Source organism: Erythranthe guttata, chromosome 3 (genome assembly GCF_056151865.1).
Source record: "Erythranthe guttata isolate IM_541 chromosome 3, IM_541, whole genome shotgun sequence".
Taxonomy (NCBI): Eukaryota; Viridiplantae; Streptophyta; class Magnoliopsida; order Lamiales; family Phrymaceae; genus Erythranthe; species Erythranthe guttata.
The window spans coordinates 15,290,790-15,351,260 of record NC_142535.1 but is presented as its reverse complement, the minus strand read 5'-3'; the positions used below and the strand labels follow the sequence as shown (position 1 = coordinate 15,351,260).

Here is a 60,471-nt window from a genome sequence, read left to right as displayed (position 1 = left end):
TATCAATTCCGAAAGTTTTATTATTTAAATTATTATTTTTTAAATAAAAATAGAACTTTCACGTAAGTTCTTTTTTTTTTTTAAATAAAAAAAATATGAATTTGGAGTTTCAGATTATAAAATTGATGTCTTTGCATTTGGAGACTCTGATTTGAGATTTCCACTTGTTGGTAGGTAAAGATCAAAGATAGTGAACAAAGCTTCGAAAATAATTTATCCAATTAGGTATGACATGTATAAATCGTGGGCTTGCTTGTAAATGAATCGAGACTTGTTTATGGTAATCATACATTATCGCTTGTAAATGAATTGAGACTTATTTATAGCACTCATTCATTATCAATTATTTGAGTTGGATAACTAATTGACGCTCTAACGACATGTTTAGTATGGATACAAAAATGACGATATGAAAAAACGGGAAAACGAACACGGAGAAACGGCACCAAAAAATGGGGATAAGGGAACTTGGATGAAACTTGTAATAATAAAAGCATAGGGGTATATTTATAAATATGCTATTTAAACATATAAATGTTTTTGTTTATATATTTTCATACAAATATATTAAGCATAAATTTTATCAAAGTACAATTGATCGTTAAATCATGTAAATAATTAGGGAAATAAAAAATATTTAAAAATTTGCTATTCAAACACGTTTATATTTTTTAGCAGGTGTCTTCGAGTGTCGAACACAAAACGTGCCCGAAACGCGAAAAAGTTACGAAGTTGAAGTTTTCGTGCTACGTAGTTGACTAGGGGTGAAAGTCGGATAGATCGGACCGGAATTGGCTTTTTCGGAAAATTTCCAAAAAATTTCGGAAGCACAAAATCAATTCCAATTCCAATTCCAAAACTTTTGGAATCTAAAAATTCATTCCAATTCCAAAAGGCCCGGAAATTTCGGAATTTCGGAAAAAATCGGAAATCACATAAGCTTTAAAATTTCAAAACTATTTTCGAAAATGTTCATAATTTGTCAAAAATAAGAACATCCACGTCGATAAAAAAATAAATAATAACTACTATATTTCAATTCAAAAAAATAAATAAAAATAAACACAGCATAACATCCAATAAAACTTCTAACAAAAATTCATTATGTCAAAATCCTAAAACAAAACTTATAGGTGTATTTTTTGTAAAATAAATATTATATGTTATATATTATTTATAGGTGTATTTTTCGTAAAAAAACGATTTTTTTCGGAATTAAATCGGATCGGAAATCGGAAATTCCAATTCCAATCCAAAAAAATCGGAAAAAGGAATTTCGCAAGTCGGAATGAAAAAAAGTGTTCCAAAATCGGAACTTTTCGGATCGGAATTGACGAAAATTGGAAATTTCGTTCCAACTTGCACCCCTATAGTTGACCACTCTAATATATCGTGATTTATGCAAGTTTAATTAATTCTAAAAGGGTATTGGGCCAATTAATAGAAATTGAGGTCTAGAAAATCAAAATTCTGCAAATATATAATTAATTGTCTAATGTTTGGGCCCAATATTCCAAATCCATTACCATACGTAGCCATAGTTTAACAGCCCAAGATATGAACTCATCCACTTTCTATAAATCAAATACATATACATTAAATTCATCTAAAAAAAAAAAAAAAATGAAATAATACATATACATGACCTTATCGGAACTCTTAATTAGGATAATTCATTAAAAAAAAAGAAGAAAAAAGAAACTCTTAATTAGGGTGTAAGTCAGTCGAGCGCGGGTTAATGAGTTAGGAGAATTGTTCGATAAAAAAATGAGGTCGAGATCGAGATATTTCTAATTGTCATAAGATCATGAGCCGGTTTATAAATATTATAAATTAATACAGATATATTACAATTATATATAATAATTAAAAATAAATTCCGGGCGGCTTGGGAGATTTTGTATTTTTATTTCTTGTTGTTACTATATACATAAGTTCAAAAAAATTGATCTGAAACTAAAAAAAAAAACTCGACGAGCTCATCAAAATTTTCTCGAGCTCGTTACACCACTACTCTCGGTAACAAACGAAAACGTGCAGTTGTAGGTATTTATAATAACTTCCAAATATTGTAATTTTTGTTAGGCAAACACCAAATAGATTGTCCATGCATTCTTCAAATTTCAATGTTTCCAAAGGAAAAAAAATGTTTGGTCCAAAATCTTCTAACTTCCAACATGCAACATGATTCCACCACATTTGATTTGAGGTAAAATTGCATTTGGACCCTGCACGAAAAGAAAACATGCAATTTTAGCCCCAACATTTTGGGTTTTGTATTGTCACATCCGCTGAAGTACATCGGATGATCATGCACTATTGATCTACACGTAAACACACACACACATGTAAATGTGTGTTTTGTGTGTTGTTATTTGCATAGATCTACAGTGCAAAACTGCCTGATACTTTTTGCCAGGTGCAACATCTCGTAGACCCGACGTTATTTGAAACTAGCACCTACATTTTACTATCTAAATGTAAGAAGGGCTACCCCCCCCCCCCCCCCCCCCCCACCCCACCCCACGAAAAATAACATGGAAATTGCAAATTTTGAAAATTGAAGGACTCAAATTATATATAGTAAAAGAAGATATCCCATCATTGAATCCAAAAGCCAAAAGCTGCATGGGGACTCAAATTAGGTACAATGTCTAGTAACACTAACTCTGCATGTGGTCAAAATTAGGTTTGTGTACCATACCATTATTTATTTTTTCAATATTATGTTTAGTTCAATAATTAAAATCCACTCCTTATTAGCTATTGAAACTAAAAACATGATCATAATAAATATTAATATAATTATTCTCACTCTAAAGTTTATGAGAAAACGAAGTGATGTCAAGCATCAGAACTATCAAATCTTACCCACCATCATATAATTGCAATTAAAAATAAATTAAGAAAAAAAAAAAGTACAAACTCTTCATCACATGGTACAAGTACAACACAAAATTCTTGGATCACAGAAAAATGAATAGTGACTATAGCCAGAACGAAATTCCATTCATATAATAAATATATTAAGTGGCCAGCTTTAAATTGTACATTATATTGTCGGCTTATTTTCCAACTTGGCTATAGCTTCCAACAACTACACCTCTAATTTGCTCCAATACCTAACTAATAAAGTAATAAATGATTGATTTATTGGATATTAATATATTATAGGGTAAATTACGGCAAGCTCCCTGAGGTAAGATGAAATTACGAAAACCCCCATTCTGTTTGGATAATTGCAACCACACATCAACTGTATCAGGATCTTCTTACACGTTTCACCATTGAGGTGTAAAATATAGTGGAATCTTCTAAATTATATAGAATATTATCAAGTTTGTACCCGTTTTATGCCATTCGAGCTCCACGTGTTGAAGTAAGATGGTCATAAGATGGGTTTTTTGGATTGTAAATATCAGATTGCGGTGCATCGAAAACTGTATTTTCGCACAAAACGAGTACAAACTAGGGAACATTCCATAGAATCTAGAAGATCATGTTGAATTTGACAACATAACGGTGTACGTGTAAGAAGATTCATAAATGAGGGGTATTTATAATTACTCAAACATGAGGGGTTTTTTCGTAATTTGACCTCACCTCAGGGGGTGGTTAGTAATTTACCCTATATTATATATATATATATATATATATATATATATATATATATATATATATATATATATATATATATATATATATATATATATATATATATATATATATATATATATATACCACTTTAAGTCTTTTCAAGTTTTCAAATATTTGCCTAATTCTTAAGTATCGATTTTAGATGCTACACAATAGCACAAGTGTCCATACATATGTTTCGAGGCATAGTGTATGTCTTGTATTGTATGTTATGACACAATTTTTAGGGAAATCGACTATTGATTTATTGGAGTATAAGACTTGGTACTTATCCCATTTTTAGTGGTGATTAGATGGAAACTAAAGTTTAATAATTGATCACTCAATTATTATCAAGAATTAATAAAGAAGATTTTTTTTTTTTTTTTAATTTATAGGAAAAAAAAATCCAGGATCGGGATTCATAAACTCGTTACGTGTTGGGACGAGCTATTTTCGGACTTTCGAAATTCAAGTGTTGATTGAATAACGAGGCGGGAATTGGGTAGTGTATATCCTCAAAATCTTGAATTTTCAAACTTCCTAATCTCGAAAATAATAAATGTTTGTTTATATTTTAATACTCCATTTGTTTCATAATAACTGTTTTTTTTTTTTAAATATCGTGTTTCATATTATCTGTCACTTTAAATTTCGAATACTGTATTAATTACTTAATTTTCATTTTATACCCTTATTAATTCTTTCTAATACTCTCTTCTTAAATTCGTTTCTCTCTCTTATTAATTATAAGATAAGGTTATTTTAGTCTAGAAAAACGCACATTTTTCATAAAATCAAGACATATTTAATGAAATTTTTCATTCATGTGCAAAGCTAAAAACGATTATTAAAAAAGAATGGAGGAAGTAATAATAATTTATACTGTAACAATCGGATCATATTTTTACTTAGGGGTGTGCACGGGTCGGTTCGGTTCGGTTTTAGCCACAAACCGAACCGAACCGAATATATCGGTTTTTGTAAAATTAAAAATCGTGTATGTCGGTTTTTTATCGGTTCGGTTTCTTTCGGTTTCGGTTCGGTTTCGGTTTTTTTCGGTTCGGTTTCGGTTATTTTTTGGTTCAAGCGTAACTATATATTCAAGTTGTACAAACAAAAGAATACAATTACAATTACCTTCACAACTTACTAATGCAATGAAAATATAAAATCTTTAATTTCATAGGACTTAACGTAATTTATAGATGATGTATTATGCTTCATTTTTTTCCCTACTTTCATCTACCACATTATTAAAACCATGAACTCAAGTAAATTTTCAATTACTAAATAAATAAAATACAATCTCAATTTATGAACAAATGCTTAGAATGAGACAAGTAGTTGAAAGATAGAAAATAAATTTTAGGGTAAAATAATACATATATATATTATATAAAATGAAGTCATTTTATAGTTTTGGTTCGGTTCGGTTTTTCGGTTCGGTTATTTACCTTTCCACCATACCGAACCGAATAATTCGGTATTTCAAAAATAAAAAACCGTACATACGGTTCGCTATTCGGTACGGTTTAAAACGGCTCGGTTTTTTGGTTTTTCGGTTCGGTTTTTCGGTTTTTATGCTCACCCCTATTTTTACTTGTGATAAAGTCAATATAACATGTAAATTAAATTAAGATTTACTTGTTTTTTTGAAGATGTCAAATCATAGAATTTGTGGAGATATTATCATAATATTTGTTAGATCATTTTCAATTAATTATAAGGACTTTATTTATGTATTACTAACAATTATTAACATTAAATAATTTTCTTTTACTATATTAATCTAAATTTAGAAATCCAATTCTCTCTCTCCTCTCTCTCTCTCTCTCTCTCTCTCTCTTTCTCTCTCACACACACAGAGACCAGGCAATCACTCTTTCTCACACATACTCGACCGTTAATATAATAACCATGAAAATGGCAACCAAAAGAAAAAAATTCCTACTTTCTAATAAAGAGGGAAACACAGAATTGAGGTTCGGAGACTCCGAGGAACGCTTGCTGCCATCATCCTTCTGTTGACGGTGGCGGTGGCGCTCCGCCGTATCGTGTTTATCGAATCTCCCGCAGTTTCTCTCTCTCTCTCTCTCTCTCTCTCTCTGTCTCTCTTCTCTCCAAAAAAAATTATTAATTTTATCCAGCCACAGAAATTAGATACATTTCACCTTGTTGTTTAGAGATTATAAAATCGAAGGTGGGGGCCCTTGAATTTGCTTAAAGTAATCGTTGGGCTCCGTTCTGATCCACTTAATTGATTTTTTTTTTCGATTGATTTTGCCCTAGACATTTGGGGCCCTTTTTTCTTGGAGAAATATTTGGCACTCATAAATAATACATACATGTGTGTGTGTAATTGTGCGTGCGTGTGTATGTGTGTGTAATTTTATTTTATGTTATTTATTAGGGAGACACCCAAACGTGGAAAGGGGGCTTATTTTATGGTCTGGATCTGGCTGAACATATTGGAGAATTAGGTATAATTCTGAATTCCTCTGTATTCTGTGTTCTTTATGTTTCAATTCTTCCTTGATCTTTGATTCAAATAATTTTTTTGAAGATTCTTGAAATTTGACGGCATTTTTGTTAAATTCGTTTCGGTGGAAATTTCCGATTTTCGGAGCCCTAATTAGTTTCTTGCTGTGGTTTTCGGGTTTCAGATACAAGCACTAAAATCGTATGCCCTTCGCCGTTTAGTAGTGTCTACATTAGTTCGAATAACTTTTAATTAGCCGGAGCGTAAAAAATGCAATTCAAATCTATGTTCCGAGATTCGAAGGGAAGAAATGGCAAAGATAAGAAACCGAAGCAGCAAACTGAGAACCAGTTTGGGCTTGGCAATATAAATTTCCATCCTGCCCCCGATGAATCGGCTTCGTCGTCGTCTTCTTCATATCCATTGTGCCACGAAAGCATGTGGGCCAATTTGCCACCTGAGCTGCTTCTCGATATTATCGGCCGATTAGAGGCCAACGAAACTACTTGGCCAGCTCGTAAGGCTGTGGTAGCTTGTGCATCAGTTTGCAAATCGTGGAGGGAAATAACTAAGGAGATTGTTAAGACACCCGAAGAATGCGGTTTACTCACTTTTCCCATGTCACTTAAGCAGGTGGTTCTAATTAAAAAAAAAAAAAAATTGTTATACTGTTGTTAGTAATATATTTTGTTTTTCTAATTTTTGGAAATACTTCTTTTTTTTGCAGCCGGGACCGAGAGATTCTCCGATTCAGTGTTTTATTCGAAGAGAAAGGGCGACATCGACATACAGACTGTACCTTGGCTTGAGCCCTGGTAAAAATTTATAATCCATTGTCTTTATTGCGATTTCATGTTTTTAGAACTGCTCTTATTTCATTCATTTTTAACAGATTTGTCACAAATCTCGGATATATTTAGAACTTCTTTGATTGGTTTTACTTTTGCTATTTCGAAACTATATATTGGATACCTACGAACAACTGTCTCATGTTTTTTTATTTTTTACCTAGTTTGTAGCGAAGTTCTGTCACGATTCTTACATGCATGTGCTAATCTTGTTTTGATGTTGAATGCTTGATCTCAATTTGCAGCTCTCTCTGTGGAAGCAAGTAAACTATTGTTGGCAGCGAGGAGGATCAAGAAAGCCACGAAAACAGACACTTTAATATCTTTCACCGCAAACGATTTCTCTCAAACCAGTGATAACTACGCTGGCAGATTGAGGTGCACCCGAAGTTTCAATCTTTCTTTCGTTTTCTCTTATTAAATATATATATATATATATATATATATATATATATATATATATATATATATATATATATATATATATATATATATATATATATATATATATATATATATATATATATATATATATATATATATATATATATATATATATATATATATATATATATATATATATTTCTAACCACACTTTCTACAATATCAGGTCTAATTTCTTCGGCTCCAAGTTCTATATCCACGACTGTCAGCCACCTCCAAGCAACTCCGCCACCCAATCACACGCTTGGTCGTGGAAAAGAATCTCCTCAAAGAAGGTGGCCCCACGCCCTCCGATCTGTAACTACAACGTGGCCACTATATCTTACGAGCTCAACGTTCTCCGAACAAGAGGTCCGAGAAGAATGAACTGCACGGTCCACACCGTTCCCGTTTCTGCAATCCAAGAGGGGGGCACCGCCCCCACCCCCTCAACTTTTAGTAGTTATGGTCTCGACGAAACTTTTGACGTCTCACCCACAAATCGAGCCGAATCAAAAGAATCATCGATTGGGAATATTTCTAGTAATAGACCGCTGGTTTTGAAGAATAAATCTCCGAGGTGGCACGAGCAGCTTCAGTGTTGGTGCCTGAACTTTAGAGGACGTGTCACGGTGGCGTCTGTGAAGAATTTTCAGCTAGTTGCTGATGTGGACCCGTCGGAGAATATTCCGGAATCTGAGCAGGAGAAAGTGATCTTGCAATTCGGGAAGATAGGGAAAGACATATTCACCATGGATTACAGATATCCACTTTCTGCCTTTCAGGCCTTTGCGATCTGTTTGAGCAGCTTCGACACGAAACCAGTATGCGAGTAGAGATCTCCATTTTATATAAAATAAAAATATCGCCTATGATGGTTTTGTTTGTATAGTTTTTTTCTTTTTTCGTTTTCTCTTTTTCTTTTCCAAGAAGATTAAGCTTTTAATTATGCGATCTCAAGGGATCTTGTTGTTCAGTTTGATGGTTTTGTATTATGCATACGCAGTAAAAAGACGATGCGCTACTATCTTTCTTGAAATGCCTTATTTATTGTCAGTGCTTTATTTATGTAAATTCTTTTAGAATCATAGAGGTCCTTATTTACATCCATATATGGACACACCTATACAGAGTAATAAAACATGAGATTCTCATTTTCAGACAACATCTATATTATCCTTCTCTCTATCCTCTTATTTCCTGGCAGCCAACACGACAACCATGGCGTCGAGGTTTTTCAAGATTATTATCTTTATCGGAATCGCTCGTCTCCAAGAAAAGACCTCTCAGGCACCTTCTCCTTATTGTTGGCTCATAAGTAAGTTTCTCCGCGCGAGTCGTGTTGAATTCAGCCTTTCTTGCCTCAGGGGCAATGCCGTCATTTGTCGACCGGACCGGCTCCTTTGCGACATGAGTGACAGCCATGTGAACTCCTGGATTTCGTTCGGTAACGGAACCATTGAAAACAATGGAGTTGTTTATTCCCTGTGCATTGTTGTTTATGTATGCCTCGCTTGGTTTATCTTGTTTAGCATCTTCTGACTTTTTCTTCTCTCTAGAAGATTCCTCTGCATCGTTGTTTTCATCAGGATTGATCTTGTTGTAGCTTCTGTGAATGTGAACAGGCCCGTCTCTGTTGGAAGAATCGGGCCCCACATGCATCGAAGCTCCTCTGTTTTCTCCAGCGAGAGTTATCACACTTACAGCTTTGTCATAAAAGGTACTGCCTTTGTTGAGAAGCGTGGAAACATCTTCCTTGATGATGCCTTTGTGGAACTGCGCCACGTGTCGGTCTCCAATTGGTGGAGCGGATTTGTCATCAGTGGTAGTTGGTTTTGCAGCAGATACAGGGGAAGAAGCTAAAGTATTCTCTGTTTGCATAGATTTTGGAGAGAGAAAATCATCGACTTCCTTCACATCTTTAGTCTCTTGAGGCTGCGGATTCGATTCAACGATGGGGGGCCCACAATTAGAGCTTGTCTGATCACTGAAGCCATTGGCACCATGAGATACAGCCTGTGCCTTAAGCCGGGGTTCTTGTTGTACTGAAGATGGGGGGTTTTCTCGAGTTATTTGTCTTGATTCTTTTGAAGGGGAGTTATTATTAGAGGGTGTTTTCTTGGGAGAGGGAGCGGTTAGACGGTTAGGAGAACGAGTTGTTTGTGATGTGGATGGGGTCTTTGAAATCGTGGGACCCACACGAGATGGGGATGGAGGGGTGGGCCGTGTTTTAGGGGACCCATGGGCAGGGGAGGAAGGCTGAGGTGGCGATCTGGATTGGGTTGTTCGACGAGAGGGCGGTGATGAGGTTTTAGGATTAATGTTTGGTTGGTTGGCCGTTTTCACTTCTTTTGTAGGGGCGGTGGTGGTGGTGGTTGGCTGGATGCTGGCTGGAGTTTGCTGTGCATCTGTGGGTGAAGGTGGAGGCGTGGTGGTGGAGTTTGCGTTGTTGGTGGTTGACTGGCCGGTGAGAGCTTCTGGTTCAGCTATAGAAGTGGCGGTTGTTGTAGGTGCAGTGATGGGATTGGGGTTCGTATTGGTGGTTATTGGCTGGCTGCTGGCCGGAGTTTTGGGCTCAGGGGCGGGTGGAGGTTGGCTGCTGGCCGGAGTTTCCGGTTCCGGGGCGGGTAGAGGTGGAGTCGTGGTGGTAGAGTTGGTGATGCTGGTGGTTGACTGGCTGGTGAGAGCTTCCGGTTCGGCTGTAGAAGTGATGGTTGTTGTAGGTGCGGTGATGGGATTGGGGTTCATATTGGTGGTGGTAGGCTGGTTGGTGGCCGGAGTTTCGGTTGCAGCTGCGGGTGGAGGCGGAGTCGTGGTGGTGGAGTTGGTCTTGCTGGCACTCGACTGGCGGGTGAGAGCTTCAGGTTCAGCTGTAGAAGTGGTGGTTGGCTGGTGGTTGGCCGGAGCTTGGGGTGCAGCTGCAGGTGGAGTCGTGGTTGACTGGCGGCTACGAGCTTCCGGTTTGACCTTAGAAGTGGCGGTTGCCGGTGGTGGTGCGGTAGTTTGGGTTGCAGGTGTTCGGCGTGAAGAAGCACCGTTACCCGATGACCAGAAACGGAAGGAGAACGGTTGCTTTCGGTCCGCCATGATATGTTTTTCGTTAGCGTTTTAGAAAGAAAAAAAGTTCGGTTTCGACATCTTATAAGTTTTGGAACAAAGAAAGTGTGTGAAAAAGAATTCTTGAAAGTGGCTTGCTGGTTTTGTATTACTTGTGTTTCTTACCTTTGTCTTTCTTCAAATCTTTGCCTTTCTTTAAGGAATCAAGTTTACTTGTGAAACTCGTGGGCATTTTTTTTCTGCAAACAAAGACAAGCACAAATTCCGATTTGTACGAAAATCGAGTTTTTTATCGATCAATAGAATCTGTAATTACCCCTCTCAACTAAACTTCTAGATCTTTATAAGATGTCCGAAAATCAGTCAATAATTCGGACCAAACAAATTGAATAAAACCAACCCTAATGCTGATTAAAATTCTCACATGGTCAGACAAAATCGAATACCTTACATAATACTCCAACTAAAAACAGATTGAAGCAAACACAAAATAACACGAGCTATTACAACACAACGGCAAAAGCTTTAATAACCGCAGATATTATAATGTTTGCACCATAGTGTTCTTATTGCAAAACTCGAAACCTAAACCTATCACGTTTCCGCATCTCACTTGTCGGACGAATTCTAAAACCAAAAAGTAACCAAATCCATCGTCATCAAAGAAAAAAAAGAAAAAAAGGACCGAAAACTCAATAAAAAGGAGTCACGAAAACAACAACCGAATCTATCATTTTCCTCTAAGCATCGAAAAATTACTTTTCTTACCACTCTTCACAACCTGAGAAGCCATCATATCAATCTTTAAACTCCCCGAAGGCATAAACCCCCTAGCCTCCATCATACCATACAATCGCCTCGCATCTTGCAAGAACCCACCGCTCCTAAGCGAACGTATAATCCTCTCAAAATCGTCGCTCTCCAATTTCTCAATCTTCGATTCAATAACTCCCAAAGCCTGCAAAGCCTTCTTCTCCGCCCCAGCCTTCACATACATATCGCAAAGACTTATCTGCAGCTCAAAAGGCGGCGCCTCCCCTGTTTCTCCAATCTTCTCCAAAACCTGCTCCGCCTCGTCAAACAGCTCCAACTTACTCAGCCAATCAACAAGCACCGTGTAAGTCGCCACCCCAGGGGTAAAACCGTCTTTCTCGAGCTCAAGCAAAAGATTCAAACCCTCGTCCAAAGAATTCCTCTTCTCGTAGGCCGAAAGCATACTAGCCGTACACCTGTCGTCCGGCTTGTGACCGATTTTTATCATCTGGTCGAAATTGCCCCTCGCCCGGTCAATGTCGCCAGCTCGCCCGTACGCCTCCACCATTAAAGTGCAAGATTCCAAGCTCGGCTCGAAACCCGCGAACTGCATTGTGGAGGAGATTCTGTCTGCATCCGCCGTTTTGCCGGCCTTTGCAAAGGCACTTAACAAGGCCATGTATATCTCCTTCGTGGGTTTTAAGTCGCGCGTCTCCATTTCTCTCATTAGAGTTTCGCCGAGTGTTGGTTTACCGGCTTTGACGTAGGCCATGATCATGGAGTTGTAGACCTTTATGTCTGGTTGGAGCCCCTGGGCCCGCAGGTTATCCAAGGCTGCTTGGGCTTTGTCCGGATTGCCTGATTTGCAGTACATGTGGACCTCGATTGAGTAGGTGATTACATCGGGTAATATTCCGTTTTGGTTCATCTTGTTTAGGATTCTTTCGGAATCTTCCAGGCGGTTTTGTTTGACGAGGGCGTCGATTAGTTTCGAGTAGTCGCGCGTGTTTGCTTGGAATGATTCTTCGCCGAGTACGAGTTCTGCAATCTAGAGAAATACCATTTAATGTTTTAACTTTTCTTGAAATAAAATCGGTTCTACTTCATACAAACTAAATGGAGAATGAAGATTGAAACCACTAATGTGAAATAAGAACGAAATGACTTATCAATGTAAAAAAATAAAAATCGTCGATTTGTTTCCATAATATTTACTATTGCTCAAATGTTGGGGATAAGAGGGTAGATATAGAGACGGCAACTACATTTAAAGGTATAAATGGCAATTTGGCAGTTCATATTAACGAACTAGAGATTACTGTAATCACAAACATTTCATCATAATATTTAATGTTAACATCATATACCTGCAAGAACTCAGTATGATACGATAAAAATCATACAGAAATTTTCATCGATGCTCAGAGAAATTTTCGAGATAAACTTTCGAGCAAAAAGGAGCAAAACTGTCATACCTCGAAATATCGATGAGAATTCTCTTCTTTCAACCTATCAAGTAAAGCAATCCAGTCAATCCTACTAGGCTGAAGAAGCTCAACCCATTCGCCCAAAAGTGGAGCAGGGTCATCCCCTTCTTTTAAAGACATGATCTTTTCAGCAACAACTTTGCACTTCCCAGAAACGGGCTTCGGTTCTTTAGGCGACATCACTTCACTGTTCTCGTGAATCTTATCCGCCACCTCAGCCCATTTCGGATCGGACAAATCAAGCCCGTAAATCTTGTACTTAATCTTGCCATGTCTTTTCGGAAGAGAGGTAACTCTTTCTTCACCTTCTTCGCCACCACCAACTATCTCTTCTCGAGATTCCTCTTGTGATTCCCCCTTCCGGAAAGATTCCAAACTCTCGTAAAACTCGCTCTCCTCCATCTTTTCGCGGGCCCACTTGAACCGAAGCTCCCTCAGCATATCTCCGCGAATGCCCACTTGACCGGCGAATCTGTACATCTCTTTCACTTCTTCGGATTGAAGAAAGCCTTTCATCTTCTCCTTCTTCTTTTCCTTCTCCATGTCTTGCAGAACTACGTTGCTCACTTCCCATACAGTTCTCCACAAATCCTCGCTGAAATCCTGCGACGGCATCTTCGATGCAGCGGGGCCCGTCATTTGCTCGAGGCCGCCCTTTTCCATCTCCGACACCACCGCTCCAACGATAATCACGAGCATGCCATCGATCGTACTCTTGTCACACTCGGGGTAGCATTCGGAGAGCTTTTTGCGCATTATCCAAGAAAACCTCGACAAGAATTCACTCATCGTAGCATCATTTTCCGATTCCGATTCATGCTCCACATTACTCGACGAGTCGTCTAAACCAACTTCCTGTGAAGTATGAATATATCTCACAACAGAGTTATCGAACTTCGTGCTTTTAGGGTGGTCGGCGAGAGATGAAGCACCATTAGCTTGCGGCAGCTGGAATAAAGGCGGGGTTGCGATACATCGATAGCCGGAAGAATGTGAGGGCAAAACCCTAGGGTTCAGCTTCGATATATGGGCAACTGTGCGTCTGCTAAAGAAGAATCTCAAATTCATGGCTATTCTATTCTCCTTAAGCCCTTCGTCAATGCAATGAAAAAAATTGGATTTTGATTGGTCAAATGGGAGCGAAAAAACAGGAGGGATTCGAAAAGAATATCAGATCCAACTGTAGACAACACTCATCTTTCTTTAGGGCACCGATGCAATACGAGGAGGGAAGTGTTTCCCTGCAATGAAGCCACAGTTTTATTTTTTCAGAAATCCAATCGAGAAATTAACCCCAAATTAAACCCTAGAGTGTTGGGTGATGGTAAATTCAACACACTAATTATCCAGATTTTCACTAGATATTGAAACAATTGATGAAAATGATAAGTAACTGAGAGAGAGAGAGAGAGAGAGAGAGAGAGAGTCACCAGCAGAGAGGGAAGATCAAACTGATTGAACAGGAGAGAGAGATTCCACTGTACAGAGATGAACTTCTAAAAACCCTATCAGAACCCTTCAGCAAAATCTGGACCGGGTTTTGACCCGGATGCTGAGTGGATCTCTTTTTTCTTTTTTCTTTGGGTAAATAGCACTTAAACCCCCTGAGGTTTGAACTTTGTGCATATAACCCCTTTATACTTTCAATATAACACATGAGTGACTCCCTTGTATTTTAATATAAGCACTTAACGTCCATGTACTTTCAACAATTTCCTTTTCCTATAGAGTATGATTATTTACCAAGTGGAATATCATATGGAGATCATTTACCAAGAAGGTGAGATCAATGCAGTGCTGAAAGCGATCGTAAAGCAGTTTCTCGAGGATGGCGGTCGATTGGTACTAGAAGGTGATTGTTTACATGTTGTAATTGAGGCTCTCAAGGAAGACGATTCGTCTTTTCGCTCTTATGGGGCATTTTTTAAGATATGCGTTGGTTAGCTAAATCATTTGACACTTGCATGTTTTCATTTGTTAAAAGGAAAGGCAATTGTCTTACTCATGCATTAGCTAGTAATTCTGAACTCAGTTGTATAGAAAACTCGATTCTTCCTCCTCGGTTGACTGTTTATCCCTAATTAATATATTCTTCTATTTGTTCAAAAAAAATGTCACAAAATTGACGATTCAAATATGTGAAATGATGGTAATGATAATTATAAATATAGAATGTAAAATCTCTATATTTTTTAAATAACAAGAGAACGCGCAACCACCCGAAGTGCCCTGTATAAACTTCGCCGGCGTATGTGCAATGGACAAATCAAAATGTTAAATCTATAGAGTATATTGTATATATGTAAAGTTAGTGCATGCACTTGATAAGTCTATCTCCTTATCTTTTGGAACATTTCTCATCTATAAAGTACCAACTTGCTCCTCTCCATTTCAAATCTTTTTTCTTCCAAAATATTTATAAACTTCTTTTTTTGTTCAAAGATTCTGTCACATAATCTTTTGGTCATCCAAATTTTTTCTCTCTTTATGATTGGACCATTACTAAGATATACGTTTCTTCGTAAAGAATCGATACAGCTCGATCACATAGGTAAAGAAATGTGAGAAATTAAAGAACAAAGTTTGAATTGGAAGAGTGAAAGGACAAAGAAAGAAGATATTAAAAACCAGTTATGTTTAGAACAAAAAGATAAGGATTCTAAAATATCGAAGGGGACCTATTTGGATTGATGAGTTAAATACTAATACTAGTAGAACTCAAAATTTTAGGGAAAACCTAATTTACGAAATTGCAATCCGAGTTTTCTATAAAAAGATATTAAATTTCTAATTATTTTTTTCTAAAACTATAGTAATGGACTTTTGAGAGCCTAAACGATGTTGGTATGTCGAAATTTGACGAGTTTTGTTTGATAGTGTTTCGTTTCGGACTCAAATCGTCCGAACAAACTCTTATTTTCCCCTATTTTCCTTCAATATTTTCACATAGGTCCATGAACAATCATTCTTCATATAGCTATTATCTAGTAAAATTAACAAAATATTATTTTTAGGTCAGGTGTCGACAAAAATATTATTATTCAAGCAACATTATTAATCGATCCAATGTTGAATTATCGAGATTTCATTATATACCGAATTATCGATTTTTTACCATACAAGGCGAGCTCACGAAGACACGAACCAATGGACAAGAAGGAACAAATTTAATTTGGAGCACTATTTCAAAATTTCAACCTTCTATTTCATCAATATTGTAAACAGACTATTTGTTTATTTTTATTTTTATTTTTATTTATTTTCTGAAAGTTTGACAAGAGTAGATTCCTCGGTAAAGAAAAACTGTAGAGTCAAAATTTTCAAAGGGAAAATTAAGTGGGAATCAGTTTGCCTTAATTCTGTAAAAAAGAAATGCTGATGAAGTATAAGATTTGATGCATACAAGATTAGGAATATATTCCAACTCCCATTGGCTAATTAATTTGAAAAAAAATAATATTACAAACTGATTCCAAACAAGTGGAATAATTTGTCTAATCACTTGACACTTAAATTTTTAATTTTTTTCACCCTTGTATGAAAGATATATTCTATGCGAATAAATAAAAAAAAAAAAATTTATTACCAAAAATCGGCAGAAGCTCGAGTTTCCTTTTATGTAAGATGAAAAATAAAATACATAGAGGTCCAAATTAGGGGTGTGAACGAGCTGAGCTCGACTGTTTTGGCGAGCTCGAGCGCAAGCTCATTGTGGGTTTTTTTTTTTTTTTTTTTTTTTTTTTTTATTATTGATTTTTTATTATAAAAAAAATATTTATATTAATATACAGAAATTATAACATAAATAATAAAAAATGATATGTAATTATGTATATTTCCTAAAAAAAAATTATGTTTTTTTTATATTATTTTTATAATATTTTAAATTATTATATAATATTTAAATAAAAAAATAATATATAAATAAATACAAATAAGGCTCGTGAGCCCACAAACAACTATGAAAATGCTCGAGCACGACTCGTCAGAAAGCTCAAGCTCAATCTCGAAAAACTCAAATTCGAGTTTGGACATTTTTCGAACCGAGTCGTCAAGCTCACGAGTCGACTCAACTCTTACCGACCCTAGTCCAAATGTCTAATTTCGCCCTATGACTGGGCCCTACTGGCAAACTCATGATAAATACCATATTCATTTTTTCTTGAAATTGTAGAGCCATAAATCTTGATCTGAAGATGTACACGTAGTAACAAACTTCTGTCCTAAATTGGGCTATATATATATAAATAAATTGCTAAAAATAGAAGTGCTGTAATTCTTTTATTTATTTATTTAACATTTACACTGAAGTAATAACATATATTTAAGGACAAAATCACAATTACATAGCAGAGCAGAGCCCACACAACAAAGAAAGAAACCTTTGGAATGTTGCTCACAACTAGATAATATCACCATTTCCCAAGTCTTACAATAATGTATTAACATATATATATCTTCATATTTAAAAAAAAAAAAAAAAAAAAAAAATGAACATAATTAAGATATGGTAAGAAAAAAGAAACAATATCCCACAGAAAAGATAACAGAATATCTTGTGCATTTTAATTTATTAGAGAATATATATATCTGTATATCTATCTTAACTAGTTGGAAAATTGAGGGATCTAATCCTCCACCAGCTGGTTGAAATTCCCCCATTTAATCCACTTGCTCATCATCATATTATAAAAATTAAAAAAGACAAGAAAATGACCTTTTTTAACCTTCAAAACAAAATCCTCAGCTAAATAATAACATTTTTACATAACAACCCTTCAAAAAGATTAATATAGAGAGGATAAATTACTGCCACTCCCTCTGAGATAAGGTTAAATTACGATATTTCTTTTTTCATTATCTGATAATTATAATTACAATTACAACCAATCCCTCAACTGTGAATCTTCTTGCACGTCCGTTTACGGTGTCAAATTTAGAGGAATCTTCAAAATTATGTGGAATATTTTTCAGTTTGTACCCGTTTTACCCTATTCGAGCTCCACGTTTTGAAATATGATGATGATCATAAAACGTGTCTCTTGGATTGTAAATATCATATTGTGGTGCATTAGAAACTGCATTTTGCACAAAACAAGTACAAACTATACAATATTCCACGGAATCTAAAAGATTATGTTGAATATTGACACCGTAAGAGTGGACGAGTAAGAATATTCATAGTTAAGGGGAGTGATTGTAATTACCCAAACAGAAAGGGAATTTTCGTAATTTGACCTTACCTTAGAGGTGGCTGTAATTTATTCCTCTTCATCACCACTTTCTTCCTTATATATAAACACTCTTTACTCCATCAAATATCTCACCAAAACACACACTTCCAACACTTTCTACATTGACTGAGGCAAAAATCTTCTCTTCCCTTTTTTCTTCTACACTTCTTTTTTTTTTCCCTCCGTATTCGGCTCGGGAAAAAGAAAAACGATCTTTCTCGATTTTTTTACGATTAAAAATCAATTTTTTTTCGATAAGCAAATGGCATCGAGCTCGATGACATCGTCACGGTCATCATCATGGACAACGAAGCAGAACAAGCAATTCGAGGAGGCTTTAGCAAAGTACGACAAGGAAACGCCCGACAGGTGGCACAACATTGCCAGGTCAGTTGGCGGGAAATCGGCCGACGAAGTGAGGCGGCACTACGAAGCTCTTGTTAAGGACATTATGCAGATTGAATCTGATCAAGTCCCTATACCTAATTACAGAGCCATTGGTAATACCAGAGGATATTCCAATGAGCAGAGGTATTTATATTTTATATATACATATATAATTCTTTTTTTGTTGTCACCAATTTTTAATTAAATTTTTTTTCGGGCACTATATTGAATTAGCGACAAATAATTATTATCGATAATCTAAATATTATTTCCTATGTCGTTTATTCATTTGTTTCTACCAATTGATATCTTTCCACAAAGAATTGAAATTTTCGATTTCATAATACACATCTTCAATTTTTGGAAATATCTTTCAAATTGCCTCGTTTGCATCCCCGAGAATTTTGAATTTCCCATTTATAAAAAAAAAAAAGTTAAAAAAATCATTATCATTATTAAATTAAGTACTTGCATTCTTCATATCAATATTAATTGAAGTAATATTCAGACAGCTAGTTTATAAGTAAGTTCTTGCATTTGCCTTACTGGCACTAATTAAGGTTTCCATTTATGGTGCCTAAGTAAAAGGAAATTCATAAACAAGTTACATTTATTTATTAAATAATTATTATAAGAAATTTATAACCACATGAAATCTAATCTTACTAGTTTTAGATCATAGCACATGGCCTTGCACCTCATTATAGAAATTCAACCATTTTTATTTATTTATTTATTTATAGTGACGACAAATTCGTCACGTGACGTTCGTAGGTAACGGGTTCGATGAAAAATTAGGCTTTTTTAAAACTCTGATCAAAACATGTTGATATTCATTAATGATGTAATAATAATAAATAATTATAAATGTCTGAATGAACTAAATATATATTTACTTCAATTTTCCTGATGTTTACAGGCTTATGAAGAATCTCAAGCTTCAGGGATGAGAAGTGCTTAGAGAGAGAGAGAGAGGGAATCCATATTGTAATATATGATCTAGTGATGAAAGAGAATTTTAAAATTCAGTCTTAATTATGTTTTAAAGAAAATGTAAAAAAACAAATTTCAATAAAAAAAATTGAAAAGAAATACACGTGTCAGCACATGGGCACACCCGGTTGTATCATCGCATTCCGCGATCACGTAGTAGTTCAAGTACCATATTGCAACTTTCAATATTCCACCTCGCAAAATCTCTATTTCAGTGGTACTTGTTAAATCGGGAAATTTGCTCAATTTAAAACATCCGCTTGAAATCTATGAAAATGCTTTCATCATTTTCTTCTATTTCACAATCGACAATTAAAAAAAAATAGATTCAATAAAATTGAACTCCAATTTAACTAAGATTAATTAATTAATTGTAATTCGCCGAATTAAAGAATCATCTCCACAATAAATATGACCATCGATGGTTCAGTTGTAAACTAGCCGAGGCTAACTTAACATTTAATTTGCAAACAACGATAATTAAACAATGCTTATCTCGATTTTGTATTATTTTCCCCTGCCTAATTTACCCTTTTCTTATCTCGATTTAATTTGATTTTCCATGTGAGCTTGGGCCTATTAACTTCGGCCCAACATAATCATTTGGGCTAATGAGGGCCTTATTTACATGGGCTTGTTAATTTTGACCCATAACCCGTACCCGGCCCGAGTGGAGGACGGGTTCGGGCCGGGTCGCACCGATCCATAATTTCGTTAATTTAAAATGATGAGCTTAACTACAATTTTGTTGCCAATATGTAGCTAGCCATGGCCCAGCAGCTGGGCATGAGTGTTCAGCTTGAGCCATTGATGAAAACGAAATTTAATTATTCTTAAGTTCAACTAAAAAAAGAAATGGTCCCATTTAATGTTTATGTACTAAAATAGCATTTGTCTTAATTATTACCTCATGTTTAAGTATAGTTTAGCCGCCAAATTCATGACTTCCCTAAAGATTCACATTTGATATTCTTTTTCCCTTTTTCATTTGCTATTTTGTTTTTCTCCTTTTTATCTTGTATTTCACTTGAATTATATTATTTATTTGGGAAAATAGTGAAACCCCCTTTATGAAATTGTATTGAGATATGTTCATCCTTTCGAAATAATTAGTGATAACTCCGGCTCCTAATGTTTTTTTCACGAAATTAATTAAGTTGGATCTAAGTTGATTATGCTTCGGGTTTTCGGGTTTCGAATTTTCGGGTAAAAATGTGTATTAGAACTATGTTTTCGGGTTTGTGTATGTAGCTAATTTATTAGTCGACTATAGTTGATTAAAATGTTAAAATGTGTATTAGATGTAAATACAATAAATCAACTATAAAAGAACATAGTTGATTTATTAATCGACTAATAGTCGATTACATAAACTGTCATGTAACAATACTAAAATCGATGGAAGAAAAATCGGACAGACGGGAGAAGTTCTATCACGCAATGCATTGGTCGCGCCCGCAGAGGAGGAAGTTGCCGGTTTATGAGAGAAGGGTGGTTTCAACTCCGACGGTAGAGGTGTTCGATGTCCAGACGATGGTGCATCGGCGGCGGTGGAGGTGTTTTGATGTCCAGACTCCTCGACGGCGGTGGAGGTATTTGATATCAGATGGTGGTGCATCGGCGGCAGTAAATGTGTTTGATGTCCAGACGGTGGTGCCTCGGCGACTGCTGTTTATGATGAGAAGGTATAATGTTTTCCATCATAGTAAAGATATATTATTTTACACACATTGTATGTATTAGTATGCAAATCAAAGATGAAAAAACATATAATATTATTTGTAAATCAAAGATGAAAAACAGCCCACAACTTCTGCAACTACGAAAGAGGTGGGGGAAAGATGAAGACACGAACCAATATTTCTTACCACTAAAATATTAATTTTAATTAACCAAAAGAAATAAATGACACGTCATCAATGTCTAAAACAGCATTCATAATAAATGAAAAAATATATGAACAATGCCTAGTACTTCAATTAACACATCGAATATGAAACATTCCTCTTGAATTTTGTCCAGAACTCATGAATCCCAAACATTTAAGAACATGAAGTTATAATTAAGACACTAAGAAATTAAAGAAAAATAAATAAATAATAATAAAGACAAAAAAAAAATACTAGGAAATTACATCCATAAATTCTAATTAAAGAAATTTGAATAAGGAAAGTTCTTACTAATTAATATTAATTATTTATAGAAAAGCATGCATAATGCCCAAATCTTACTACACTAAAATGCCATTGCTAAACTATAGATTATTTAAATTTATGATTTAGTCCTCCAAATAAGGTCAAATTAATTCTTGAGGATTTTTCTTGGAGGAAGAAGAACTCTTGTTATTGTGCATCCAAACTTTGAAAACTTGTCTTTTAACCCCAAACTCTGCGCAGAATCTCTGCACCTCTGCGTCGTCTTCTCTGGGGATCCGCCACCCGAGCTTCTCCGCCAGCTCCAGCATCTTGCCCTTTTGCTCCGTCGTGAACTTCGTGCGGTGCCGCTTCTTGGTGACGAACTGCGGCGGCGGAGGAGCCACCCCTCCGCTGGAGTGGTAGGCGTTGAAGTTCAGCTCCTCGCTGGAGGAGTCGGTGCCGGCGCTTCCGGCGCCGCCGCCGCCGCTGCCGTAGGCCATCTTCACCGGCTGGACCATCGCGCTCCAGTGGTGGGCGCCGCCGCCGGCGCGGTGCTGGCTCATGGAAGGGGACGGGAGCGGAGGCGGGAGCTGTAGTGGGTGGACCATGGCACCGGCGGTGGCGGACTCGCCGCCGTGGGGGTGGTGGTGTTCCTTGCGGTGGAAGTTGCGGTGGCAGCCGCAGGCGGCGCATTTTAGTGCCTCGAGGGTTCCGTCGTCGCCGCTGGGCATGAACTCGCCGCAGCCGTCGGTGACGTTGCCGCCGATGTTGGCGGCGTGGTTCTTCAGGCATTCACGGTAGCTGATCCTCGGGTGGTTCGCGCCGCCGCCGCCGCCGATGGGCTTGGGCTTGGATCCGCCGGAAAACGGGTCGGAGATTCTGGGTTTCTCCACCGGGGTTACGGTGTTGTTCTCGACGGAGTTGATGTTGTAGCCGCCCAATGAAGAAGACATTCTCATCGCATCCTTCTCTTCGCCGGGTAATGACGTCATCTTCCGTCACTTCTTGTTGATAAACCCTAAAAAAATACCTCAGCCACACGAAAAAAAAAGGAAAAAAAAAAAAAAAACTCGATCTTTATCAAGCAAATGCACTTGTTCTAATATAATTAACTATCACTTAATTAATTAAAGATCTTGATTAATGATCTCCATAACTAAACAAACAAACCCTAAAATTTCCATTAAAAAAAAACTAATAGTAGTCATCAAAACGGCAGAAAGAAAGAGAAAGAACAATACAACCCCATCAAGACAACCATAACTAACTAACTAACTAACCAATGAAATCACCCACCACCCTTAAATAATAAAACCTTAAAAAAAACACAAAATTTAATTAATTAATGAACACACAGAGAAAAAGGGTTGCTAAATTTCACGAAATCTTGAAAAAAAATTAGTGGGGAACTGTGTGTGTGTGTGAGTGTGTGTTTATGGGAGAGAGTGTGTTGCAGTGGTTCCAACAGCCAACTAAGTATCCAACAAGAGACAGCTTGGTTGCTTGTGATGAAGCTAAGATAGAGAGAGAGAGAGAGAGAAGTAAAAGAAGAGAGAGAAAGAAGAGAGAGAAACTAAAGGGATGAGTGGGAAACAACAGATGATGAGGATTAACAATCGATCTGAACACTAAAAACAACCGACAAAGTCATGTTCGTCCTCTCCCACGCCCTGCCACTCGGTCCCATCTCACCCCTTCCATTATTGCACACCACCCCCCTCCCCCCCCCCCAATTTTTTTTTTTTTTTTTCTTTTGCCACAGTTCACACGTACCCTATTTCCTTTTCACTTTCCATTTACCCAAAAAAATTAAAAATTAATTAAAAAGAAAAAAAAGATGACGCGAATAATGGGTGTGGGATTGTGATTCTGCGCCTGGATTTGACCCCCCCTGCTCAGGCTTTTTGTTTTTCAACACACGCATTAATTATATATCCACCCTGAAATTTTTATATTTACACTTACTTTTTATTTTAAGATTTAACCTTTTTTTTTTTGTTGGGATTAGTTGGGATAATAATATGGGGGGATATGTTAGTCATTAATTGCATGTATACAAACTACTGGATTTTCTTGACAAAAAAAAAAAAAGAAATGGACTATGTGTATATATGCATGTATATGTTTTGTACGTATATGTGGGGGGTGGTGTGTGAGGAAAGAGATGGGCCAATAGTGTGTGGGGGAGTTGTCTGAAAAAATAGTAGTGTGTGAGGGGTCTGTCTGCAAAAACTCAAACTGTGGCAGGCCCTCCCCATGCTTTATTTTTCCCAAGCAATGTCTTTACCTTTCTGTCATTTACACTATGCTACTTCTGTATTTCCTCTCTCTCTCATCTCATCTCATCTCTCTCTCTCTCTCTCTCTCTCTCTCTATATATATATATATATATATATATATATATATATATATATATATATATATATGTTTTTTTTCTTCTTATAATTATACATTGTAAATACTTAATGATATAAGTAAGAATCAGTGTGAAACCCGGACCGACCGGTTGAACCTTTTAAACAGTGAACCATTGACTTGTTCGGTCCGGTTGAACCGTAATATAGGAAATCGAGTGAAAAATTGGTTATGTGTAAATGAGTAAATTAGTTAAATAATTGTAAAGTAAACAATGAAAAGACCGGTTAGACGCCGATTGAACCGGTCCAACCGTGATCCAGTAGTTTATTCGAGTCAATGTTCAATCCAGTTTTCAAAACATCGGTAAGAATATATATATATATATATATATATATATATATATATATATATATATATAAATATATATATATATATATATTTGGGGAGTAATTATTGGTAATGGAAAGAGTCCAATACATTGTGTACCCAATTGAGAATCAACACAAGCCTGCAATGTGGAATCCAATTCTTTCTATATCCTTTCTTATTTGTTCACGGGTCATTTTGCAATTACCTACTCAAGTTTCAGCCTTTTAGTCACTAGCTAGGCCAATTCATCATATTTCACTCCAATTTTCTTTAATTAATTAATTAATTTTTATTTCAACTTCATTGTACTAATTTCTCTTTGTTAAAATTTGCATCTATAATAATATCAACATCAATATGTGCTACACCCCTAGGTTGTCACTCTATGGTGTTGGTAATTACAGCCACACCCTGAAACAATTACCGAAGTCAAGATTTCATGTTTTCGAGAACCGATATGCACTATATTTGTTTCTCACGGGATCGTTAATGATAGACCAAAAAATTATAAATTATATATAAAAAAATAAGGATTTAAGAAATGTTAGGAGAGGTTCGTCATCCCCCTATTTCTATATATGTCGTCTCCACTACTGCCTGAAACTAATATCCGTTAGAACCCTAACGGAATAACTTATCGAATGCATTATTCCGTTAGGGTTTCTAAAAACGTTTCAGGGTTGATTGTAATTACCAAAACTACATGGACCTTAAAGTTATTTTGAATACCTCAGGGGTGTAGGTGTAATTTACCCAAATAAATGGCATTTGAAAATCTCGACGAATCCGATCTAAAATTTTCTGATTTTTCGAACATGTTTCTTCATTCAGATTTTCAATCTTTTCTGTATTTTTTAAAAAAAAATTGGACTCCAAATAAGTTTTTTCATTTTATTTAAAAATATACTAAAGTGCTAATTCCACTTCGATAATGTTCTATTTGCACCCTAGGTGTTGAAACCAACAATTAGGGTTTTCCATTGAAGACTTGAGAAAACCTCGCTCTCTTTTCTTCTGAGGACCATTATAGAACTGATTATGGGATTGAACCTGGTTTCCATCAGGCATGTTCGTAGAATCATTCTTGAGAGCGAACACAGAACTAATAGACTCAGAATTCATGGAAGCAACGGATCTTTGACGCTCTTCTTGAGAAACGAATGCAAACACTTTATTAATAAGGAGAAGGGGATCCATGAGAAGAATCTGACCACGAATTGACCCCAAAGTATCATTTAAGCCCATCAAAAAACTCATTACATACTCTTGATTATAATGAGCTAAAACATTATCAACACCACCACACTCACATTTACCACAGAGACAAGATGGGCGATAATTAGCCAATTCATCCCAAATGGCTTTGATCTTGGTGAAGTAAACATTCACAGACTGCTGGCCTGAGTTAGATTTGCGAGATCCCGCCTTAATTGAAAAATCCTAAGACCGTTAGTCTGTGAAAATCTGGTTTTAAGATCATCCCAAGTATCTTTTGCAAAAATCGAATACATGATGCTGCCTGTATATCTTTAGAAACAACATTAATGATCCACGACATAACAATGCTGTTATTCCGAATCCAAGCATTACGAAGAACTGAATCGGCATCGCCAGGATCTGAAAACGTACCATCAACAAATCCGACTTTGTTCTTGACCGTCAATGAAATCGTCATAGCTCTTGACTAGGAGGCGTAGTTATCTTCGGTGAGAGCTTGCGATACCAAAATCAAATTCGGTCTGTCGGAAGGGTGAAGGAAAAATGAACTCGAAACATCATCAACGGGCGACGGAGTTCGAGTTGTCGGTGCCATGGATTCTCAGATCAGAAATCGAGGAACGAAGAGTCGAAATGTAATTGAAAAACAGAGAATTGTATGTGGAAGCTAAAATCGAAAATATCTAACTGATACCATGTTGAAACCAACAATTAGGGTTTTCCATTGAAGACTTGAGAAGAGAGAAAGAAGATACAACTTTATTCGTATTTTAATATTCACTGTTATTATTTTGTTAATCTACTAAAACTAAGAGTACAACTATATATACAAAGTAATATAAGGAAAAAGTGCTACTCACTTATTTACAAGAATAAAAGTTGCTTTTTACTAAATAGCAACTTTAACAATAAACAACTTGAGCTGGAAATAATAAATATAAAATAATATTCAATACTAGGCAACAAACACAATTTTAATTCTAGCTTGCCGGATCAATTTAACTACGAATTTAAATAATACAAGGACAAACAAAAAGCCCAATGGTTGAACTGTTCATCAATGTCAAATATTTCTAATTCTTTTGAGAATATAATCGAAATAAATTAATTTTCAATAAAAAAATGGAATTTATGTATAATCAATATTAGTATTAGACTATTAGTATTAATCATCGTATTAATATTAGGATTAATATTAATATTAGTATTATTAGTGTTGGTTTTAGTATTAATATTAGTATTGGTATTAGTATTATCAATGTTGGTTTTAGTATTAGTAGCAGTAGTAGTTGTTGTTAGTGTAATATTAGTGTTAATATTAGGGTGGCATAGGCAATTGTACGCCGCAATGTCCAGAGTTAAAAGTAGATTTGAGAAAAAGATATTTATCAATTCAGAATCGCGCGATATAACTAAAATTACGAACAATGTTGTGTGCACAAAAGATTTTCAGCGAATATGAAGATAAATCACAAACAAATGTATATTTTGATAACTTTTTTTTGGTATTATTTACTTGTATATCAACTGTTCAAATTTTTCGTTCGTTTTATTTTATCCAAAAAAAATTGATCCCGTGCATCGCACGGGTTTTTTAATAGGGATTGTGATTGTTGTATTGGGCTACATTTCATTACTAGGTATTAGGCTACATTTCATCGTTGATGGTTTTTAGAACGTTGTCAGTTTATTATATATGCAGATTTTTTATTGATTGATTAAGATACGAATTTTTATTTTTTTGTTCGGTTGTATTCTTAGCATTCTCGACATATTTTTTCTTCGTTGATTTTATACATTAACTCTTTTTAATGTTTTTAATTAATCTCCGTGCATCGCACGTGTGAGTTACTAGTTCTTTTGAGAATATAATCGAAATAAATTAATTTTCAATAAAAAAAATGGAATTTATGTATAATCAATAATGTATAAGTAGTAAAACAAAGCCACACCCACAATCTTATTCAATACTCAATATCACACACACACACACACTTCTTATTTGAGGACCAATTTCGTACCATAAAAACATTAAGGACCAAAATCGGAAAATGTATATAATACAGGGACCAAAACTGCAATTATACATACTTTATGCTTGTTCTTGAAAACAAGTTACAGAGATGATGATATCAATGGAAGATAGTTCCTCGTACTGTGTTTAGATTCAAACGCCATTTTCATTACAACATTCAAATCGCCGCCACCGCCTCTCTCAAATCTGTACTTCGCCGCCCATCTCTGTATCTTCCCGGAACTAGTCTTCGGCAAACTTCCGCTCTCCACAAGAATCACTAACCCCACACTAACCCTCTCCGCATCCATTACAGCAACCTTAATCCCCTCGCACACCTCCCTCAATACCTTCACCTCCACTGCGGCGGCGCCGCCGCCGCCGCCGCGGCGTCCCTGCAGCTCCGCCACGACAGCCACGGAACCTCCGTCGCCGGAGATCCCGAACGCCGCAATGCATCCCGGCCTCAGCGTGTTCCGGCCGCAGGTGGTGCTGTACGCCGCCGTCTCTATGAAGTGGGGGTGCACTTCGCGGCCGCCGGAGAGTTTGATGATGTCGGAAATCCTGCCGGTAACGTAGAGATACCTCTCTTCTCCGACGACCACCCCCGTGTCTCCGGTCCGGACGAAGCACGGCGCCGCCGCCTTGTTCCTCAGCCGGGCGTTGAAAATTTCCCGAGTCAGCGACGGGTGGTCCAGGTATCCGGCGGCGTTGCTCGGCGACGAAACCCATATCTCCCCCTCAACTCCGTCGCTAACAGGCTCGTGAGTCTCTTCATCCACAATCAAGATTTCAATCTCCTCTTCCTCCATGGATGAAGAAGAAGAAGAAGAAGAATCTAGCTTCGCACTCGGCAAAAGATTCTTGAAAATCGGGAAATTAATTATATCATTTTCACCACTCGAAGAACATAACAATCTCCAAGAAGTCGACACGAACGTGCAGTTTTCGGCCAAGCCGTAGGATGGAGATACGCACGTCGGATTAAGCCCGAAAGGCCCGAAAACTTTAACGAACCCCTCTATCGAGTCCTTATATATCGGCTCGTTGATAATTATAAGATTCTTCAGAGTACCTAGGGTTATAGAAGAGGTCCCTTCACTGACTCCCCCTCGTCTGACGACGAGGGGCAGCGTGAAGGAAGGGACCGGCGTGCATGTGGCTCGGTGATCGCTGATCAGCTCGAGCCACAGCCTAGGCCGGTTTAGAAACCCAGCGGGTGACGTCAGGACGCACGTCGCGCCCGATACTATAGTTAGTAGGAGAAACATTAGCCCGCAATCATGGTACATGGGGAGCCAAGAAACGATCACGCTATTCGGGTGAAGATCATAGGCTTTTCTAGCCACCCTCACGTTGTGGGCGGCTGCACCTGCGGTCACGAGAACTGGCTTAGGTACACTGGTTGCGCCCGATGTGTACTGAATCAGGTACACATCGTGTGCATTGCATCCGTTGTACCTCGAGATATCGTTCGATTTGACAGTTACGCCCTTCAGTTCATCTGTGGATATCCATTTAATCTTCCGGAGAAGCCCGGGGAGCCCGTGACTATTATTGGTGGACGATGTGTGTGCCCGAAGGGCGTTTACGTAATTGCGGTTCGCTATGGCGGCCTTAGGTTTTGTTTGGGATAGAACCCTCACAAGGTGGTGGTGGTGATTGTTGTGAGTGGCAAAAGAAGGGTGAGGTGGGACCACCGGGACCGCTATAAGCCCGGCCCGTTGACAAGCGAATATGATCTCAACAAGCTCAAGGCCCGGCGGACATAATATGACAACAGTGTCACCTTTTTGGAGTTGAAGTTGCAATAGTTGTGTGGAGATGTTTTGAACGGAGGTGTTGAGTTGCTCGTAGGTCAAGGTTGAGGAAACAGGTGTACGGGCCGGGTCGTCTTCGGCCCATACGAAAGCGGGCTTGGCCCGAAATGCGGGGAGATTGGCCCATATTGGGAGGTAGAGATCCACCACTGGCTGGTCTGGGAAATAAAGATCATAGTTTTCATGTTTCATTATATTATATATTCTTTAATTCTATTATTTGCTAGTGTTAGTGTGACAACCTTGTTTGTGCTAATTAGATTATTATGTGTATATATATATACTAGGAAGATTGGAGAAAATTGGATATAAAGAATAGGGTTTTAAATTTGTCTTTTGCATAGGTTACAAAAAATGTTTATTAGGGCATTAGCAAATATTCCATGAATATCCCTCTATATTGGTTTTGCTTAATGATGTTTAGTGTATGTTTGTTAGTTAATTTTTATGCTAATGACACGGTTTATTCCTAGCATATATCCTTTATACTAAGGTTTGATATACCTAATTGGGCCGACCCAATGGACCCCCTAATTCGCCTAATAATTATGCCCACTACACGAAAGCCCAAACACCTTCAAAATAAGGTTTGGGCCCAACAAAGTAAGCCCAACCCACTCAACGACATATAAATAGAGGTTTTTACTCATTTATTAAGGTACGTTCTATTATTCACAAGTAGTCTAGAGTTTGATTCTCTTTACTATTTTCCACGATCCGTACATCTGACATGAGCGTCGGAGGGGTTTCCGCCGGATCAACCCCCGGCTTAGTTCACGTGTGCTCATTTCGCAGGGACCTCAGGATCATCAAGTTGTCAAGCTACTGATCAGCTTTACTCTCCCAGCTCGTTTTCTACACTACCCCAGGTGATCTAAGTAATTAGCATCATCAAGGTTGTAAATCAAACAAATCTACTTTTGATAAATTATAAATCTCGATTATAAAAAAAATATTAAAAGAAGTTAAAAAAATGAAGATATTCGAACACTATTCGTATTTGGCTCGATTAAAGGTGGTTCAAGCTCTATTCGGATACTATCTAACTAACTTAATTGTGAAATAATTAATGAGGGTTTTTTTTGGTAATTTTATTACGATTATTCTAGAGTTCATGCACATTTATTAGTTTTCTTAATATGCGTTTTGTAAGCTCGAATCAATGAATAAGATGGGAATGACTGATCAGTATTTGCGGCTAATTTTTCCATTGTGGTAAATAGTCGAATAATACCTTGTCGTTTGTTGTTAACAAGTAGTAAATTGGAAATCGAATAAATGAAAAATTAAAAACTTGGAAATATTCATATGTACTAATTATCTTTTGAGTTGCATGAAATATAATTTTACATAATACATCTACCAAAATTCTTACATTATATATTTATATTCTACGTTTGCATATGTATTTTATGATTATTTTAAATCATTTACTATAAGTTAGAAAAATACACTCTCACATATTAAATACCAAAAATATGTTCGTCCCATTAGATAATTCAATCCGCAAAAGTATTGTCCCACTTATAAATTCCAAATAAATAATCCAAATTCAAAATGGATATTCGAATCGTTTATCCAATCTATTGAACAATAAATAATTATAAAATAGAAAAATGAAAGAAAAAAATAAAAATAAAAAACTTGTACCCCGGTTGAACCGGTCCAACTGTGACCCAGTAGCTTATCCGATCAATGGTCGGTCCGATTTTTAAAACATTTGTAACATATTGCTGGCTATTAGGCATTTCGTTTCTCGGATAGGATATTATTGATTTATTTTCCATCATTATATAATTGAAAATTTGAAATACTAAACCTAAGAAAGATTTTTCTTGTTTTTTATTTTCTTTTTAACACTAACTAGTACTTCACCCGTGCGTTGCACGAGAAATTCATCATAAAAATAAATATTTAATTTTAAAAAGTTCTCGGAATAATAAGATCAATGTGCAATACAAAGTTAAAAAAAAAATTTATTTTATGTAGATAACAAATTCAGCCAAAATAAGTGAAAAAGGTAAATATCGAAGGTTTAATTTCCGTATATAAAAGGCGAGTGCATCGTTACTATTACCGTTACCATCACAATTACCATTACGATCACCATTACCAATACCAACACCAATATCAATACCAATACCGTTACCGTTACCGTTACCGTTACCATTACCATTACCATTATTATTGCTATTATCATTACGATACCAATACTGATATAGATACCGATACAAATACCGATACTCATACCAATACCAATCATTACCATTACAACTACCGTCACCATTATTATTATCATTACCTACCATTGCTAATACTAATACTAATATAGTAATATAATACTAATCTGATAATAATACTATTACTATTAGTAATCCTAATGTTAATCTTAATCATAACGTTAACGCTAATCCTAACCATAATCATAATCCTAGTACTACACCCAATCATTATTCTAATCAAAATTATAATCATAATCCTAATACTAATATTAATGTTAATCTTAATTCTAATACTAATTATAATTCTAATTATAATCCTAATCCTAATAATAATACGAATCATAATTCTAATCCTTATAGAAATGCAAATATGCTATTGCTAACACTAATTTAATACTATATATTCTTAATATGCTAATGCTAATGGTAATGTTAATCCTAATTCTAATCATAATTCTAATTGTAATGCTAGTAATATTAATAATCAAAATGTTAATATATGGCAATACTAATATTCATAGTAATATGCTAATAATAATGCTAATGCTCATCATAATACTAAACTAATACCTATATGCTAATGCTATTATGCTAATGCTAATCATAATATACCAATGCTAATGATAATCGTAATTCTAATTCTACTGCTATTGCTAGTACTATTGTTAGTCCTAAACTAATGCTACTAATCCTAGTCCTAATGCTAGTACTAATATTAATCATAATCCTAATCTTACGCATAATCATAATGTTAATTCAAATGCTAATGCTAATGTTAATTCTAATTATAATTCTAATGTCAGTGCTAATTCTAATAATAATAATCATAATCTTAATCATAATCATAATAATAATCATAATTGTAATCCAATCCAAATCCTAGTAGAAATAATCATAATACTTACTAATACAAATACTAATACTAATGTTAATACTCATGGCCGTTCCTGAGAATTCAGGGGCCCTAGGCGAGATTTAAAAAACAACTTAAAACCGGGGCACCTATTTGACAAATCAATTTCATTAAAGGGTGTTTAAAATTAAATATACTAAAAACATATAAATAATATTTTCTAAAAATGATGAAATAAAGATTACGGGGGTTTGACGGCAGTGCCCCCGAAACATTTTTGAAATGTATGAACATAAAATAACTTAAAATGTGGAAAAAAATTCAAAATTAACAGGATGATTTGCTGGTTCACTTCCTCCCGTGACGTATAATCTTTATAGCAAATAAACTTCATAAATATTTATAAAACTTAAATAGACTAATGAATAATGATTCTTACTTTAGGTATAATAATAAATAATTAAGACATTATAAATTTAATATTTAGGACCCCCAAGGTTAAGAAAATTGAAAAAATATCTATTGATCTTTATATTAAATTTATATTAGAGTTGATGTTCCAAAATATTATATATAATTAATTTTAAAAAATAAGTATTCATATATAAAGTGTATGTAACATAATTTGGGGGCCCTAAATTTTCTTGAAAATCTGGAGGTCCTAGGCGACCGCCTACTTCGCCTCCCCCAAAAAACCGGCCATGTTAATACTAATACTAATACTAATACTAATACTAATACTAATGCTATAGTCATATTAAAGCTAATACTAATACTAATACTAAACTAATACTAATATACTAATCCTAATATATTAATATTGATCCTAATATATTAATGCGAATTCTAATGTTATTGTTAATATTAATGCTACTTCTAATTATAATACTAATATTAATACCAATTTTAATGATAATGCTAATACGAAACTAATCTTAATCCTAAGACTAAACATAATCCTAATATTAATACTAATTCTAATTCTTATCATAATCATAATCCTAATACTAATTCTAAAATGGTAATGCTAATACTAATGGTAATGCTAATGTTGATGATAATATTGATGTTGATGCTAATGCTAATGCTAATGCTAATGTTAATACTAATGGTAATGCTAATGATAAGATTAATACTCATGTGAATGCTAATACTAATATTAATATTAATCGTAACATTAAATAGAATCAGACATATTTATTCCACAATTAATTAATATTTCCTTTTAATAGTGCACAAAAAATAATTAGGAGTACAAAAAATCCGTTTACTCCAATTAAAACATATCTCTATGAAGTAATATATGGAAAATGAATTGATGACATGTTTACTTTATAATTTATTTCAATTATAAATTGCCGTTTATCCATTTTTTTTAAATCTAGTAATTAGTAATATTAACAAAATATATATTTTATAAATAATTTATCAATATTTAAATGGGTTTAGGTTAGTTAAAATAACTAAAATCGTTGAACACATCTAATTCACTAAACAATTACTTATTGTAAATTTTCGTTTATCCATTTTTTAAATTATTTGTCAAGTGATAATAACAAAATAGATGTTTTAAATGTAATTTTATATATTTGTTGTTTTATGCTATTCAGAAAAATTAATATCGTTCAATGCACATAATTCACCAAACAATTAAAATTTTAAAATAATTATTTCACTATGAAATAAATAAACAATTATTACTTTTCCAGTATGAAATGTCATTTAATCATTTTTAAAAATATTTTATCTAGTTGTGGTAACAACATAGGTATTTCGAAAATTATTTACCAAAATTTGAATGTGTTTATTTTAGTTGAAGCAATTAAAATAGTTAAAAACACAAAATTCATCGAACTATAACATACAATAAAAATATTATTTTCCCATTATAAAATATCGTTTACCCTTTTCTTAAATGTCGTTTCTAGTAATGCGAACAGTAAAAATATTTTAAAAATTATTTATAACTATTTAAATAAGTTTTAGATTTTGTCAAGACAATGAAAATACTACAACACACATATATAATTCACCAAACAATAATTAAAAATGTTACCCAATTTTTACTTTTTTATCTAGTTGCAATAAGAAAAATAATGTTCTAAAACTACTTATCCCAATTTAAGTGAAATTAGTTTTATCAAAACAATTAAAATAGTACTATACATAGTTCACTAAACACAATTAAAAAGTAAAATTATTTGTCTATTTTGAGATATATATATATATATATATATATATATATATTGTTCACCCAATTTTTAAATATTGTATTATTGTTTATGGTTTAGCGGAAAAAAGTTAAAAAAAAAACATGTCGCAACTTGTATATTGAATGGTGGTTGTATCCAAATTAAGCAATAGTTAAACTATTTTGAATATTTCGATTGGAAATAATTAATAAATAAATAATTTATTTATTATTTGTTATGAATAAATGGTTAATTATAAATATGTAGATATGTAATAGATTGTCACATTCAGAGGTGAAAGTCGGATCAAATGAATTAGAATTATCCTTTTTGAGAAATTTTCATTTATGGATGTATGAAAATCAATTGCAATTCCAATTTCAATTTTTAATATGTAGTTTGTTTCAACGAATATTGATGAAAATCAATTAGTAAAATACATATATATAAAAGGAGATTTTATATGTGTGCAGGGTGGGCAAAAGAGATAAGACAATTAATCAAATAAATTATTAATATAATTGTTTTTGAATTTGAATATATAATTTTACGAAAATATTGAAAAACGGGTAAAATACTTTTTTTAAACAAATCATTGTGAAATCCATTAATATAAATGGTAACCGAGGAAAGAAGTCACCAAGAAAATATATCTGGTTTAAAATACGGTATATTAGTCTAGTTATTGCTAATATTTAATATATACATGAATACCATAAAATCGTGAAATATTTAGAAAATAAAAAAAAATTACAAAAAATAAAGAATGGATTTCCACTTTTATATAAATATATATATATGATTCAAAGTCGCTAAACATTTGAACAAACTTTTGAATGAAATTATTAAAAAATAGAAATAAAAATGAATAGTGAATCGAATTTTATATTGAAAATGATGGGAAACAATAATAAAATGCTACAAAATTATTGAAATAAAATTATATAAAAATAAATAACATTAACCTTGGGAGATATTTAAAATATGAAAATAAAACCAAAACTAAAAGAACATAATATACAAAAAGAATAATTCAAACTTATTAAAAAAACGTATAAAGATTTGAAGGGATATATTAAAAAGAATGAAATAAAATAGAATGGTAATTTAAAATATCTTTTGAAAGCAAGAGAAATAAATAAATAAATGAAAATGATAAAACATCATTGAAATAAAATTGTATAAAAATTATAATAATAAAAACGGAAAAAATAACACTAACAAAATATCATCAGCCAACTTTTTTCTTCTTTCATTTCTTGGTTCTGGCGTCGGAGTAAGGTGAAGATGAGGGTGGATAATTTTTCTTTGGTGTTGGATGAGAAATGTGGTTTTATACTTATATTGAGTATAATAATTAAGTTAGATATGTATAAATAAGGAAATAACCATTGATTATATAATTAACATAAATGCTGATATTCAAATTTGTAAGAAAAAATAAAAGATATGATTGGCCAAATCAAAGGAAATTCGAAATTTCCTTATTAAATATCAATATAAAATTTATTGTATAATTAACATAAATGTAACAAAGAAATCATTTTTTTGAAATAAGTTAAATAATAAATAAGACAAAATGTAATAAAGACTAATTAAGGAAATAAGTCCACAAATAAAAGAGATGAAAATATTTGGGATCAAAATTGAAGATATCAAAACTTCAATTGTGTATTCAACCTTTATATATTATATAGATTGGTGGTTTTCTAGTAAGTAAATCCAAAGTAAGTCTTAATTAGACTTAAAATTTTACTCCAAAAAAAAAAGTTTAGACTTAAATTTGAATGATTCAATTGAAATAAATAAATAAACAATGTAGCTATTTGTTTTATATGTATTTATCCATTTAGAAAACTCAAAATAAAATATTAAAGATTAACCTAAGCTGAATGGTGGTTGTATCCAAATTAAGCAATAGTTAAACTATTTTGAATATTTCGATTGGAAATAATTAATAAATAAATAATTTATTTATTATTTGTTATCAATAAATGGTTAATTATAAATAGTAAGATATGGAATTGATTGTCACATTCAGAGAGGTGAAAGTCGGATCAAATGAATTAGAATTATCCTTTTTGAGAAATTTTCATTTATGGATGTATGAAAATCAAATGCAATTCCAATTTCAATTTTTAATATGTAGTTTGTTTCAACGAATATTGATGAAAATCAATTAGTAAAATACATATATATAAAAGGAGATTTTATATGTGTGCAGGGTGGGCAAAAGAGATAAGACAATTAATCAAATAAATTATTAATATAATTGTTTTTGAATTTGAATGTATAATTTTATGAAAATATTGAAAAACAGGTAAAATACTTTTTTTAAACAAATCATTGTGAAATCCATTAATATAAATGGTAACCGAGGAAAGAAGTCACCAAGAAAATAAATCTGGTTTAAAATACGGTATATTAGTTTAGTTATTGCTACTATTTAATATATACATGAATACCATAAAATCGTGAAATATTTAGAAAATAAAAAAAAATTACAAAAAATAAAGAATGGATTTCCACTTTTATATAAATATATAAATATGATTCAAAGTCGCTAAACATTTGAACAAACTTTTGAATGAAATTATTTAAAAATAGAAATAAAAATGAATAGTGAATCGAATTTTATATTGAAAATGATGGGAAACAATAATAAAATGCTACAAAATTATTGAAATAAAATTATATAAAAATAAATAACATTAACATTGGGAGATATTTAAAATATGAAAATAAAACCAAAACTAAAAGAACATAATATACAAAAAGAATAATTCAAACTTGATGCTGCTCCAAAAATGATGGGTCAACCCAATGGTCTTGAAGCCCACAGGTTTTCTAAGTCCGGGAATCTTCAAGCCCAATATCGGGAATGCCGAGAGTCTTTGCCACGCGTCCGAGGTAGTCGAAGGGATCGCTCCACTCGTTAACCTACAAAACAGTTGAAAACACTAGGTGACACGCCGGGGGTGGCCCGGCGATTGTCCTTCGACGCTCAAGTCAGAAAACTATCACAATGTAAGCAAATAATATTAGTTAATTGCCTAAATAGTTCTTACCTTATTATATGAGTTAAATCACATATTTATAGGTGATGGAATATGGAGACTTCTTGTAGAAATCCGATGTGGGACAATATGTTATAACTAAAATCCTATTGAATTTTAGTAGATATGATAATTGGGCTTTTATTATTAATTGGATTGATTTGGCCTTTTAGGCCAAAAACCCAATTAAGAATTAGGCATATCATTAAGCCCCCCACTCCCAGGTTGGGCCACGGCCTCGTGGACCTGCCTGGGAGTAAATAAGAAATGGTCGCTTGAATACGTATCTCCCCCTTTTTTTTCTGTTAGGAGAAAATACCGAAATTACATTTTATCTTTTTCGGAAAAAATTGCCAATGGCTAATTTGTTTTGGAAAATGCTTCGAGACTTCGTGAATTGGGAGTCCGTTTTTCTTCAAGAACGAGAACTTAATTTATCTTCCTTAATAGGTGATATCCCTTGGCTTTAGTGCTTAATCGGACTCGCGCATTTCCTAAAGAATGAGTTTTGCTTTATCTTTTCCGGTGAGACGGTATCCCTTGGCTATATTGCCTATTGAGAGGTTCGGCTCTCGTAAAGAATGAGCTTTACTTTATCTTTTTAGGTAAGACGATATCCGTTGGCTTTAACGCCTAATGGGAAGTCCATTTTTGAAAAGAATGAGTTATGCTTCATCTTTTTCGGTGAGACGGTATCCCTTTGGCTATATCGCCTAGTAGGAGGCTCGACTCTCGTAAAGAATAAGCTTTTACTCTATCTTTTTTGGTAGGACGGTATCCGTTGGCTTTAACGCCTAATGGGAAGTCCATTTTTGAAAAGAATGAGTTATGCTTCATCTTTTTCGGTGAGACGGTATCCCTTGGCTTTATTGCCTAGTGGGGAGTCCGTATTTCTGTACTTGGCGGTTGATCAGACCCTCAAGTTTTTTATGTGGGAAATCCGTTTGCCTAAGTGTTTTATACGAACTTTTATGGCAGATCAGACTTCCTTGAGCTTTAGTTGCTCTATTTTTTGGAGCTCTGGGAGCGAGAAACCAAGGTTGGAGTTGGCCAGACCCTTTGTGATCCTTGATATCTTCCCATTTAGCTACTTTTGTTGATGTAGAAATTACGGCGGCGGTATCCCACCGGCTAAAATAGTTTATTAATAATCTTGCGGCTGGTAGTGTGCCGCCGATTTATTACATAATTGGAAATATTGAGCGGTGCGGTATGCTAGCAACTTATTACCTGATTGGAAATATTGCGCGGGACGATATGCCCCCGACTTATTGCTGAAAAGAAATTACATGGAGCCCGCGTGAGGCAATAATAAATATTAAGTAAAGTATTTCTTCAGGATTGCGATTGTTCTAGGAATTCGCTCAAGTGCCCATCTTGGAGAAGTCTTTCAAGTGATTGCTTAAGCTGAAAGCACTCATCAGTAGTGTGACCCCGATCTCTGTGGTATTCACAGTAGTTATCCGACTTTTGTCGTTCTGGATTCTCATTCATCCTTTTCGGTGGTTGAAGAATATCCTTCTGCTCAGCGATGATCATAATGTCAAGCAGTTTATCCTTGAGGTGAGAACTTCCCGAAGGTGCGATTTTCGATGGGATGTCTCTCTTCTTCTCTATTACAGTTGTGGCTTTCCACCTCGCGCTTTCATTTAAGGGGTACTCTCATCTCCGTGATCTCATCACTCCGTATGTACTTCCCAGTGCGGTTCAAGAGCTCCTCCAGGGTCTTAAGGGGTCGGCCCGTGATGGACTCTCGAAAACGAACATGCTTCAAATTTTGTTGTAGTATGCCGGCTAACATCTTGTGAGTAACGTGGCGCACTTCTTGTACTGCTTTGACAAATCGTTGTATGTAATCTCTGAGTGGCTCTCCGTCTCGTTGTATGACCTTGAAGAGATACGATCCAGTTTTGGCATATTTCTTATTCATTGAGTCGTGGTTAAGGAAATGTGTCGCTAGTTGGTCCAGATTGTCTAAGGACCCTCCGGGCAAGCCGTTGAACCAAACTTGTGCGTGATCAGTCAGCGTAGTCTGAAAAATCTTGCAGTAAGCTGCGTTACTGAGGCCGTAGAGGTCAAGCTTGGCGTAAAAGTTATTTAAATGTTCTTGGGGATCTCCGGTCCCGTCAAATTGGGGTAGATTGGGGGATCATAAATCCGAGGGGTTAGACTTCTTCCATAATGGCAGGAACAAATGGGCTTATTCGAGCGGGGAATGTTTCAAAGCGAGCGGTCGTTGGCCTCGAAGCTTTTCGTCGAGGTCTCCTTGAGTTACGGTCATCAATGCCATCACGACTCATTTTCTTTTCAGATTGGGAATATCTACTTCCAAATTTATTTCCAATAGAGTCTCTATGGCGATAGGAGCGCTCGCTATTCCTGTTGTATCGTGATTCGTGGCGTGCCACACCCGGCCAAGAAGAAACACTTCTCTCTCGACGGCTATGCGCCGCTCTCTCCCTTGGAGGAGCCCTCTGCCTCAAGGGGCGTGGTGACCAGCGGCGAGCTTCTCTTCGAAGGGGGCGGTTCGATGATGGGTTGTGATGAGGCGATTGGTGGCGAGCGTATCTTCGAGGCTCACGATCTGAGGATGCGCTACACTGAGGCGAGTGGTGGTGAGCCTCTTCGAGGAGCTCGTTCAGAGAAATAACTTTGGTTGTCGAGCGATACTCTTTTAAGGCTTGTAATTCCTCTGCAGTCATCTAAATGACCGGCGCTGAAGATCCCGCAAGGTTGGCCGCTCCCGTCGTTCTCTCTCTTCGAGGCGGCTCTATGACTCCAGCGTTACCTTGAAGTGGTTGGTTGAGATCGCCTTGACCACCTTCGTTGGCCGCTCCCGTAGTTCTTTTGGTTCGAGGCGGCTCTAAGACTCTACCGCTCTTCGGGGCGGCTCTGAGACTCCGTCGCTTCCTCGAGGCGGCTCTAAGACTCCTCCGCTCTTTGAGGCAGCTCTGAGACTCCGTCGCTTCCTCGAGGCGGCTCTAAGACTCTTCCGCTCTTCGGGGCGGCTCTGAGACTCCGTCGCTTCCTCGAGGCGGGCGGCTCTAAGACTCTTCCGCTCTTCGGGGCGGCTCTGAAACTTCGTCGCTTCCTCGAGGCGGGCGGTTCTAAGACTCTTTCGCTCTTCGGGGCGGCTCTGAGACTCTGTTGCTTCCTCGAGACGGGCGGCTCTAAGACTCTTCCGCTCTTCGGGGCGGCTCTGAAACTTCGTCGCTTCCTCGAGGCGGGCGGCTCTAAGACTCTTCCGCTCTTCGGGGCGGCTCTGAGACTCCGTCGCTTCCTCGAGGCGGGCGGCTCTAAGACTCTTCCGCTCTTCAGGGCGGCTCCGAGACTCCGTCGCTTCCTCGAGGCGGGCGGCTCTAAGACTCTTCCGCTCTTCGGGGCGGCTCTGAGACTCCGTCGCTTCCTCGAGGCGGGCGGCTCTAAGACTCTTCCACTCTTCGGGGCGGCTCTGAGACTCCGTCGCTTCATCGAGGCGGCCCTAAGACTCCTCCGCTCTTCGAGGCGGCTCTGAGACTCCGTCGCTTCTTCGAGGCGGGCGGCTCTAAGACTCTTCCGCTCTTCGGGGCGGCTCTGAGACTCCGTCGCTTCCTCGAGGCGGCTCTAAGACTCTTCCGCTCTTCGGGGCGGCTCCGAGACTCCGTCGCTTCCTCGAGGCGGGCGGCTCTAAGACTCTTCCGCTCTTCGGGGCGGCTCTGAGACTCCGTCGCTTCCTCGGGGCGGGCGGCTCTAAGACTCTTCCGCTCTTCGGGGCGGCTCTGAGACTCCGTCGCTTCATCGAGGCTGCCCTAAGACTCATCCGCTCTTCGAGGCGAGTGGTTGGGATCGCCTTGATCCTCTTCGTCATGACACGTGATCTAGTTTGCCTTCCCACAGACGGCGCCAAAATGATGCTGCTCCAAAAATGATGGGTCAACCCAATGGTCTTGAAGCCCACAGGTTTTCTAAGTCCGGGAATCTTCAAGCCCAATATCGGGAATGCCGAGAGTCCTTGCCACGCGTCCGAGGTAGTCGAAGGGATCGCTCCACTCGTTAACCTACAAAACAGTTGAAAACACTAGGTGACACGCCGGGGGTGGCCCGGCGATTGTCCTTCGACGCTCAAGTCAGAAAACTATCACAATGTAAGCAAATAATATTAGTTAATTGCCTAAATAGTTCTTACCTTATTATATGAGTTAAATCACATATTTATAGGTGATGGAATATGGAGACTTCTTGTAGAAATCCGATGTGGGACAATATGTTATAACTAAAATCCTATTGAATTTTAGTAGATATGATAATTGGGCTTTTATTATTAATTGGATTGATTTGGCCTTTTAGGCCAAAAACCCAATTAAGAATTAGGCATATCAAAACTTATTAAAAAAATGTATAAAGATTTGAATGGATATATTAAAAAGAATGAAATAAAATAGAATGGTAATTTAAAATATCTTTTGAAAGCAAGAGAAATAAATAAGTAAACGAAAATGATAAAACATCATTGAAATAAAATTGTATTAACATTATAATAATAAAAACGGAAAAAACAACACTAACAAAATATCATCAGCCAACTTTTTTCTTCTTTCATTTCTTGGTTCTGGCGTCGGAGTAAGGTGAAGATGAGGGTGGATAATTTTTCTTTGGTGTTGGATGAGAAATGTGGTTTTATACTTGTATTGAGTATAATAATTAAGTTAGATATGTATAAATAAGGAAATAACCATTGATTATATAATTAACATAAATGCTGATATTCAAATTTGTAAGAAAAAATAAAAAATATGATTGGCCAAATCAAAGGAAATTCGAAATTTCCTTATTAAATAAATATAAAATTTACTGTATAATTAACATAAATGTAACAAAGAAATCATTTTTTCCACAAATAAAAGAGATGAAAAGATTTGGGATCAAAATTGAAGATATCAAAACTTCAATTGTGTATTCTCCCTTTATATATTATATAGATAATACTTTTTTTTTTTTTTTTGATAATGCAGGAACCCGCAGCCAACCATATAGGTGCACTGGGTAAACCTACACTCTCGTATAATAGCTTGCAAACCATACGAGAGATGTAAACCACACTAGGCTAACCATGTGTGACAAGCTCGACCTAGCGACCGTTGGCAAGGGGATTCGAACTTGGGTCAATTGACCCAAGCTCTCTTGCTCCAACCGCTAGGCCACCCTTGCGTGTTAGATAATACTTTTCCATTAATGAAAGAAAATAAATCTAAGGGAATATTCTGATATGACATAGGGCCTTGGACTAGCCCATAATTAGCTGCAGCTCAAATGTGAAGAATTTGTAAATGAAAAAGCCCAATTAAAAAAATAAAAAAAGAATTGCAGCGCATTACAATATTTTTCACACTCCATAAAAAAATAACAGGAGTTAATAATATATTTTACTAGTTATACACTCTAGTTGTATTTCAATTTTTACCGAATTATTTCTAGAATAAAGTGTTTTCAATTAACAACCTGCGCAAGTAATTGACTAAGAATTGTACTTACTTAGAAGTAGAAGTTAATCGGAAATACGAAGAACGATAAATCGAGTGAGGTTTGCAAAAGCAATGTCTTTATGACAATATTTTCAACCTATCTACGGTGCAACAACATCTCTCGATAGTCACAAAGATACAACAGTCAGTTGCTTCAGTCTCTTACAAGGGCAAACCGAAAATTAAATCTTTAACTAGCGAGGTTAAGATTCAACTTTTGTAAAGGGTGTAATAGTTTGAAGAAAACATATGTTCGTAATTGGAGACATCTGGTCAAAACCAACACGTTTAATTGGCTTAATTACACTTTGCACACTTAAAGGGTATCATTTTGGCACTTTGCACTCCTAAAAATAATTTATGGCACTTTGCACCCTGAAAACATGTTTAATCGTCGAACTGCACTCTAGATATTTTTCGGCAATAATTTTCCGTCTTTAACTTATTTTTTGATCGTCAACATGGTCATTTTTGTCTATTCAATTGATTTTTTCTTCAGTATGAAATGTGCTAATGTATTTTCGAGCAAAAATGACTATATTGATATTCAGAAAATAGGTTAACAATCGAAATTCATGACCGAAAATAAACTAGGATACAGTTTGAACAATTAAACATGTTTTGATGGTGTAAAATGCCACAAATTATTTTTGAGGGTGCAAAATGTCAAAATTGTATATTTCAAGGGTGCAAAGTGAAATTAAGCTACGTTTAATTGTAATTGTTGTACTTGTGATGGATCGACCTTAAAAATTAATTAGGCTTGTGTTAGACAATTAATCACCATTAATCTTTCCTTAAAGTAATAAATTTATAATTATAAAATAGGCCAAAAATAATCTTAACAATTTTTATTCACTTAATTCATGGTTAAAACTTAAAACTATAAAAACTCCAATATAAAGGTCACGTCGACCGACGTTTAATGCAAATATTAATTGTTTTATTATATATATATATATATATATATATATATATATATATTGTTGAGAATAATCAAGAGGTTCATGTTCATTGATTTGTACATGGACCATATATGGATGACAACAAGAGTTATTTCTTTCTTTGTGTCATCATCTACGACAACATTATATCAAGAATGTGACCTGAATTTTAATTTATTTTTTCAATATTTTATAGGTCGATTTCGTCGCATATAATTTAAGATTTATTAAAATATTGGTTATATATAGTCACTATATAATGTGAATATATCAAAAATCAAATAAGGTCATCTTGACATCAATTATTAAAAAACTTTGAAAATATTTTGTATATCATGTATTAATTATTATATATGTATGGTCCATACTCTCTCTCTATCTCTCTCTCTCTCTTCTTTCTTTTTATTTTAATTTTATAATAATACTAAAAAAAAACATGTGATGATTAAACACGAGATATTTACGGTAAGTTCGAATTCTATATTAATATTATTTTTCAAAATTCTGAGTAAAACCTATTTTTTTTTCTTTTTTGATAATTGAATAAACCTGATTATAATTCTAAACTATATATATTTTCAGTAATATGAAAATTAATGGTAAATTATAAAAATGCCCCTAAACTTAGACTAAATTATAGAAACCACCCCCATTTATCTATAATTATTATTAAAATTTCTTAATATTTGTTTCCGTCTTACACCGACGATCTCTTTCGGGTGACATTTTTTATGCTATTTTTTTTTTATAATAGTAGAACTAGAAGGTAACAAAACTTGTTCGTGGAAGTAGGAAAAGCCAATCATTAGAAATAATCATACTTATAAATTATAATTAAAATATAACAGAAATCAATATCGTTTTGGCAAAGCAGCAACCTTATCCTCATTAATCAATCAAACAAGTCCTGATTAGCAAACAGTATTTAATCAATCAATCAAAATAAATGGCCTAATTATACAAAACATTAAATTCTAAAACTGAAATGATTTGTGCAGGCCAAAATTAAACATTCAGGCACATTTTTTACCATTTTTCAAAAAACAAAAAGTAAAAAAACTCAACAACTCTCTCAACCTTTCGATTTTCTTTCGCAAAGCCCGTGCAAATCGTCAACAGATCGGAGGTAATTTTTACGTTTTTACGATCCTCTTGTTATGTAGATTACGAATCCGGAAAAAAAAACGAAAAAAATCGGACTTTGGCCTGCTCGTGTGAATTTACACGAGCGCATCCACTGTGCTCGTGTAAATCCACACGAGCAGGCCTTTTTTATATATATATTTTTTTAATTGCTCGTGTAAAAACACACGAGCGTTTGCAAAGGGCTCGTGTGATTTCACACGAACGCTTTTCAATCGCTCGTGTGTTTTTACACGAGCAGATTAATTTTTTTTTTATTTTTATTATTATTTTTTTTTTTGAATTATAAGATGCTCGTGCAAAAACATGCGAGCATTTCAACAGTGCTCGTGTGAAATCAGATGAGCACTGTTGAAATGCTCGCATGTTTTAGCACGAGCACAACAATTAAATTTTTTTTTTTATTGGGTAGGAATAGTACAAAAGGTAAATAGTTATGGTAAAAAGGTCAAAAATCATGGTAAAAAATGCCTGAATGTTTAATTTGGCCTGCGTATATCATACCCATTCTAAAATTATAGGCAGCCATCTGTAATGTAGGCATAAATATCTAAATATATATAAATAAAAAAATAAAAAAATAATAATAAATCAAACTCGCAGCAGCAAAAAGATTCTTGAAGTGGGGTCTTCGTCAAATTGTCGTCTCATTCTTCTCAAAAAGTAGCATAAAATTTCTCACCGCAAACAAAAACAAACAAAATAAATACTGTCCCTTCAACAGTTGAGTGGGGCTTCGCTATATATGTATGTATCATGTATCATGTATGAATGAATGAAAAGAGAACAAAATAAAAAAGGATCCGCCGTCGCAAAAATCCAGGTTTCTTGATCTGGGCTTCCATTTTCTTGAATTCAATGAGTTTCAGGGAAGAAGAAGGAGATGGGAGAGGTGGAGATCTGAGGAAGCCATTTTTGCAGACAGGGAGTTGGTATCGAATGGGTTCCAGACAGTCTAGTATGTTGGGCTCTGCCCAAACTATTAAGGATTCTTCTGTCTCTGTTTTGGCTTGTGTCTTGATCGTTGCTTTGGGTCCTATTCAGTTCGGTTTCACTGTACGTCTCTCTCTCTCTCTCTCTCTCTCTCTCTCTCTCTCTCTCTCTCTCTGTAGTTATCTCTCTAGTCATCTCTCTCTCTCTCTCTTGAATTTTACTTTGTTGTTACTCTTTAGTCATTTCTTCAATAGCTGTTGTTGATTGGGTGATTTGCTGTAAGAAAAAAAAGAAAGAAACTTTGAAATGATGAATTAAGCAAGAATTGGAACTCTTGTAATTCTTGATGTTGATTGAATATCAGATTGCCCTAATTATTTTGGGAATGCACCTTTTTAGTGCTCATGGCCTTAAAATACAGTACATTCTATCTGCCCTGTATCGCTGCCCCAATCCCGACATTCATTCTCGAATGCACGATTAGTACGTATACGCTCGTGTCGGGATTTTGAACGAACACAAGAACCACATGTTTGTTCAAGATCGTTGAATGTTTTATCGAGTTTTCAAAGTTGCCTTTCAGCTTGATTTGATAAGCAACCGAGTCCAACTCGAATGAGCTTTAATCGGATTATCGTCCATATTTTATCAAAAAAAATCGTGATTGAGTTGATCACATTGTTCACTATGTTTTAATCAGTTTCTTGAATTTAATTTGATCCAAGACTATATTTTGACCTTATGTGCTTAATCGAGTCTTCTATTAGTAATTCTTAGACCCAATTCGATGCTTACAAATATAGTATTATTTTTTTACATTTACTACTAAATCGACGTTAAAATTAATAGTTGATTTTGGTCATGTAGAGTGGTTACTCTTCACCGACACAAACTGCTATTACGGAAGATCTCAATCTCACAGTCTCGCAGGTTAGTAGTAACAAGTCTATTTTCTCGTCGTAATTTGTATCTCCGTTTCTTGAAAAAAAAATACGTAATAAAAATCAAATGCTTTGGATCAGTTCTCCATATTCGGTTCTTTATCGAACGTAGGAGCTATGGTTGGAGCAATAGCTAGCGGCCAAATTGCCGAGTACATTGGTCGAAAGGGGGTACGACGAATATTTCAATTTTATTTATTTTTTCGTATTTTTACTACTAAAATCATGAGTTTCGTATCTTTTTTCGTTTACTCGCAGTCTCTAATGATCGCTGCTATACCTAATATCATCGGTTGGCTCGCCATATCATTTGCCAAAGTGAGATTGTTTTCCAAATTTTTTTTATCCTTTTAATTGGACTTTTATTTCTTATCGATCTTTTTTTAATTTAATTTTTAAATTAGGACTACTCGTTTCTCTACATGGGAAGGTTGTTGGAAGGATTCGGTGTCGGTATAATCTCTTACACGGTACCAAAAAAAAATGATTTTAGCAATAAAAAAATATCCCGATCGATTTGTATTACATTTTTATGCCGTTTCCTATTTTTTTTTTTATATATATATATATAGGTGCCTGTATACATAGCTGAAATAGCACCTCAAAATCTCCGAGGGGCTTTGGGCTCGGTGAACCAGGTTTTTGCTGACTGTACTATTTTATTTTTCGTCCGTATTTTTTTTTTCACTATATAAAATGCCATTTAATTTAATATTTTTTGTTGTGATATAGCTCTCTGTGACAATCGGGATCATGCTAGCGTATTTGCTCGGGCTATTCGTTAATTGGAGAGTGCTTGCTGTTCTAGGTGAATTTTATACAGTTGGTTTCGTAAATTTCTTCGATTTTATTTTTTGTAATTCGCATTAATTTTGTTGTTTCAAAAAGTGACTAATATTCGTAATCTTCGACAGGAATATTACCTTGTCTAATATTGATACCTGGACTTTTTTTCATCCCGGAATCTCCTCGGTGGTTGGTAAGGCGACAAATAAGTTTCTTATACTAATTTTTTATTTAAAAAATAAAAAATAAAATAGATTAACGAACTTACGTATATTACTAAATGCGAATTAGGCTAAAATGGGAATGACCGACGAATTCGAAGCTTCATTGCAAGTTCTTCGTGGATTCGACACTGATATTAGCATTGAAGTTAATGAAATCAAGGTAAATTTTTTCGAATTATTTTCTCGAATAATATATAAGTCATATTATTATCGAATAAAAAAAATTTAAATTGCAGAGATCTGTTGCTTCAACGAGCAAAAGAGCAGCAATTCGTTTTGCAGATCTGAAAATGAGAAGATATTGGCTTCCTCTAATGGTACATATTTTTTTCCGAAGCTCCGTATATTTACACCCGACATTTTTTTATTCCGTTTTTTTTAAAAGAAAAAACAAACATCTTATATACATCACTTTCGCTCGTTTTTTTTTTTATTTTAATTTCAGATAGGAAACGGTTTACTTGTTCTCCAACAGCTATCGGGAACAAACGGAGTCATATTTTACTCAACTACTATATTTGAATCTGCTGGTGGGTGAAGTATATTTTATTTCCGGTTATTTTCGGTTTCAGTTGTTCCGGCTTTTATGTATTGACATCGTATGAACAGGAATTTCGTCGAGCAATGCTGCAACATTTGGTGTCGGTGCTATTCAGGTCGAGCTTCAACAAAATTATATTTTTTTAATTTTTTTTTTTAATTCTTGAAAATTAAATAAAATGTTAGGTGTTTGTTTAGGTGATTGCTACTGCAGTTTCGACTTGGTTGGTGGATAAAACCGGGCGCAGAATTCTACTAATTGTAAGTTAAATAACTCATTTTATCAAATAGAATTTACAACTTGCAATTTCAAATATATAAATAATTTTCTAAATAATTTAATATTCGGTATTTGTTTTGTTACAGGTATCATCATCTGGCATGTCTGTCAGCCTCCTACTTGTTGCCGTTTCGTTTTTTGTTAAGGTAGTAAATAAATAATACTCGATTTTTTATTCTCTTAGTCTACATTTTTATTATAATTTTTTTTTTAAAAAAATATTATTATATTATTCAAGGGCATGGTAGACGAAGATTCTTCATGGTATGGCATATTGGGAATCTTATCGGTAGTCGGGGTCGTGGTACGTCTTCTTACAAATGCACGAATAAATAATAAACGATTTATTAATTATTAATTTTTTTACGTTTTGTTCGATTGATTTTTTCCTACCGTAGTGCTTGATAATCTCGTTTTCACTCGGAATGGGGCCTATTCCATGGCTTATAATGTCGGAGGTAAGTCCAATATTCCGATTTTTCTGTATGCTATGGAAAAATATATACATCAATTTTGCGATTTAAGTAAATACTACGTTTTGCTCGTTCGATTTTAGATTCTTCCACCGAAAATAAAAGGCCTAGCAGGAAGTGGCGCGACTTTGGCAAATTGGTTTTGCTCGTGGGTTATCACCATGACCGCACCGTTACTACTAGCTTGGAGCAGTGGAGGTTTGTACATTCCGTTTCCGCGTTCATTATGTTTGTACATTCCTTTTTTTTTTTTTTTTGATTTAATAAAATGCAATGGTATCTTATAAAAGTGAGCTAATTGGGGTTCTTTTTTTTTTTTTTTTTTTTTTTTATTGACAGGAACTTTCACACTTTACACTGTGATGTGTGTTTTAACAGTGGCATTTGTGGGAATTTGGGTCCCAGAAACCAAAGGTAAAACTTTAGAGGAAATCCAGCAATCCTTCAGATGAGACTTTCTTCCATTTTTAGTATATATATTTATATATTCTGTAATTCTATTTAAAAAAAAAACATATTATTTTCTGTCTATATGGTTTGATTATTCAATTTGTTTCCATTCAAGAATAAAATCTACCCAATTATGTATTTATATTCACATGTATTTGTACTTTTGAATTTAGTAAAAGAAATTTGCATACATGTCTATTTTATTTTATTTTGGTGTGTGTTAAAGAATAAAGATCCAACATTTTTAGCATGAAGAGAAGAGTGCTCCCTTAATTCCACATTATGTGTCGATTTACATCTTTGGACAAGTATTAAGAATCTCAATAATCGTGCCTTAATTTTAGAAAAAATATACATTTTCTTTTTACTAAAACACCCTTACCTATTAATTATCACCCACTAATCAATCCCTTGGTACAAGGGGATAATTGAAAATCCAATGAATGTAGTATGGTCTAAAGTGAAAAATAAAATGGAACAAAAGTAATTTTTCGATTAGTAGAACCATAGAGAACTATTGGGTATCATGTACAAACTGAAGAATATTCAACATAATCTAAAAGATTCCACGAGATAAATTTGACACCACGAGACTGGACGTGCAAGAAAATTCATAGTTGAGGGTGGTTGTAATTATCCAAACATGGGGTTATTTTCGTAATTTGACCTTACCTCATAGGGTTGACCGTAATATACCCAAAGAAAAAGAGAGCAAGATAAAGTATAGTTGTCAAATCCAGGGCCAGCAGAGCAGGCAAAACAATTACTTGTATAGAACTTCCACATGCTAATATTCAAAGACAACCCACATCCAGTGCCGGGGTCGGCGTTTTGGGGGGCCGGCCACCATTTTCAACTCTAATACCCACCCCCCTCAACCATACAAATAAATATTATAAAAAAAAATTAAATTAAATAAAATTGCCAGCTACAATGTTGTCTCCGGTGAAAGAAAACAAGAACAAGACATCATCTGAATCTTGAAACATATTCTAATACAGAAACACAAATAGTTAAACATATCTTCGTTTTAATGTCTCGTTTATAGACGAACGAAACCGAGTTCTTGAATAATTATCCATGTTTTCGTCTTTAACCGAAAACATGGATAACTTATAAGTTATAACTAATCCTAATCTAAATCTTACGACTTTCTAAACCGGATTTCATCGAAAAGACGAAGAATTAAGAACAAGGGCATGGTATATATCACCTCAAATATCAATAAAAAGAGATAACAGAGTACAATATGAACTGAAAAAAAAAACCCCAAGTGCACAAAGATGGTAAAGAAAAAAAACACTATGTGGGAAGAAGTACAAATCAAATGAATGATGATGATGATAATAATAATAAGTGCCGATATGCTAACTAAGAGACTAGTTTCACAGGGTACCTGTCGATGCAATCTTCCCACGGCCCGTTTCCGGACGGTTTCACGCACCTAAGCGCCTCCCAAACCGCGCTGTTACACTTAAAACCGCTCCCGAAAGCAATCTGCCACACCTTATTCCCCCTTTTCATTCTCCCCTTTGCCTCAATGTACGCCAGCTCGTACCAAATTGAACTAGAAGAAGTGTTTCCGAATCGATGCAGGGCCATTCTAGAAGCTTCCACGTGTACCGGAAGCAGCTGCAGATTCTTCTCCAGCTCGTCAATCACCGCCCTCCCACCTGCGTGTATGCAGAAATGATCGAACGCTAGTTTAAAATCCGGTATGTAAGGCTTCACGTTCTTCTTCTTGAACAGCTTCTTGATCACCAATGTGGCGAAGAACAATAGCTGCTCGCTTATCGGGAGAACTAACGGGCCGAGTGTGGTGATGTTCGTCTTGAGGGCCCCGCCTGCTATAGCCATTAGATCTTTAGAGAGAGAGACTCCGGTTTTTCCGACACTGTCCTGCTCTTGGTAGACGCAGCGGAACGCCTTGTCATCGGCCCCTTTGTGAGTTCTCACTACGTGAACGAGCTTGTATTTAGCCCTCCGTTTGTCGGCCGATTTATTCGAGAGCAGAATTGCGGCACCGCCGACTCGGAACAAGCAATTAGGTATCAGCATTGATTTTTTGTTCCCGAAGTACCAATTTTGGGTGATGTTCTCCATACTGACTACAACGGCGTATGTGTTCCGGTGGACCTGGAGCATGTCTTTGGCCAAATCGACGGCGATTACTCCGGCGCTGCACCCCATTCCGCCCAAATTGAAGCTCCGGATATTTCCCCTCAATTTGTACCTGTTGACAATCATGGCGGAGAGAGAAGGGGTAGGGTTGAACAAGCTGCAGTTGACGACTAGAATGCCGATTTGCTTCGGCTTGACATTCGTGTTGAGAAACAAATTGTCCAGCGCGCCGAACATCACCTGCTCCGCCTCCTCACGCGCCGCCTGCATCGACGGCCGCGGCGGGATGAAGTGCATGGCCTCCGGCACATAGGTCTCGTCGCCGAGGCCGGACCGCTCGAGAATCTTCCGCTGAAATTCGAGCGACGATTCGTCGAAATCGCCGGTCAATCGCGAGTGGTTCATGAACCGGTCGTACGGCGCCTTCAGGCTGTCCGGAGCGCGGTAGCAGGAGTAGTCGACGAGGTAAACGGGTTTGGGCCGGGTCATGATGTAGACGGTGGATCCGAACACGAGAAACGCGGAGCAGATTATAACGGAGACGAGATTGTACTGGAGGTGGAGCCACAGGTTGCGGAGGTCGTCGGGGTTCATCTGAGAAGCCTCCACGATAATCACCACCATAATTGGGACTAAGCACAGTGTCAACAAATTAGAGATCAAGTAATGGTACCCGAGTTTCACGTACTTCAAGTTCACGCTCTGGAGGAAGTCCGGCAGCCGCCGGCTCTGGTGGATCCGTACTCCGACGGCGGCGGTGGCGGCGCCGCCGCCGCCGCCGTCCCCTCCTCCTCCTCCGTCCATGGCTGCTGAATTACCCGAGAATTGGCCGAACGAGATGCGGTGCGGTTAATTCGAGAATCGGAGGAAATCGAGAGGCGGCGGAGGAGGCGGAGGAGAGGCGGAGGAGGAGGAGTTAAGAGCGGCTTTTGAATAGTGACAAGGGGGAAATTGACTTTTGTAGGGGGTGAGATAATATGGTGGTGATTGCAATTTGCAGCTGTTCATGGGCGTATTATTATTATTTTTTTATTTTTTTCTCTCTCTCTACTGTGTTCACTTTCTCACTCTAAAACTTGAAATAGTAAATACTGAAAATAATCATCTCGCAATCACAATTCTACAGATAGATTTACGCCCACCGAACGCAATTGAAAAATTCCCACTCAAATTATAGCAAAAATTAAAATATAAACAAAAATAAAAATGAATCCCCTTTTTACTGGATACGGTTAACTAAATATAATAATGGATAACCTTTGTTGTTGTTTTTTTTTTTGAAGTACTGAAATTGATGATTTAGAAAATAGTATAATTTAATTACGTTTGGATTCAGGAATTTGTTCTGATTGGGTGTTAGAAATTTGAAATTTGTTAATGGAATAAATATATCTGAACAATCTGAATGAATTTATGAATTCGGATTTGATACATTGAACTACAAATCCTCTTATTCAAATTGCAATCTGAAAATATGTTCAAAATATTAGTTATTCAATTTATCGATAATAAGTCTGGCATAATTTAAGTAGCTCAATTAGGTAAAAACTCTTTATTATTAAACTTTTTAATCACTCATGTGTTCAAATTTTGTGGGACTATCCAACGAGTCATATGTAGCACGGACACAGGAACGCAGACACGACGAAACAAGGAAACGACACGGGAAGACTTCGTTTTTCAAAAAGTTTGATACGAGAATTTGGAGGAAACGTGAAATTTTAAAAATATACGGGTACATTAATAATTACTTTAAAAAAAATTATAATATTGTTTAACTATATACGTCGTCAATTACATATTTGTTTATGCCATTCCGAGTTTTTTTTAGAAATAGAACTAAGATTTAAGATTTTTTTAAGTATATGTAATTCCGAGTTTTTATTTAAAATAGATTTTTGAATATATGTCATGGTGTTATGGTTTCCAAAACGTAGAAACACGTGTGGATAGAAGTTTCCGTGCATCATAGACGATTCCTAGCAAATTCAAACCTACAGTATTTCAGTTCCTAATTTATGACATGATGCTCATGATATAGGGATTACATCTTTTTTTCTTTTCTTTTTTTCTAATTATGAGAGTTTAGGTCTTAATTAAAGAGTTTAATTGACTTTTCAGCAACTTAACTATCATCTTAAGATATATTCTTTAAGATTAGAATATATGTATCTGTCTGGACAAGTAATACAATTAATCATATGGTTCTAATTATTAATTTCTGATAAGTCTTGTCAAAATTAAATATGTCCAATATGAACTATAGGAGAAATATATTTGGAGAAAAGAGAGAATGAATTATCCCTCACGTATATTAATCATATATATAGTTACATGTAGGAAACCCTAATCCTAACTACACAAGGTAACCTATTATACAAGGTAACTAGAATAAATAGGAATAATAATAATATACGTAATATATATATAAAAGATACGCTAATACACCCCCGCAGTCGAAACGGGAAAGGAGAGGACGTGGAGACTGGAGACAAACTGTTGGAACAGTTGAGTAGGGAGTCCTTTCGTGAAGATATCGGCAAACTGGTAGGCGGATGGGACGTGAAGAACTCGAACGTGTCCCAAAGCAACTTTGTCTCGGACAAAATGGATATCGATCTCCACATGTTTCGTACGAGAGTGTTGAATAGGATTGCTGGATAGGTAGACGGCACTGACGTTGTCACAGTAGACAATAGTAGCTTTCGAAAGTGGGCAGAGCAGCTCAGAAAGTAGGTTGCCTAACCAAGTCGTTTCGGCGACGGCATTTGCGACAGCTCGGTATTCGGCCTCCGCGCTAGATCGAGAGGTAGTGACCTGTCGTTTGGAGGACCAAGAGATGAGGTTGTTGCCGAGGAAGACACAATAGCCCGATGTCGAACGACGAGTGTCGGGGCAGCCACCCCAATCGGCGTCGGAGTAAGCGATAAGGGAGAGGTCCGGATTGGGGGAGAGCTGAAGGCCGTGATCGAGAGTTCCACGAATGTAGCGAAGGATACGCTTGAGAGCGGCCATATGAGGTTCCCTTGGATCATGCATGAATAGACATATTTGTTGCACAGCATAGCAAATGTCAGGACGAGTAAACGTGAGGTATTGCAGTGCACCGGCCAGGCTGCGATAAAGAGTAGGGTCTGCAACGGGGGGTCCAGTGGTCGAAGACAACTTGCTCTTTGTGTCAGCCGGCGTAAGACAAGGGTTGCAGGAAGCCATATGTGCACGCTCTAGGATCTCGTCGGCGTACTTGCGTTGAGAGAGAAATAGCCCATTCGACGAGCGAGTGACTGAGATGCCGAGAAAGTAGTGAAGATCGCCAAGATCCTTCATTGCGAACTCTTGATTAAGGGCAGCGATGATGGAGCGGAGCAATTCAGGTGTTGAGGCCGTAAGTACAATGTCATCGACATACAGCAGAAGGTAGGCGCAGGAACTGTTGCGACAGTCGCGTGAACTGCTGCGACAGTCGCGTGAACTGCTGCGACAGTCGCGTGAACTGTTGCGACAGTACACAAAGAGTGAAGTGTCGGACTTGCATTCTCTGACCCCATGGTAGTAATGTGAGATGCAAAACGCTTGTACCAAGCACGTGGTGCCTGCTTGAGACCGTAGAGTGCTTTGTTGAGACGACACACGTGAGTGGGGCGAGATGGATCGACGAATCCGGGAGGTTGGTCGCATTAGACAGTTTCAGAGAGATTGCCATGTAAGAAGGCATTTTTCACGTCAAGCTGGTGGATTGGCCATGATCGCGAGAGAGCAATACTGAGAACTGTTCGAACAGTGGCTGGTTTGACAACTGGGCTGAAAGTCTCGTCAAAGTCGATTCCAGCCTGCTGGTGAAACCCACGAACAACCCACCGTGCTTTGTATCGCTCAAGGGAGCCATCAGACTTGAGTTTCTGTTTGTATATCCACTTACCAGAAATAACATTAGTGGACGGGGGGCGGGGCACAACATTCCAAGTATTGTTTTTAATTAAAGCAGTATATTCCTCAATCATGGCGTTTCGCCAGTTTTGGTCAAGAAGAGCTTGGCGATAGTTGGTGGGAATGGGAGAGGTAGAGGATGCAACGAGAGAGAAAGGGACTTTGGGTTTGTGGATGCCCACTTTACTGCGAGTCACCATAGGGTGAGCAAGGGGAGGTGGGGGAGGTGTGGGAGTAGGAGAAGGGGTGGTGATCTGGTTGTGGTCGACAGGTAGTGCTGCAGGGGAAATAGGTGTTGGCTGTGTTATAGGACTGTTGGACGGACTGTTGGAACAGGGTGGTTCACTGTTGGAACAGTTGGAGGAACTGTTGCAACAGTTAGACGAAGTCTGAGGGAGGAGGAACATGGAGGGTGTGTTTTCGTCCAAGGCAGAAGGAGGAGGGGTGTTTTCGGGGGGAGTTGACTCAGCAAAGGGAAAGTTAGTTTCGTCGAAGATAACATGACGAGAAATTATGATTCGGCCAGTGGATCTATCAAGGCAACGATAGCCTTTGTGAGAGGAAGGGTGACCGAGATAGACACAAGGAGTAGAACGGGGGGCGAGTTTATGTGGTGTGGTGGCGGTGAGGTTGGGATAACAGAGACAGCCGAATACTCGAAGATGAGAGTATGTAGGTTTGATGAGGTAGAGAGCTTCGTGAGGAGTCCGGTTTTGTGTGGTTTTGGTAGGTAAGATATTGAGTAGGTGTGTGGCCATATGAAGGGCTTCGACCCAATAAGTAGGGGGAAGATGGGCTTGAAAGATGAGGGATCGAATCATGTTAGTTATAGTGCGGATCATTCGTTCTGCGTGTCCGTTTTGAGGGGAGGTGTGGGGACACGAAAAACGGTTTAGGATGCCGTGTTTAGTGAAGTAGTTTTGAAAATCCGCATTTTTGAATTCACGACCATTATCACTTTGTAAGGCTTTCAGGGGATGTTGGAATTGAGTTTTGAGAAGTGTATGAAAATTGACAAATGTTGTAAAAACATCAGATTTATTTCGAAGGGGAAAAGTCCATAAATAATGGGTAAAATCATCAACTAGCACAAGATAATATTTGAAACCCGTAAGACTAGAAACAGGAGAAGTCCATAAATCAGCATGAATAATTTGAAATGGAGCAACAGTAGTAGATTTTTGAGAAAAAAATGGTAGACGAAAATGCTTGCCTAATTGACAGGCATTACAAAGAGACTCCCTAGGGTCTTTATTATGGGAAAGAAAGGTGCTAGAAAATAAACGAGACATGACGTGTTTGTCGGGATGGCCTAGACGCCGATGCCAAAGAGTTCGAGACGAAGGTGTTGCGACAGTGAGGAAAGCAGCGGGAGGTGAGGTGGGGGGAGGGACGCCAAATGGATATAGGTCACCGGAGCTATTGCACCTGAAAATCTCGACTCGACTCCGAAGATCCTTCACAGAAAAACCAAACGGATCAAATTCAACCGATCATGAGTTGTCGCGGGTGAACTTTCGAACAGATATAAGGTGTTTAACGATATTGGGTGTGACATAGACATTTGTAAGGCGGAAAGGAGTGGTGGGAAGAATTGTGTGGCCTATGTGGGTTATGGGGAGGGTGGAACCATTACCGACGACGACATGTTTGGGGAATTTACTGCCAGGATTAAAAACAAAATTGAAATTACCTGAGTGTGGTGCCATATGAGAGGTCGCCCCGCTGTCCATGAACCACTGTGATTCGGTAGGCTGCTGAAGTGTCACCGTATTCAAACGGTGTGCGAGATCCACCACGTTGGCACTGTTGCAGGAACTGTTGCAACTGTTGATGGAACTGCCAGAGCTGGGGCACGGTTGTTGCTGCGGATGAACCTGAGTAGGAGCCGAGTGACCGGTGTAGGGTTCAGGTGGTCCAGTAAAGTAGGCTTGAGTCGCTGGGTGGCCCGATGTATTTTGAGCGGATCCCAGAATTGACTGTTGTCGGTAAGGTGCGCGCCAAAGTTGAGATGCGCCATGAGCACTATGATAGCCGTAGTGCTGCATGGGGTGACGGTTAGTGCTGCGACCTCCGCGACGGTTGGATCGGCCACCCCCGCGCTGATAGCGCGAAGAACTACCTCCGCGGGAACTGTTGCAGGAACTGTTGCAACTGTTGGATGGACAGTTCGCGTTGGAGGCGTAGAAAACAGCAGCGGTCTGCTCCGGTTCGGAAATTCGTGTTTCTTCCATCTGAAGGAGCGAACGAGTCTGTAGAAAGGTGGGAAGGGGATTTTGAAAGGAGATGAGATTGACGACGGTCCCGTAATTTTTCGGAAGGCCGTGTAGGGTTTGTAGAACGAGTTGTTTGTCGGAGATTGGGTTTCCGACATCGGCCAAGCTGTCCGCCGTGGTCTTGATTATTTGGCAATAATCGTGAATGGAGAGAGCGCCTTTCTTGAGGGACTTGAATTTTTCTTCAAGTTGAATGGCTCGATAGTTTTTGTTATCGGTGAAGAGAGAAGAGATGGCGTTCCATAGATCACTGGCGGTGGAGGTTTTTGAGAGAACCATGCTGGATAGATCGTCGGAGATGGTGCCGTAGATCCAAGATTGGAGGAGATAGTCGGCGCGCTGCCATTCGTCGGCGGAAATCGAATCCGGTCGGGGTTTGCCATGGAGAAGATCGGAGAGGCTGAAACGACCGACGGTGATCGTGAAAAAGTGGCTCCACTTTTGATAATTAGGATTCTTTAGATCTAGAGTAACGGGGATAAGGGATTTGATATTAGAGATGGCATGGGCGAGGTGAAAAGGATTGAGAGAGGCGGTGGAGGAAGAAGAAGAAGAAGTATCGCCGGCCATGGAGAAGAGAAGGGCGACGACCGAGAGGGGGAGAAAGATGGTGACGGCTAGGTTAACCTAGTGTCTGATACCATATAGGAGAAATATATTTGGAGAAAAGAGAGAATGAATTATCTCTCACGTATATTAATCATATATATAGTTACATGTAGGAAACCCTAATCCTAACTACACAAGGTAACCTATTATACAAGGTAACTAGAATAAATAGGAATAATAATAATATACGTAATATATATATAAAAGATACGCTAATATGAACATTTATTTCAAAAATAGCAACTAGAAGCACATTAATAATATGGCCTTTTTAGTATCAAATTGTCACTAAAAAAGAATATAACTTTGAAAGTGAATGAGTCTGGTGAGCAATGACCTGACGGTTTGAGTAAGTGCATCTGTAATAATTTGTCGAGATTCAAGTCCAAAACCGACAATCGCTAGGTGTAGCTTGTCACACAGTGTTAGCCTACTGTAGTTTACGTCTTTCGTATGTTTTGTAAGCTATTATACGAGAGTGTAAGTTTACCAATTATACCCATGTAATTGGTTGCGTGTTCCTTCGTCACTAGAAACAAAAATTGGAACAATAAATTATGAAGATATTTAAAGAGAAAATAAACCGACACCTAACCTAACACATATTTATAGGAAAAAAAATTAGGGTAAATTACGGTCACCCCCGAGGTAAGGTAAATTACGAAAAAACCCCTCATGTTTGGGTAATTAAAACTACCCATCAACTATGAATTCTCTTACACGTCCATCCTTGCAATGTCAAATTTAGTGAAATTTTCTAGATTATGTGGAATATCTTTCAGTTTGTACCCGTTTTACCCCATTCGAGCTTCATATTTTGAAACAAGATAATCATAAGACGTAGCTTATAAATATCAGATTGTGGTGCATCAGAAACTGCATTTTTACACAAAATGAGTAGAATTTGACACTATAAGGGTGAACGCGTAAAAGGATCTATAGTTGAGGGAAGTATTTGTAGTTATCTAAACAATAAAGGATTTTTCGTAATTTAACCTTACTTCAGAGGTGACCGTAACTTACACAAAAAAATATTTTAATTTGTTTTGATATTCGACAAGAAATCACAAGCAAGGGATTGTGCGTGACAATCAATTTCAATTGTGCTGATAAAGACAATTTTGCCCATGTTACTTTGTGCCCACAAATACTGAAATTCGTGTACAGTTACATATACCAGAAAATTTAAACTGAAATTTGGAACTTACTTTCCCAATGTGAAAATTGAAAAACATGTGTTTGTTTGTGTGTGTTTTTTTTTTTTTTTTTTTTTCTTGGAGGAATGTGTTTGTTTTATTTACATCCTAAAAGTTAAAACTCTTCTTAAATTTACTCCTTTCAAACAATTAAAACCAAATTTTGTAATGCTTTTCGATATAATTCGACTGTCACGATTAAACGAAAAAAAAAAACGTATCCTACTTTATTTCTAAGTCTTCTAACTAAAAATTAAATTTGATTTTCTTTATAATTAATTAAAGTTTTAATATTTTTTTTATCGATTACATTTATATTTTTACAGAACGTTGGAGACTTGGAGGGGTAAGTGGTACTATACATAATTTATTTATTTTTCTCAGTTCAAAGGTACAATTAATTTAATTAGAGCATATATCTTAGTGTAACGATAGTTAAATTATTATTAATTAAAATCAAATAAGTACATCGTAAAATGCAATATCGTACTAGTTCACAACTCTAAGTCTTGAACTCAACAATTTCACGCGAGGTTGACGAACCAACAAAATACATTATATATTTCTATATTTTATTTCTTGATTCCTCA

General features: G+C 36.3%; 9 protein-coding genes across 11 annotated transcripts; 3 read left to right on the top strand and 6 right to left on the bottom strand.

Moving 5' to 3' along the window:
- Positions 1–5,330: 5,330 nt before the first annotated feature.
- Positions 5,331–8,428, top strand: LOC105966656 (tubby-like F-box protein 5). Of its 2 annotated transcripts, XM_088815639.1 has the most exons (6): positions 5,510–5,839; positions 6,050–6,119; positions 6,303–6,751; positions 6,846–6,933; positions 7,212–7,344; positions 7,577–8,428. In XM_088815639.1, the coding sequence occupies exons 3-6, from the start codon at positions 6,389–6,391 to the stop codon at positions 8,223–8,225; spliced, it is 1,233 nt and encodes a 410-aa protein (XP_088671765.1). In that variant the 5' UTR covers positions 5,510–5,839; positions 6,050–6,119; positions 6,303–6,388; the 3' UTR covers positions 8,226–8,428. The 2 variants fall into 2 exon arrangements, with proteins under 2 accessions (XP_088671764.1, XP_088671765.1); XM_088815638.1 differs by having other exon boundaries at positions 5,331–6,119.
- LOC105971083 (oxidoreductases, acting on NADH or NADPH) lies at positions 8,419–10,575 on the bottom strand. Its single transcript, XM_012995931.2, is given in 2 exon segments — positions 8,419–8,585; positions 8,587–10,575. Coding segments are annotated over 2 exon segments (1,929 nt in total). The 5' UTR covers positions 10,477–10,575; the 3' UTR covers positions 8,419–8,546.
- A 256-nt stretch (positions 10,576–10,831) lies between these two features.
- On the bottom strand, positions 10,832–14,568 carry NFD5 (pentatricopeptide (PPR) repeat-containing protein). The gene is made up of 3 exons (XM_012990641.2): positions 14,117–14,568; positions 12,675–13,927; positions 10,832–12,247 (listed from the first exon to the last, which is right to left on the bottom strand). Exons 2-3 carry the CDS (start codon positions 13,752–13,754, stop codon positions 11,177–11,179), a joined length of 2,151 nt encoding a protein of 716 aa, XP_012846095.2. The 5' UTR covers positions 13,755–13,927; positions 14,117–14,568; the 3' UTR covers positions 10,832–11,176.
- A 3,438-nt stretch (positions 14,569–18,006) lies between these two features.
- Positions 18,007–19,388, top strand: LOC105966647 (protein RADIALIS-like 3). Its single transcript, XM_088815637.1, has 2 exons — positions 18,007–18,451; positions 19,227–19,388. The coding sequence occupies exons 1-2, from the start codon at positions 18,183–18,185 to the stop codon at positions 19,255–19,257; spliced, it is 300 nt and encodes a 99-aa protein (XP_088671763.1). The 5' UTR covers positions 18,007–18,182; the 3' UTR covers positions 19,258–19,388.
- A 1,990-nt stretch (positions 19,389–21,378) lies between these two features.
- On the bottom strand, positions 21,379–23,139 carry HB33 (homeobox protein 33). The gene has a single exon (XM_012990632.2). The coding sequence runs from the start codon at positions 22,425–22,427 to the stop codon at positions 21,597–21,599; it is 831 nt and encodes a 276-aa protein (XP_012846086.2). The 5' UTR covers positions 22,428–23,139; the 3' UTR covers positions 21,379–21,596.
- A 1,959-nt stretch (positions 23,140–25,098) lies between these two features.
- LOC148771914 (uncharacterized) lies at positions 25,099–25,837 on the bottom strand. Its single transcript, XM_088815283.1, has 2 exons — positions 25,672–25,837; positions 25,099–25,562 (listed from the first exon to the last, which is right to left on the bottom strand). The coding sequence occupies exons 1-2, from the start codon at positions 25,835–25,837 to the stop codon at positions 25,099–25,101; spliced, it is 630 nt and encodes a 209-aa protein (XP_088671409.1).
- A 1,658-nt stretch (positions 25,838–27,495) lies between these two features.
- LOC105966640 (uncharacterized) lies at positions 27,496–31,523 on the bottom strand. The gene is made up of 2 exons (XM_088815282.1): positions 31,292–31,523; positions 27,496–29,372 (listed from the first exon to the last, which is right to left on the bottom strand). The coding sequence occupies exons 1-2, from the start codon at positions 31,521–31,523 to the stop codon at positions 27,496–27,498; spliced, it is 2,109 nt and encodes a 702-aa protein (XP_088671408.1).
- A 14,191-nt stretch (positions 31,524–45,714) lies between these two features.
- Positions 45,715–49,944, top strand: LOC105966058 (sugar transporter ERD6-like 6). 2 transcript variants are annotated; one of them, XM_012990611.2, is made up of 18 exons: positions 45,715–46,181; positions 46,926–46,988; positions 47,081–47,170; positions 47,258–47,317; positions 47,404–47,469; positions 47,572–47,637; positions 47,732–47,807; positions 47,914–47,978; positions 48,077–48,169; positions 48,246–48,326; positions 48,455–48,539; positions 48,619–48,665; positions 48,748–48,810; positions 48,916–48,975; positions 49,068–49,133; positions 49,228–49,287; positions 49,386–49,500; positions 49,642–49,944. In XM_012990611.2, exons 1-18 carry the CDS (start codon positions 45,984–45,986, stop codon positions 49,752–49,754), a joined length of 1,467 nt encoding a protein of 488 aa, XP_012846065.1. In that variant the 5' UTR covers positions 45,715–45,983; the 3' UTR covers positions 49,755–49,944. The 2 variants fall into 2 exon arrangements, with proteins under 2 accessions (XP_012846065.1, XP_012846057.1); XM_012990603.2 differs by having other exon boundaries at positions 45,868–46,181; positions 47,081–47,317.
- A 993-nt stretch (positions 49,945–50,937) lies between these two features.
- Positions 50,938–53,014, bottom strand: KCS4 (3-ketoacyl-CoA synthase 4). The gene has a single exon (XM_012990623.2). It carries the CDS (start codon positions 52,675–52,677, stop codon positions 51,124–51,126), a length of 1,554 nt encoding a protein of 517 aa, XP_012846077.2. The 5' UTR covers positions 52,678–53,014; the 3' UTR covers positions 50,938–51,123.
- Between the last annotated feature and the right edge of the window lie 7,457 nt (positions 53,015–60,471).

Bases quoted from the DNA above. Each gene is read 5' to 3' on its own strand.
- LOC105966656 (XM_088815638.1), top strand. From the start codon at position 6,389: ATGCAATTCAAATCTATGTTCCGAGATTCGAAGGGAAGAAATGGCAAA. The intron at 6,934-7,211 runs GTAAAAATTTAT...CTCAATTTGCAG, and splicing joins GTACCTTGGCTTGAGCCCTG to CTCTCTCTGTGGAAGCAAGT. The intron at 7,345-7,576 runs GTGCACCCGAAG...CTACAATATCAG, and splicing joins AACTACGCTGGCAGATTGAG to GTCTAATTTCTTCGGCTCCA.
- LOC105966058 (XM_012990603.2), top strand. From the start codon at position 45,984: ATGAGTTTCAGGGAAGAAGAAGGAGATGGGAGAGGTGGAGATCTGAGG. The intron at 47,638-47,731 runs GTTTTTGCTGAC...GTTGTGATATAG, and splicing joins CTTTGGGCTCGGTGAACCAG to CTCTCTGTGACAATCGGGAT. The intron at 48,976-49,067 runs GTAGTAAATAAA...ATATTATTCAAG, and splicing joins CCGTTTCGTTTTTTGTTAAG to GGCATGGTAGACGAAGATTC.
- LOC105966640 (XM_088815282.1), bottom strand. From the start codon at position 31,523: ATGGTAGGTAATGATAATAATAATGGTGACGGTAGTTGTAATGGTAAT. The intron at 29,373-31,291 runs GTAATAGTAACG...TTTATTTCCCAG, and splicing joins TGGTAATTGTGATGGTAACG to ACCAGCCAGTGGTGGATCTC.
- KCS4 (XM_012990623.2), bottom strand. From the start codon at position 52,677: ATGGACGGAGGAGGAGGAGGGGACGGCGGCGGCGGCGGCGCCGCCACC.
- LOC148771914 (XM_088815283.1), bottom strand. From the start codon at position 25,837: ATGACGATTTCATTGACGGTCAAGAACAAAGTCGGATTTGTTGATGGT. The intron at 25,563-25,671 runs GTATTCGATTTT...AATCTAACTCAG, and splicing joins AGATATACAGGCAGCATCAT to GCCAGCAGTCTGTGAATGTT.
- HB33 (XM_012990632.2), bottom strand. From the start codon at position 22,427: ATGACGTCATTACCCGGCGAAGAGAAGGATGCGATGAGAATGTCTTCT.
- LOC105966647 (XM_088815637.1), top strand. From the start codon at position 18,183: ATGGCATCGAGCTCGATGACATCGTCACGGTCATCATCATGGACAACG. The intron at 18,452-19,226 runs GTATTTATATTT...TGATGTTTACAG, and splicing joins GGATATTCCAATGAGCAGAG to GCTTATGAAGAATCTCAAGC.
- NFD5 (XM_012990641.2), bottom strand. From the start codon at position 13,754: ATGAATTTGAGATTCTTCTTTAGCAGACGCACAGTTGCCCATATATCG. The intron at 12,248-12,674 runs GTATGACAGTTT...GTATTTCTCTAG, and splicing joins ATTCTCATCGATATTTCGAG to ATTGCAGAACTCGTACTCGG.